The 60,948-nt window shown below is 31.8% G+C and overlaps 7 protein-coding genes and 1 long non-coding RNA gene across 9 annotated transcripts; 7 read left to right on the top strand and 1 right to left on the bottom strand.

The window, feature by feature from the left end:
• Positions 1 to 236: 236 nt before the first annotated feature.
• On the bottom strand, positions 237 to 6,259 carry LOC114189487 (uncharacterized). 2 transcript variants are annotated; one of them, XM_028078061.2, is made up of 2 exons: positions 4,982 to 6,259; positions 237 to 4,895 (listed from the first exon to the last, which is right to left on the bottom strand). In XM_028078061.2, coding segments are annotated over exons 1-2 (1,122 nt in total). In that variant the 5' UTR covers positions 6,103 to 6,259; the 3' UTR covers positions 237 to 4,894. The 2 variants fall into 2 exon arrangements, with proteins under 2 accessions (XP_027933862.1, XP_085531946.1); XM_085675820.1 differs by lacking the exon at positions 237 to 4,895 and having other exon boundaries at positions 4,978 to 6,259.
• An 8,958-nt stretch (positions 6,260 to 15,217) lies between these two features.
• LOC114192157 (beta-conglycinin beta subunit 1-like) lies at positions 15,218 to 17,259 on the top strand. Its single transcript, XM_028081780.2, has 6 exons — positions 15,218 to 15,623; positions 15,711 to 15,886; positions 15,968 to 16,048; positions 16,147 to 16,446; positions 16,572 to 16,845; positions 16,932 to 17,259. Exons 1-6 carry the CDS (start codon positions 15,284 to 15,286, stop codon positions 17,093 to 17,095), a joined length of 1,335 nt encoding a protein of 444 aa, XP_027937581.1. The 5' UTR covers positions 15,218 to 15,283; the 3' UTR covers positions 17,096 to 17,259.
• A 2,768-nt stretch (positions 17,260 to 20,027) lies between these two features.
• LOC114192154 (beta-conglycinin beta subunit 1-like) lies at positions 20,028 to 22,296 on the top strand. The gene is made up of 6 exons (XM_028081777.2): positions 20,028 to 20,659; positions 20,728 to 20,903; positions 20,992 to 21,072; positions 21,189 to 21,491; positions 21,590 to 21,854; positions 21,948 to 22,296. The coding sequence occupies exons 1-6, from the start codon at positions 20,074 to 20,076 to the stop codon at positions 22,145 to 22,147; spliced, it is 1,611 nt and encodes a 536-aa protein (XP_027937578.1). The 5' UTR covers positions 20,028 to 20,073; the 3' UTR covers positions 22,148 to 22,296.
• Positions 22,297 to 26,884: 4,588 nt separating this feature from the next.
• Positions 26,885 to 28,945, top strand: LOC114192155 (beta-conglycinin beta subunit 1). Its single transcript, XM_028081778.2, has 6 exons — positions 26,885 to 27,281; positions 27,369 to 27,544; positions 27,626 to 27,706; positions 27,820 to 28,119; positions 28,245 to 28,518; positions 28,605 to 28,945. The coding sequence occupies exons 1-6, from the start codon at positions 26,942 to 26,944 to the stop codon at positions 28,805 to 28,807; spliced, it is 1,374 nt and encodes a 457-aa protein (XP_027937579.1). The 5' UTR covers positions 26,885 to 26,941; the 3' UTR covers positions 28,808 to 28,945.
• Positions 28,946 to 35,512: 6,567 nt separating this feature from the next.
• LOC114192158 (beta-conglycinin beta subunit 1-like) lies at positions 35,513 to 37,579 on the top strand. Its single transcript, XM_028081782.2, has 6 exons — positions 35,513 to 35,925; positions 36,014 to 36,189; positions 36,271 to 36,351; positions 36,467 to 36,766; positions 36,892 to 37,165; positions 37,252 to 37,579. Exons 1-6 carry the CDS (start codon positions 35,592 to 35,594, stop codon positions 37,413 to 37,415), a joined length of 1,329 nt encoding a protein of 442 aa, XP_027937583.1. The 5' UTR covers positions 35,513 to 35,591; the 3' UTR covers positions 37,416 to 37,579.
• A 10,429-nt stretch (positions 37,580 to 48,008) lies between these two features.
• Positions 48,009 to 50,072, top strand: LOC114192156 (beta-conglycinin beta subunit 1). Its single transcript, XM_028081779.2, has 6 exons — positions 48,009 to 48,419; positions 48,508 to 48,683; positions 48,766 to 48,846; positions 48,947 to 49,246; positions 49,372 to 49,645; positions 49,732 to 50,072. The coding sequence occupies exons 1-6, from the start codon at positions 48,086 to 48,088 to the stop codon at positions 49,932 to 49,934; spliced, it is 1,368 nt and encodes a 455-aa protein (XP_027937580.1). The 5' UTR covers positions 48,009 to 48,085; the 3' UTR covers positions 49,935 to 50,072.
• Positions 50,073 to 54,366: 4,294 nt separating this feature from the next.
• LOC114192153 (beta-conglycinin beta subunit 1-like) lies at positions 54,367 to 56,806 on the top strand. The gene is made up of 6 exons (XM_028081776.2): positions 54,367 to 55,196; positions 55,279 to 55,454; positions 55,543 to 55,623; positions 55,724 to 56,011; positions 56,107 to 56,371; positions 56,473 to 56,806. Exons 1-6 carry the CDS (start codon positions 54,434 to 54,436, stop codon positions 56,667 to 56,669), a joined length of 1,770 nt encoding a protein of 589 aa, XP_027937577.1. The 5' UTR covers positions 54,367 to 54,433; the 3' UTR covers positions 56,670 to 56,806.
• A 1,839-nt stretch (positions 56,807 to 58,645) lies between these two features.
• LOC114189464 (uncharacterized) lies at positions 58,646 to 60,206 on the top strand. The gene is made up of 2 exons (XR_014996443.1): positions 58,646 to 59,639; positions 59,806 to 60,206. It is a non-coding gene; the product is annotated as an uncharacterized LOC114189464 (long non-coding RNA).
• The last annotated feature ends 742 nt before the right edge of the window (positions 60,207 to 60,948 follow it).

Raw genomic sequence — 60,948 nt, forward strand, 5'->3', positions numbered from 1 at the left:
GCTTAATTTCATCTTACCCATCAATAAGCTACACTAAAAGTAGAATGTGAAAGATTTGAGTGGTATATGTAAATGTTTTTTCTTTCACTGAAAAACCTAAAAAGTCTCTCATGGTCTAAAAGTTGAAGTTATGAATCAAGAGATAATTAACATAGGTAAAAATAGTTTCAAAACAATTATGAAAAGATCGCACGATTTTTTATAGGAATTGAGTAAGTAAAGCACTGTATATTTAGTATAGAAAGTGATAGTGATTATCTGAAAGAAAGGGCACTTGGTAGTAGTGGGTGTTCCAGCTATGAGGGCCTGGATTAAGATGATGAGACATACAGAAAGGTACGTTAGAGATGTAGTGAAATATACATATTTTGGGAAAAAAGAAGCGATATTGGTGCTAAGAGTTCTCTTGGTCAATATTTGCTTAACACGAGTTCACTAGTGTCGTACCAGGGAACTCACTCTGCTGTTGCAGCATTTATATCTCATTTCTTCTTCCTGTCAAAATCATGCAGTGTTGAACATGACAGATCCTTAGGAACGCTAGAAGTAAAGTTCACTACGATTAAACCATATAGCTACACATAATATATATAAAGTTCCTTGCTATAACTACACCATTTTAACATGTAAAGAATAAATGTAATATTTCTTGTCCTTGCATATGCACCAAGAACGGAAAAAATATAAACCATTTTTTCTAAGTATATTACTTTTAAGACAACTAATTTCTAAAAGTAGGGGAATGTACAACTAGGGTTGCACCAGAATTATTTAGTACAACCTCATGATTAGACACAATTCTTGTACTGAAAAATTATTTAACTTCATTAATATCTGCATCCATCAAAACAACAACAATAAGATGGTTAAATTTATAATTTGTCATAGTGAAATAGAAATTTACAATTAGAGTTTTTTTTTTTAACAAAATACAATTAAAATATTTCAATAAACGTGTTTCATAATTTATTTGGCATGAATCATGATCAATTTAGCTCTGTTGCGTACTATTGCAGTCTTAATTGTTAGGTTAAACTTGTAATGTAGTGTTTGGCATGTTCTTGATATGAAATAAAGTTGTTGTATGTTTTTATCGTATCATTATTTTATTCAAATTTGTGAAATGCACAGATTTCATCTCTCTAGTTTTTTTTTTTTTTTTTTCAGATGCAATATATAGTAATAGAAAGATAAGCACCTCCATGTCCTTGTTTTCAAAACTGAATATATTTTGTTTATGTAGTCAATGCAGTTTTTTTTTTTTTTCTTAATCAATGCAACTACTCTAAGAGATTGAGAATTGGAATGAAAAAGTGAGATAATTTTCAATATGCACTTAAAAAGTAAAAATAGCTTTACAAAGCTAGTGACCAAGAACCATGAGAGGCTGGGGAGTTACTAGTGTAGGTAAAACTTGGCGAAAATGTAAACCAAAAGACATTGGCTTACTGTTATGTTCACTTTGTCTATATATGTCTCAACAAAACTATCTGTTTATTATTTTAGTCCTGGACACCGAATGTTGTTGGAAGTTTAATCAATGCAAAACTTTCAAAAGTAAAATGTTAGAAACAAATGCATAACCTATGAACCAGTTTTTCATTAGTATAATATACCACATTGTTTATTGATTTTGTTTTCCTTAGGTACAAATGTTTGAGTTTCATCCCATTATTTTCAATTCTTCTTTATAGATATAACGTATATGTATAAATGTGCTCAACCATTACAACTTCATTTTTTTATCAAATAAGTATTTGTTTTCAAACTATGATAAATTCCCCCAAACATTTGTACCTAAGGAAAACAAAATCAATAAACAAGAAGCATCAGACAGTAAAGAATGTCTCAGTTGGATTGTTGGGATGGAAATACTAAATTTTCCTTTTTTATAAATGTTCACCACTTTTATTCACACACACACACAAAAAAAAAATCATCTCCACTTTAATATCTTATGAAATGAAAGAAGAAAAACAATAAAAAAAATCAATTAGTCTTTTATTCCCCTTTTCCTTCTAAAATTTGTCTCTTCAACATATTAGAATGCATTAAATTCAACCAACGTCTTATTGCAAATGCTCAAACGAGGGATTGGTTCTGTGAAATGCTTTTAGCACCGGTGAATGCCAAAACAAAAACCAGTCATCAATATTTATATCCGTAGCATTTGACAATCATAAATCTTATTTCTGTAGGTTAATTTAGAAAGATTCAGTTTGACTTAAAATTTCTTTGTTTCTGTTATTGTTATTTTATATTAATTGCTGGAGTTTACCCTTTGATCTTAATTAGTAGTGATTTTAACTTTTTGATTCATAAGAAAAATTTCTTCCAAAAATTAGCTATAAGAAGAAGAGCTGTAAAGGTTTTTAACTTTAATTGTTGGTATATAAGGTTCGAGAGAAAAGTGTTCAGGTCACAAATCAACTTGTCACTAGTCACAGTCTGTGCAGTAATATGCATAGCAGTAAATGATACTAGGAATCAACACAAACACTTTTATTTATGTATCAATCTTATACTTTTCTGTCAGTAAAATCAACCTGATTCGCTGTTTTTAAGTTAAACAGAAAACTTTGACCATTGGTTTTATAGAGGTTTTGGAAATGAGATGCATTTATATAATATACAGGATTTAATTCCCGTAAAAACGATGAAATATATGGTGGGAAAGTAACGATATGTATGTCACTAAATTAATTTAAATCAAGGTTAAACATATATGTATATATATACCTTGCCATTGATCAAGATTGCAAGAAACCCTACATTAGCAGAACAAGCGAAAACAAGCACCTAAGATAGCGAGCCTGCATAGAAACTTCGAATTTAAGATTAATTAGTAGGTCAGTAATACCTTATATTGGTGTAACCCTTGATATGCTTTCATTTCACAATTCCTTACATAATTAGGGCCTCTGGTCGTAGAGCCCTCCATTGTGTTTGTCATCAAAATATGTAAAATTCCAAATGGATATCCTGTCAAAATGGAGAAGCTAACTCAGATTGAACATTTAACATTCTGTATCTTACTTATGATCACGAACAGAATCACATCATCTGTTTCTTTTTCCATAAATCCATCTCATATTTGGCTTTAGGTTAAAGAACATATTATTCCATATATAGAATCAATTTAACTTACTTGTCAATAACTTGCTTACATAATCAACCGCTAAACAGCTAAGTTTGTTAACCCTGTAAGCTATCAAAGTTAAAGCTGTAGAATAGTGACAAGGTTCAAAATACAACAAAGAAAGTTATCTCTTGTAACAAGAATACTGAGCATGATACCAGTTTGTATGAAGGTGTAGAACTAGAATTACATAGGATTTCCACCAACCTGGGCGCATATCTTCAAGTGATTATGTCATGTGCATTTAACTTAGATAGATGTCATAAGTTCAAAACGCGGTAACAACTTCTGATACATCAAATTGCACAGGATATCAAAACCTTGAGAAACTGTAAGAGATCATTAGGTCATAAAATATTTTACACCATCAGACTTCTAAGAAATTATGTTCGCAATGGTATTGAACATTCATGCTCCATCTGAACATTGGTAATATGCTGATTCAAGTTCCATTTCATGTAGAACCTAATATAATGAGGAGGCATGGCATTGAAAATGAAACAGAAACAGAAACTGCATACAGTACAAGTGAGTATTGCCGTTGCAGTATAAATTGTGTACACAGTGATAACAATTTGACTGCATGTATCCCTAAGCCCTAAGCATTCCATTTTGTTCTTGTTCAGAAACTTAATAGCAAATAATTACTAAAATATGGAAGGCCGTATGGAAACATCTTGGCAGCCAAAAGGATTCTACCAATTTATATATGTCCTCTGAAATAAGATCCGAAGATCCATGCCTTTGAATACGAGAAACTTGGCATGAAAAAGTTATGGATAAAGTTATGATCATGTTCATCATCAGAAGGCTTAAATTTGAAGAATGTATGAATACTTCAACAGTGCTTATGCAACATTGATACATAATTAGTACCCAGTGTTTCTTGCCCATAGTTTTACATTCAGATGTGTAAGGGTTTAAACATAAACTTTTCAATAGTTTTTTACCAAATTAACCAAAAAAAAAAAGGTCAGCATTGTTCTGTGGTTATAAAATCAACATAATTACACACCAAACCCTCCGTTTTAACTAATGATATTTATGTTCATCGAGTTTGCTTCAGAGAAACTACAAAAATAGGAAGCTTTTAACTTGAGATTTCCACTTTGAAATTAAATTCAGTTTGAAAAAACAGCATGCCTAGTGATATTCTCTGTATGATGCTCACAGAGCTTTTGTGAAATACGTGGTTGACTTCTGGTTAGCCTTGCTTGAATCCGTGAAGCTGAAAGAGTTAATATAAATTAGCAAATCCCCAACATCTATAAGGCTAACTGCAGACAAAAGCTGAAATTTCGTAGTTTTTTCCTGATCCATGTAAGCCCTTCCGCCCAAAGTACATAATTTCTTTTCACCATTAAGGACTAACCAATAACATAGAAAAAGAAAGTAAAAGCATAAAGCTGCTAGCGAGTGACTTCATGACTTTTGATAATACTTGTTCAATCAAACTTTAAATATTAGACAGATATAATACACGCAGGACGCAGCAAACCTGTATGCGAACTTTCACTTGCCATTGGCTGCTTATCAGCAAGAATCAGTACAAACATTGTAAAATGGGAATATAGGGCAGAAAAAAGTTGCTGATAGAGAGAAGAAACACAGAACTATGAGATGATGATTACAAGGCAAAGCACACTCGAGGATTTCATTCTGATCAGATTTTACCGAAAACTAGCACAGTTGTGTGGACTCTGATTGATGCACTCCTCCCAAGAATTTCCAAAGTTTTGAATGAAGCTCTACAAATCTGGACGCAGAAATCACTAAACTCCATCACAAGTTCAAAAGCTCCGGCGGTGATTTTAAAAGAAGAATTAAAAATTTAAAACTTACCACTGGTTCATGAAACATGTAGATAGGTTCATGGTTCCTATTGCACAAAAGTTGGAGCATCCAGTAAAGGCCCCATTAGTGTCCCAGTCTGGAGTGGAATAGGGTAGCAAGGGGCACACATTGTTGTTGAAACTTGCATCCCTAGGGATCACAAGGTTTTGGCTTTGGTTTTGGTTTTGGTTTTGGTGATGAGAAGCTAACATAGTTGACGGCTTCATGTTCCTTTTAATCATAATAGATTCTTCAATGACGTCAAATCCATCTCTGGGTGCTTCATTATGAATGAGAAAAGGGTTATATGGCTGAACCCATCTCGCCAAAGCTTCAGGTTCGGGCAGAATGGAAGACCTGAATTGGTGCAGCATTTGAGTGTTTGCAGTTACAGGGCACCTTTCATCAAAGTCTTGCTGCACCCTTCTAGTGCTACACATTTTGTAGCAAGTTCTTTCTCTTGCTCTTGCTCTTGCCCTTTCCCTTGACTCCTTTTTGGTCTGAACACAAGCATCATCCTTCTGTGCCGATTTTGACTTCCTCCCTTTGGAACCATCACCCCCACTACCCGCCAATGATTTGTTGTTATTTGAATCCACAGAAGCGTCGCGGGAACACTTGTCACCCCCACTAATACTGCCGCTATGCTTACTTTGGGCTAGTTCTTTGATCGCATTCTCAGACTTTGTGAAAAGCCACTCAAGGGTGTTACTTGGTTTGTCAAACTCTAACATGTCCTGAAGATCAAAGAACTTGCGGGCTATTTCGCTTGATAATCTCACCCTGCGATCCCTCAAACCCTGAGATGTGTGAATCTTACTGTGCCTGTCTTTCTTTGCTATGGCTGGTTTCTGGGTCAGAAAATTGGACATGCTACCATTGTGGGAACCGTAGTTAGTGTTTGCATCCTGTTCAAGAATGGCAGTGCAGTCAGCAACTGCAAAATTGGCAACAGTCTCTTCAGGGAATGGAGGATCATGGGTGATGGGTGTGAAGGGAACAAGAAGAGGGTCATCAAAAAGGGTGTTGCTTGCAAAATCATTTTCAGGATCAATGAGAAAAGGAAGGATAGGGTAAGAAGAAGAAGGGAAGTTTGGAAAAAGGTTGGAGTCATATGTGGAAGAGAACATCTGCAGATTGGAACCAATTTCAGTGGGTGAAAACCCTAGCTATTGTGCAACGAGTAAAAAGATCACAATTATAACACAGAGGTAGCTTCTCTGCTCCTACTTAACGGTCCAAGTACAGTCCTACTACTCTTATATAATCATTTTCTGAGATTCCCTATCTCTATCTTTGAAAGGAGACTAGCCACTAGTGCTTAGTACTATCATGACCATTAAAAACTTATTATTTATTTATTTTTATAATGACAACTTTGTGTTGTTGATGAAAATGAGGACAACGGAAAGGGAGATTTAGTTTACGCCAATCAAGTACTTTGATCATAGTTTCATTTATTTTGTGAATACAACTATATTATTACCAATCTGGGTTAGGGCAGACGGAGAAAATATGGCTCTGCCATCACAACAGCACATCGATCAGAAGGGACACAAATAATTTCTTGGTTTGTGCCATATTAAAGAAACATCCTCTTCGCCAACTGTTCATGTAAACAATGTCTTAAGTTTGCATCTTATAAACAAATCAGCAAAAAACAACTCTTTACACTGAGTACTCGTAAAATGCCAGTATGGATGTTTTATATTAAGGTCATGATAGCCCAAAAATAACACCACATTAAACATTGTCGACACTGTTGCAGAAAAAATTAAGTTACAAACACAACATAAAAGATAGCAAAGAATGGGGTGGTATGTGGAAAAACTTGAAGAAGAAAAAGTGGTTGATTGAGGTTTTAAGTGTAGTTTTGAAAAAAGTGAATATAGCCCTAACATTGTGGATCTAATTTTGATGGGTTTTATCCGAAAGGTAATGAAGTTGAACCGTACAGGAAGTGTAAAGGTAGGTGAGAGGTTGTAATAGCTTCTCAGCTGTTTCTTCCGTAAAAACTCATCCGCAAATATACAAACTCGTCAGGAAAAATACGATAACATTTTCATTTTCTGAAAAAGCTGAAAACAGTACAAATTGACTAAAAACTTGTTGTTCTTTTTGAAAGCGCCCACATAACTTCATTTCAATCCCGAAGAAAGCTCATTCATCTCTCTGACAGCGATTGCAACCTCCCTGGATACATAATACTCTATTTATTTTTAAATTTAAGATAATATTCATTTTTCTTAATCTAACTTTTAATTAGTTTATATACATATTGGTATAGAAATGAAAATAATAAAATTGAAATTCTATAACTTTTATGAAATTATTGTTTTTTTTTTCTCAAAAATACCATACGTAATAACACTTGAAAACAAACTAAGACTTAATTTTATACAAAATTTAATTTTAATTATTTTAATCCTTCAATGGCAGTTACATTCTTATTATTATGTGTGTCAAATTTTATAAAAAAAAATAAACAAAACTAATATTATTACAAAAAATTATTTATATTTATTTTATTTTAGGATAAACTACACTTATTTTGATGACATTATGTAAAATTACACTTAAACTCTAATTTTTAGTTTTAAAATAGGCATTCAATATTTTAAATTTTAAATAAAACGAATTCTCAAAAGACAGCTATAAATGCAATGATCAACTATAAATATATAGAATATAGGAAAGCAAAGAAAATGATATAAATACAACTACCATAATAGTTTAGTTATGAAAAATCTTATATAGCTTAGATTTCTTTGGGTCTTAGTATTTATATTAGCGACATAGAAAAATATTGTTATATATTTCACTTTGTATAGTCATGTCTTCGAAAAAAAAATGTTATATATCTTCTAATCCTGAGTTAATTTTGAAATTTTTATCTTTATTTATTTATACTTAAAAGTGACAATAATCAATATTTGATTATTGGAAATCATTAAAAGTTTCTTTTAGAGCAGAATTAGACATAATTCAAAAGTCAGATTGAATCACAAATATATTGTATTCTAGTTAATACAAACGGTTTGATGTCTTATAACCAATGTTTATGTGGAAAAAAAGTTATACTCTAATTGACCCTCTTTTAAGATAGTTAGTCTAACTTTAAGCTGAAAAGAAGAAATTTTAGTTGTTATATATAAACGAGTTTGATTTTATTATATAGATTGATAACTTTTTGTTTGTTATACAACTTTTGAGTTTTGCTGAAAAATAAACAATATATTTACAAAAGAGACACATTGTATTATGGTTATATCATTATCCAAGAATTTATTATTTTCATCAAACAACGTAAATAATTTAAGTGCTATTACGTTTAAAACATCTATTAAATTTAATAAAATTTAGTTATACATATTTATTTATATATAATGAGTTAGAACAAAATCCCAGAGTTTTGGAAGTTGATGCTTGGTTGAGTGATCATTGCTTATCCAAAGCTCGGTAATGCAATCCATTCTGCTGTTCTTCCAATTGGAGCAGTGTATAGTTCGACCTCAAGAAGCACCCGACTGCTTCTATGTGGAGATCTGTCATAATATTTCACATAATATTATAAAAATTGAAGATATCATAACAACTCATTACTCAATTATCTTCAACTCTCTCAGTTTTTAGATTTTAATATTATATTTATTTTCCAACCTTGTTTAATTATAATATTAGAAAAACTCTAAATTTAAAGTTTAGAAGTTTGAAAATAAACTACAAACAAACAAAATATATAGATGAAAATAATACATCTTAAAAAATTTCACATTATATAGGATAAGCAATATAGTTGTAACTTAGTATGAACTCTTACTACAAAAAAGATTAATTTTTTGTTGAAAAATCATTCTTAGTTGTTGAAGTTATAATGTCATATGTAAGTGTTGTCAAATGTGATATAGAGAAATTTGATGAATATGAATCAATTTTAATTTATGACAAACTGAAGTAAAAAATGTGTCAATATAATTTAAATCACACATGGATGATCTTCTATGAAAGATGTTATGGTATAACATCAAACATTCTCATGGATAAAAATTGTTTGATGTTTTTTGTGAATCTTTGTCCACTAACACAATATTCATGAAAGCAATTCGCAAAATTTGTGTACTAATCCAATCCAACATGAACTTAACTCAATGTTTTGTTAGATCGAGATAGATCATGATGTTGAACTAATTTTTACAATTTATAAAAATAAAATAAAACTTGAATCTAAAGATATAAATGATATATATATATATATATATATATATATATATATATATATATATATAATAATAATAATAATAATAATAAGTCACAGTAAAGCACCTATTTGTTTTAGTGTGAAAAAAAGCTAGCAACTATTGACTGAATTATATAAACATTTGTAATTTTTAGTGAAAAAATTGTTGTATATGTTAAACTATAATTGTAAAAAAAAATATTTGAAACTTTAAAAATATATTTATTTGATTAGAAATAAATCTTGAAAATAAGAAGTTAAACTTTGGTTATTCGTAAGTAAATGTGTAATCCAATATAAGTAGACGTATAGTTAAAATAAAAACAAAATATTGCGTTATTATTAATATTTAAGAATAATTAAGTCATATTTTTTTAGAAAAATGATTTAATTTCTTACAAATATTATTGTATTATGGATGTGATAAGAAAAAACAATTTTCGAGGATGATTGGGACTGGAACCAGCTTGTTTGTGAATCTTGCGAGTTTATCTCAATATAATCATATTATAATTTAATTTTAAGCGTTTAGTTTTATCATGAGATTTTATTGCGCTCCATATATTTGTTAAGATAATAACAAGTTTTACTTTAATGAAAAGTTTTATAAAACTCACATTGTTATCATTTTTATTTACATTTCAGTTTTTCATAAGTTTAAAAAAAAATAATACATTAATTGAATTTTTTTTAAGCTTAAAATTTTCTTGGCCCAATGTTTTCTTATAAATAAAAGATCTTACATTTAAAATCTTATTATGTGCAGGTGTGGTTTCACTTTGGAAACTTCCAAAATCAATTCTTAAAATGAATTTATGCTAATAAATTTTTTAGAGGCATACAAAATCAATTTTAAAATTAATTGTAGATGAAAAATTTATATTAAAGAAAAATAATTCTTTTTAGCTTTTCCATCGATCAAAATTAATTTTTTCATATCAAATAAAATCAATTTTGCCAAATATTTCCAAACACACTCTATATCATGTCTCTAATCGATTATAAAATCAGGTAAGAGATCATATCATGGATTAAATGCCATATAAATTGACATGCAATGAAATAAATACAATTTTATATAATGTAATTTTTCGCACTTCAAAATCTGTAAAAAGAAAATAAAAAAGTTTCCAACACACCAGTTTCACGAGCAAACCTATCACAAATTCATTTCACTTAACCCTGCTAGAGTGGTTCTACACTTTTAATTCAACAGTGAGAGGCATAGAAAATTTCCTGATCTAATAATATGATTACGAATAATACTTAATTTTTATAATTGAATATAAAATAAGATAGATATGAATATAGTTGTCTCATTTGATATTTTTAAAAATGCTATATTGATGAGGATCAGACGAATATATCTTAAGTTGTTTTTTAAAGTGTTGAATTAAATTTAAAGTTCATATTTTAATATGATATCACATTCATTTCAAAATTTACTTAATAAAATTTATAAAATGATGTTTGCACTCATTATTATTAACGTCATCCTTATCTTTTTCTGACTTATTACTGGTAGTCTGCTCAGGATTCCAAACTCAATCTTGACAACTAAACATGAGGGTTGTGTTTGTTGTGGGACTTAACCCAACACCTTACGGCACGAGCTGACAGTCATGCACCACCTGTGTCCGCGTTCTCGAAGGTACCCCTCTTTCAAGAGGGTTCACGACATGTCAAGTCTTAATAAGGTTCTTCGCTTTGCATCGAATTAAACCACATGCTCCACCGCTTGTGCGGGATAACGACCAATTTTACAGATAAAGAGTAATTTGTCACTATAAAGACTAATTTAGATATTAATTTATAAACTAAAATTATTGATATTTAAATTAATCTCTATTACGAGTAAAAAATTATAATTACTTTATGAATTGAATTTCAATTTGGTCACTAATATTAACTATTAAAATTTTAACTATTAAAGATATAAATGTCTACATAGATATGACACTAATTTCTTTTCATTTAAATCAATATGTTATAAGTTCACATTATCTCTAATCGAAGTGGAATAATCTATACATGATCATCCCATTTTAAATTACTACAACCCTTCAACAGATAACCTACAAAACTTCTATTAACTTTTGTTCTTCCCTTGATTTCATATCTTATTTCTGCTATACATATTTAGTTATTTTTTACTGTTTTTTTATAACTATTTTACTTTTTCCGTAATGTATTTGATATTTATATCATTATAACTGTTTTTAGTATTTAACATTGTGTAAAAGAAAATGTATGTTGATAATACCTTTTTTTTCTGTAATTTATTTATAAAAATATTTTGTTAAGTTGAACCATTATTACTTTACCATAGCCAATAATAAATTGAACCATTACTTTACCCTTTTAAGAAGAAGGAGAGATTACAGTGGGACCACTTTGCGTTGAATGTGTAAATAAATCAGAGAAAATATAGTGAATAGATTTGAAAAACATTTCTGTTTTAAGATTTTGCCAAGTTATCCAAAAGAGGAATGGATGGACCATGGATGTTGTTGGGATAGAAACCTCACAAATATATGAAGACTGCTATCTCATAGTGGACACCGGCTAGTTAAAATAGCCATTATTGCTTTCATACCTAAGCAACAGTTGGCACCACCTTTCATTTCTAAAACTCCACAACATTTTTCTCATACTAACATCTCAATCCAAATCACCCTCTCCTATACTTTGTTCTTTTTTTATTTTTTTCATCGTGCTACAATTTTCATGCTTCGGTCTAGCTTCATGTCAGAATAGTGGGTGAAAGGGTTAAATACGTCTCAACAAAAATAAATAAAAGAATTTAACTTTTTCAAATAAAAAAAAATCGAAAAAAAAGAAGCTAATAAATAAATAAACATTACTCATATCAATCACATCGATCAATTTGAAGATGACTTCATGTTTTTTTTTCCCAAACTTCCAACATATTTTTTTACCAAGTTATTTATTTACTTCTACATCTTTTATGGTAATTTCAGTATTTTTAGGTTTTTTATATCTTAAAAGAGTTAAAATATTTTTCTTTTATTTCAGATTAAGCTCTAGTAATTATATATATATATATATATATATATATATATATATATATATATATAATATTGATAGTTAAAGTCCTTTAAAATAGTATTATTTTTAAAATATTTTTACTGCATTTATAATGGGTTAAAAATTGGACTTCACCCATCTGAGTTAAATCTGTCGTGGGCTAATTTGATCTATCAACCCATATAGAAAAATAAAAAAATACTTTATTATAAAATTAGGGTCTTTCTTTCTGCACTTCCCTATTTTCTTCTTTTACTACCATAAAACCAAAATTTCCACACTACCCTTCATTAAAATATAATAGAAATCTTTGTACATTCTTATTTTTAATTTTTCTTTTTTTGGATTATGAAAAAATATTTTCGGATCAGAAGATACTTTTCAAAATATCTAATTTAAAATGTAAAAAAATTTTGTTTCGTAAGATATTTCTAAATTTAGAAGAGATCTATAAGACTAAATCGTAGTTTTTATTGGAATTGATTTGTTGAAAGAGAGATGTGTGACTGTTTGAGGAAGGAGAGGATTGAGGTGCAAAAGAAGAAAGAAGAGAGGTGCAGGATGATTTTATTACAAATTTAATAGGGATAAAATGGGGATATTGAAAATTATGAGTTGCAGAGAGAAAGAGTGGGGGTGCAAGAAGAAAGATTCATAAAACTAATATTAAAATAAAACCATGAAACTTGAAAAGATTTGATATTGTTAGGGAATAAAAGGTAAGTTAATTTTGAAAAAACTTAATTTTTTTAATGTCTCTTAGATATATTTATATATTATCATATATACGATGTAATGAATATTTGATGATTATTTCTACTTTTGTTAAATTTTAATAAAATTTAATATAAATAACTATAATAATAAAAGATTATAAAATTTAATGATTAAATAAACAAATTTAAATGTTTTAAGTAAAATTATTGATTATAAAAAATTATACCTTTATACTTTAATTATTTCTTTAAATTATAATTTATTACGTTTTAATGTGCCAGTCCATACCGATTAAATTAATAATAATCAATAGTATCACCGGCTGACCAAGTAGCATTAAAATATGTTAAATCAGAACAAAATGACTTGGTTGGAGGGTGCATATGATGGCATAAGAAGCATTAAATTATGTGGAACATGATTAATGTGTTACTATATTCTCTTTTAACACAAAAGCACAGTAACATTTTTATTTTACATTTTTTTAGAAAAATAATTTTTTTATTATTAAATTTTGATAACTTTATCTTCCAACCTCGGGTGTTATTTTTTAAGTTATTTTTTATTATTTAGAAGATGACACCTCATGTAAGAAAAAGTTGTCAAAATTTAATAATAAAAATATCATTATTTTTTTTTATTATCATTTGACACTGTTATATATTATTATTTACTTTTTCATGGTCGTCAATCAGCGTAAAAGATCTTTTTCCAACACAAAAAATATACCGGTAAGAGAGACCAATAAGAAGACAGCTTAGAAGATCCTTTGGAAACAATTGATCAAGTTGATAAAAATGAAGGTGTAATTATGTTCTTGATCCCCATTTTGGAGTCAAAATCTTAAAATGGTATCCAAATTTTTAAAAGTCTCAAAATGGTCTATTTTTTTGTTGAAACGTCTCATGTTTGCCCTTCATTGCCACGTGTCAGTTCCTCGATTTTTTGAATTTTTTTATTATTATTATTTTGAATTTTTTTAAAAAAAATCAAAAAATTGCCATGTGTCAAGATGTCATCGTGCCACGTGGCAGTGATAGGGTGATGTGGCAGTGACAGTGACACGTGTCAGTATTACGTCACGTGTCATTTCCTTAGTCTCAGTTTGGTCCCTTTATTTTAATTTGTCTCAATTTAGTCCCGATTTTTGTAAAAATTAGCAATTTTGTCCTTCTCCAAATTGAAATCAAATTTAATTTCTATATAAATATACACAAATATTTCCATCAAAATTGATATTTCAAGTAAATATTTTTAACCAAATTAAGTTCATTTAATTAATATTTTACATTGAACTTTATTTAAAATGGTTTAAAAGTTGTTAATAGAAAAAATTCATAAATTAACTAGTTCATATAACAATAAAACACATATAAATTTAAAATTTGAAAATAATTTTAAGTAAAGTTGAATGTAAAACATAATTTTAAATAAATTTAGCTATGTTAAAAATATATGATAAAAATATCAATTTGAATAAAAATATCAAATTTAATAAAAATATTTGTATAACATTTATATAAAATTAATTTTTATTTCAATTTGAAGAGGAACAAAATTGCTAATTTTTACAAAAATTAGGACTAAATTGAGACAAATTAAAATAAAGGGACCAAATTGAGACTAAGGAAATGACACGTGAAGTAATACTGACACGTGTCACTGCCACGTGACACGATGATTGACATGTGGCAATTTTTTGATTTTTTTTAAAAAATTCACAATAAAAAAATTCAAAAAATAAAATAAAAAATTCAAAAAATCGAGGAACTAACACAAGACACTCCCTCTAACGGCGTCAACCTTGACTTAACGGGAAAGGGCAAATGTGAGACGTTTTAACAAAAAAATGGACAATTTTAAGATTTTTAAAAATTTGTATACCATTTTGAAATTGTGACTCTAAAATGAGACCAAAGGCATAATTAAAAAAAAATGAAATAAAACTTCACCACACCACACTTTTGCTTGGTTTCACTTGTCTACTACCCGCCAAATTCCACGAATCTAAGAGAACTGGACCCAAATGCCATGCGAAACAACACGTACTCACCAAGGTGTCTACCATGAAACCCAAAACATCACAAACTCAAACCACCACCGCACACAAATAAAACAACCCCATTTTGTTCATTTCAACACTCGTCATTCTGCATGTTAACCACCGCCCAAATGTCCTTCGATGTTAACAACACTCACATCTCTTCTTTAGCCATAAATACCCGCAATCTCGCTCAACCTTTTCGTCATTCAGAGTCATCATCAAAGTATTGTATTGCAACTCACTCGATATTCAGTAATACTATACTATGATGAGAGCAAGGGTTCCACTGCTGCTGTTGCTGGGAGTTCTTTTCCTGGCATCACTTTCTGTCTCCTTCGGCATTGTACACCGGGAGCACCAAGAGAGCCAAGAAGAGTCGGAACCAAGAGGACAAAATAACCCCTTCTACTTCGACTCTGACAGGTGGTTCCACACTCTATTCAGAAACCAATATGGTCACCTTCGTGTCCTCCAGAGGTTCGACCAACGCTCCAAACAAATTCAGAATCTTGAAAACTACCGTGTTGTAGAGTTCAAGTCCAAACCCAACACCCTCCTTCTTCCTCACCATGCTGATGCCGATTTCCTCCTAGTTGTCCTTAATGGTAAGTAATCAACTAATCGCTACTCACTCAAAATCATCACACTTGCTTCTCCTGCACCATTGATTGTAATCAATTTGTTAATTACAGGGAGAGCCATACTCACCTTGGTGAACCCTGACGGCAGAGACTCCTACATTCTTGAGCAAGGCCATGCTCAGAAGATCCCTGCAGGAACCACTTTCTTTTTGGTTAACCCTGACGACAACGAGAATCTCAGAATAGTCAAACTCGCCGTACCCGTTAACAATCCTCACAGATTTCAAGTACTGCTTTCCGAACTAATTTTTTTTTATTCTAACTTGTAAATTTTTCTTCACATGAGATGATAAATGCTTGGCCTGTAGGACTTTTTCCTATCTAGCACAGAAGCCCAACAATCCTACTTGCAAGGATTCAGCAAGAATATTCTAGAGGCCTCTTTCGATGTAAGCAAGAATATATTTGCGTTTCCATTAAGCCAGTTGTTTGTCTAAATGTCACACCTGTTGAATGATATCATTATCTTTATTTGCATGATTTTTAGAGTGACTACAAGGAGATAAACAGGGTTCTGTTTGGAGAGGAGGAACAGAAACAGCAAGACGAGGAGAGTCAGCAAGAAGGAGTGATTGTGCAACTTAAAAGGGAACAGATTCGGGAACTGATGAAGCATGCTAAATCTACTTCAAAGAAATCCCTTTCCTCCCAAAATGAACCATTCAACCTGAGAAGCCAAAAACCTATCTATTCCAACAAGTTTGGAAGGTTGCATGAGATCACCCCGGAGAAAAACCCCCAGCTTCGAGACTTGGATGTGTTCCTCACTTCTGTGGATATGAAAGAGGTAAATTCGAAGAAAACCGTATAATCAAACTCCGTTGTTGAGTTCTACATATTATTTGTTTAGTTAGAAAACATGAGTATGGGAATTATAATTACATAGATATATTTGTTTGTTAACAAATTTAGGGAGGTCTTCTTATGCCCAACTACAATTCAAAGGCCATAGTGATACTAGTGGTTAATAAAGGAGAAGCAAATATTGAACTTGTTGGGCAAAGAGAACAGCAACAGCAGCAGCAAGAGGAAAGCTGGGAAGTGCAGAGGTATAGAGCTGAGGTGTCTGAAGACGATGTATTTGTTATCCCAGCATCTTATCCAGTTGCCATCACCGCAACCTCCAATCTAAATTTCATTGCTTTCGGTATCAATGCTGAGAACAACCAGAGGAACTTCCTTGCAGGTATATCTGGTCGATCTTGTTTGTTTTATTCTTGAATTGGAAGTTGTTTAATTTACAATTGGTAACGTGTGATTGAAAAATTGAAGGTGAGGAAGACAATGTGATGAGCGAGATACCTACAGAGGTGTTGGATGTTACCTTCCCTGCATCTGGTGAGAAGGTTGAGAAGTTGATAAACAAGCAGAGTGATTCCCACTTTACTGATGCACAGCCTGAGCAACAACAGAAAGAGGGAAGAAAGAGTGAATAAGTATGAATGAACTAAATGTATGTATGGTGTAAGAGCTCAAAGAGAGAGAGAGAGAGCGTAGAAATATGTATCGGACCATGTAGCAAATAACTGAGCTCCACCTCACTTCTTATATCAATAAACAAATCGAGCATATAAATAAAGATGCTTGTGTTTTATGTTAACTCTCTGCTTTCTGCTAAGCTAATTTGACGGATGGCTCGTGGATACCAAAATGGAAGGGAAAGAAACACAACATTTGACAACCAATGATCATAAAAAAGTGAATAAAGAAAAAAAAAAAATGACAAATATCAGGAAGAGTTTTTCGAATATCAAAGTAATCAAACTCAAAAACAGAACATTCTCAATTTTGTAATTAAATTGAATATGCTTTGTTGAATTCTAATTTTCCTTAATCTTATCGGTAATTAGATTGAATATACCTTGATCAACTCTAATTTTCCTTAATCTTGCCAAACATGTAGTTTACTCTAATTTTACTAATCTTGCCAAACATGTAGTTTATTCCAATTTAATGTAATAGTGAGGAATCTTGATGAATTACAGTTGATGCCCTCCAATAAGGGACATCATAAAAAACACAATTTTGCAATGTATAATTAAGAAATATGAAAAAGAAATTAAATATCAACAATTGTTTTAATAAAAAAGAAATTAAATATCAACCTAAACCTAATTAATGATTAATGATTGAAAGATTATAAAAATTATTTTAGTAAGGTTCATGTGAAAAGAAAAATAAAACAAATGAAAGGTTCATGTGAAAAGAAAAATATAATAAATAAAAATATTAGAAAATAGTAAGACATAAAAAATATTTATTTGATATATATTATTTAAACATAATTAGATAAATGTTATAAATGTTATGATAAAATCAAAAATAAATATTTTGGAGATACTAATGAATTTTATAACAAACCAAAAAAAATAGAAAAAATAAAATATAGAAAAAATAAAATATAGAAAGTGTATAATATATATATGGTTACTTAATAGACTTAATATTTTAATAATTTAAATAAGGATGAGATATAGTGAGGATGTTATACATCACATACCCAATTAAAAAAGTTAGATATTTTCAATCTCATATCCAATCAATGCAGAGATTCTTTGTTAGTATGATAACAAATTCAGACAATACCCACAAGACAAGTTTATTTGTCATTCCTATTACTTACTTATTTGGTCCAATTTTGGATAGGACCAACATTGTTCAATTTTAAACAAAATTGAGACTCAATTTGAGTCAGAAAAATAAATATAGGAACCTGAATTACATACATGGCACCAACACTGTCATGTGAGATTAGAGATGTCAATGGGACGGGTAGGGTACGAGTAGTAGCTCCCCCATACCCTATCCGCTGGATAAATATCTGCCTCGTATCCGTATCCGTATCCATATCCGTCAGGTATCCGTTATGCGGGTACCCGTCCATTTTTTTCATATTCGCGGGTATCCACGATACCCACAGCTATTTACAAAATTATTTAAAAAAAAATATTTAAACATAATTTCAAATAAAAAAATAAAATATATCACTGTCATAAATTTTAAATAAAGTTCAAATAATTGTAAAAGTAAATATGAAATGACGTTCAAGCTAATAAAAATTCTTTAATTAGTGCTTTGATCAACAAATCAACTTTCTCCGATTGATTCCTGAAAAATAAACAAATAATAAACCTCAATTGTCACGTGCCAAGTATTTCTATTTTGATTCCATCATTTGACCACAAGCATACCATAAACGTCATTGTCTATATAAGGTTTGATGTATATGCTTAATTTCAAAGAAAGGAAAGAGAAGAATGTCAAGGGGTGTAAGTTTAGCGGGTACGGGTATCTATGGGTACGGATACTATGATACCCGTACTCGTCCCGTTAACATGCGGGTATAAAAAGTACCCGTACGGGTAGCGAGTATCCATTTTTAATATCCGTTTTCTACCCGTTACGGGTTTTATCCGTGGATACCCGTGAGTGCTAATTTTTTTGACATTCCTATGTGAAACTGACACTACCATGTGACACTAAGACATGACAAGTGGCATTGACAAAATAAAAAAACTTAAAAAAATGAAAATAAAATGAAAAATACTAGAAACTGACATGTGTTACGTACAAAGACAACTTTAATACCAAGTTAACAAAATTGATTAGTTTGAGTTTATTTTTAAAACATAGGAACTAATTGAAACGTGACAGTTATTGTTCACAATCTGTTAACTATTTTAGCGGTAGCAAAAATGACTAAATTGAATAAAATTGACGAATATTAAGACCAACTTAAAAAAATTAAAAGTATGACCAAATTGAAAAAATCGAACAAAAACTAGAACCAAATCATTATTTAAACCAAATATAAATTATTTATGTGTTGGCTAAAAAAACAACCTAATCTGACCTAGATGCAAAATCTAACTTAACAAAAAATACTTGTATCATCCTTTATTTGTGGATAGGTGAGCCGGCTCACCACAGGTTCAACCTTAATGAATCAGATTCTAAGTGAATCAAATCAAAAATCAATCCACATTAAAATTTGTAAAAAAAATTTAACCCAACCTAACTCAAATCTATAATAATCTAAGTTAATTCGCAAATTCTAACCCATTTAAAGGACTCCGATAAAAATGAAATAAAACTTCTACACCCACTGTCACTTGGTTTCACTTGTCTACTAACCGCCAAAGTCCAGGAATCTAATAGAACTGGACCCCAAATGCCATGCGCAATAACACGTACTCACAAAGGTGTCCAGCATGCAACCCAACATCACCAACTCAAACCACAGACAAAGCAACCGGATTTTGTTCATTTCAACACTCGTCATTCTGCATGTCAACCACCGCCCAAATGTGCTTCGCTGTTAACAACACTCACATCTCTTCTTTAGCTATAAATACCCGAAATCTCGCTCCACCTTCATCATTCAGAGTCACAGTAGTAATTAATTAAAGATACTATGATGAGATCGCGGTTCCCATTGTTGCTGTTGCTGGGAGTTGTTTTCCTGGCCTCAGTTTCACTCTCATTTGGCATTGCGTACTGGGAAAAGGAGAACCTCAGTCACAACAAGTGCCTCCGGAGTTGCAGCAGCGAGAAAAACACGTACAGGCACCAAGCATGCCACGCTCGTTGCAATCTCCTTAATGAGGATAAAGAACATCAAGAAAGAGAACATTCACTACCACGACCACGACCACAGGAGGAGGAAGAGAAAGAAGATGAAAGCAGACAACAACGTCCATTCCCTATCCCATTCCCTATCCCTATCCCTCGCCGACCTCGCGAACATGAGCAGCACCATGAGAGTGAAGGTTCTGAGTCATCAAGAAAACAAAAGAACCCTTTTTACTTCAGCTCTAACAGGTTCTTCACTTTCTTCAAGAACTCACATGGTCACATTCGCCTCCTCCAGAGGTTCGACCAACAATCCAAACAACTTCAGAATCTTCAAGACTACCGTCTTTTGGAAACCCAGCTCAAACCCCACACCCTCCTTCTCCCCCACCATGTCGACGCTGATTACATCATCATCATCCTCAGCGGTAATTAATCAACATCACCACTTGCTTCGGCTTCTATGGTTAACGGTAACTAATATTTTTAATTACAGGGAGAGCCATACTTACCCTCGAGAACCCCGACGAAAGAGACTCTTACAACCTTCAGAGTGGCGACGTTCAGAAAATCCCTGCAGGGACAACTTTGTATTTGATTAACCCTGACAACGAGGAAACACTGAAAGTAATGGCACTTGCCAGACCCGTTAACAGCCCTGGCAGAATTGAGGTACTTCTTTTTTCTTTATAATGAATTATTTGATTAATTCTTCTTCTAATTTGTTTCCAAAAGATCAATCTTTTTCTTTTTTCTGCAGAATTTCTTCCTATCTAGCACTGAATTCCAACAATCCTACTTGCAAGGGTTCAGCAAGAATATTCTGGAGGCCACGTTCGATGTAAGCAAGCAATACTCCATCTAATTATTTTCATCTCCTTTTAAAGGTTTGTCTAAATTTTCAATTTATATGTTATTATTACGTTTAATTGTGTTGTGTATTTTACGGTTGCACAGACCCAATTCAAGGAGATAAACAGGGTTCTGTTTGGAGAGGAGGAGGGGCAGCAGCAGGACGACGAGGAGAGTCAGCAGAAGGGAGTGATTGTGAAACTGTCAAAGGAACAGATTCGGGAGCTGAGCAAACATGCCAAATCTAGTTCAAAGAAAACTATTTCTTCTAAAGATAAGCCATTCAACTTGAGAAGCGGCAGCCCCATCTACTCCAACACGTTGGGAAGATTCTATGAGATCACTCCAGAGAAAAATCCTCAGCTTCGCGACATGGATGTCTTCGTCAGTTTTGTGGATATGAAGGAGGTAACTGGACCATTGATTTCTATTCACCTTTTTTTTTTTTTTTGTTTGGAATCTACTTTTGAGACATTAAACAACGATTTTTCTTCTCACAAATTCAGGGAGCTCTTCTTCTACCACACTACAATTCAGAGGCTATGGTCATGCTGGTGGTTAATGAAGGAGAAGCAAACGCTGAGCTTGTTGGAGTAAGAGAACAGCAACAAGAGGAAAGTGGGGAAGTTCAGAGGTATAGAGCTGAGTTGTCTGACGAGGATGTACTTGTAATCCCAGCAACTTATCCAGTAGCCATCAACGCTACCTCCAACCTGAATTTCTTTGCTTTCGGTATCAATGCTGAGAACAATCAGAGAAACTTCCTTGCAGGTATATATATTACATATCGCCATCAATTTGAATAAATGATGGGATTTGTTGTTTACTATTGCTAATGCGTGATTGAAAATTGAAAATTTGAAGGTGAGAAAGACAATGTGATGAGCGATATACCTAAGCAAGTGCTGGAGGTTGCGTTTCCAGGGTCTGGTGAGGAGACTGTGAAGCTAATAAAGAAGCAGACAGAGTCGTACTTTGTGAACGCTCAGCCTCAGCAAAAGCAGTCTCAAGAAAAGGAAAAAGGAAGAAATCCTCTCTATTCAATTTTGAAGGCTTTTTACTGAGTATACTAAAATAAAATGTATGTTGTAATCGCTCAGCGTGAGCGAGGAAAGTATCGGACTAGTTAACTAGAACTCGAGCTCTACGTAGCGTCTATGACTAAATAATAAATAAATCGAGCAGCATGCAATGCTTTTGTTGTCTTCTTCAACTGCCTGTTTTCTCCTTAGCTAAAATTAACCGACAAAACCAGTTAATATAACTGAATGGTTGACACGAGTTTGAATTACTTTCAGTGGCAAAGTGTTTGTCTTGGTTCATAAGAGTCGATGAAAGTAAGCAATTCAAGAAAGATGTACGGTACCAAGAAAGATACAATACAGACAGCCAAATTGTTTCGCCCAGAACAAATCATCAACAAGGGCGCAAGAAAAAAACAACTAAAAAAAATAGGAGAATGAAGACAGAGAAATTACGTTGTTTCAGAAACATGGCAATGACAAGATCAAGTCTTCATTATAAAGAATTCACTTCTATGATCAAGATGAACACCGAAAATGACGCTTGATGTACATATTTTGTTCATGCACAAAACCCCTCAGGACCAATGCCTCTTGGAAATGATAACTGAGAGCCACAAAAGATGAATATGGTAGGACCGATATAAAAGATGAATCCCAAGGATTAATCTTGAGGCATCATCAACAACCTTCCTTTTTGAATTTGAATTCTTGAGTTTTCTGCCTGTTTCTCTGTTTCAAAATACACGGGTTGCTTTTCCACGTTTAGTTTGATGGGGAATGCCTTCTCTCTTGGTAGTTTCTCTATTCTTATCAAGATTTGACAGTTTGACAGGTGGGACTACATATAGATTAATAAGTTAAAATGAAATCCATAAATTATTATATAAATAGTTAGAATGGAATTCAAGGTAAAAAATAAAACATGAAAAAAATAAATTCTATACAAAATTATTGTCTAATATTATTCTTTATCTATAATAATATCTAAAAAAAAACAATTTTCTAATATTAATATATAAAGAGATTTTCTCAAAATATCAATTTACTTTTCAAAACATAATTATTTATTAAATTTTTAAAAATTCATCATTATTTTTATAAACTTTTTTTTTCTAATTATCAAAAATTATTCTTTCATTTTTTTTATATATTTCATTTTATTTTTAATAAATATAATTTTATTTTATATATTAATTTAATAATGTTATATTATCATCACCCATTAATATCACGCATATTTAAAAAATGTGTACACACAATCGCGATAACATAAAGAGATTCTTTAGTCACTCGCTTAGAGGTCCATTATCTGTGCTAAAAGGTTTGTGGTCTCTACTAAGAGGTCCTTGATCCCTGTTGAGGTTCTAGTTACTTGTGAAATCCCTTGTCACTTGTCGAGAGATCCATAGTCTTTACTCAGAGGTCTCTGATCTCTGTTGATCTCTACTGAGAGGTCCCTGATCTCTGTTGAGAGGTCCCTTGTTACTTGTTGAGAGGTTCCTGGTCTTTGCTGACAGGTCTTGGTATTTGTTGAAGGTTCTTAGTCACTTGCTGAGAGGTCCATGGTCTTTGGTGAAAGATCCATGGGCTCTGTTGGGACACCCCTGGTCACTTGTTAAGAGGTCCCTTGTCATTTGCTAAGAGGTATCTAATCACTACTGAGAGGTCATATGCTGAGAGGTAGGGGTGGGCATGGATTGGATTTTTAATGATCCAATCCACATCCAGTTTAGATCCAAATAATTGGATTAGACTTTCAACCCAAATCCATTTTTTTAGTAAAAGTAGTTTGGATTTTTTTAAAATTCATATCCAAATATTTGGATCAAGATTTAAATCCAATCCAAATATTTGGATCAAGTTCAAAATCCAGAATTCACTTTTTATAAAAGAAATAAATTGAATTTTTTAAAACTTGTGTCATTAAGGACAACACGACTCAGTTTGTACAGGTCGTTAGGCACGACCCGTCTGAGTCGTTATGCCGACCCATAGATGTGTCAATTTGGCCCAGCCCACAAGGCTTGGCCCTGGCCCATGTGGGCTAAGGCCAAAAAAGCCACCATCAAAGAAGCCCACAAGACCAAAAACCCTACAAAAGCCCTATGGGTCAGAGTCAACCCATGGACTTTCATCTTCAACATGAAAAATATATTATTTTTTAAAATAGATCAGGATAAGCACGACGACCCGAATAGGTCGGACGACCTGGACATGCCTTACAAAACGGATGGGTCCAACGACTTGAACGGGCCCGATGACCTGGACGGGCCTGACGACTCGAATGGACGCGACGACTCAAACGGGTCTGATAACCTGGACGGGATCGACAACCTGGACGACACAAACGAGTCTGATGACCCAAACGACCTAGACGAGCCCGATAACCCGGGCAGACTCGACTACCCGAACAAGCCTTACGACCCGGACAGACCCGATGACACGAATGAGTCTGTCTGGGAAGTTGGGCCCGTCCAGGTCATTGGACCCGTTCGTGTCGTCGTGCCATCCGGGTCGTAAGGCATGTGTAGGTCGTCAGGCCCGTCCGGGTCGTCGAGCACGTCTGGGTTGTCTGGCTCGTCCAGGTCGTCGGGCCCGTCCGGGTTTTCGGGTCTGTCTAGGTCGTCCGAGTCATCAGGTCCGTTTGAAACGTTCGTGTCATCGTGCCCATTTAGGTCTTAAGGCTCGTTTGGGTCTGCCTGGCCCGTTTGGGTTTTTGGGTTTGCTTGACCCGTTCAGGTCTTCGGGTCCGCCTGACCCGTTCAGGTTTTCGGGTCAGCCTTACCTGTTAAGGTCATCGGGCCCGCCTGATCCATTCGGTTCTGCGAGCCCACTTCACCCATTCGGGTCATCGAGCTCGCTTGGCTCGTTCGGATCTTCGAACCTGCCTGGCTCGTTTGGATCTTCGAACATGCCTGGCTCGTTTGGGTCTTCAAGCTCACTTGGCCCGTTCGGGTCTTCGGACCTATTTGGCCCGTTCGGGTCTTCAGGTCTACCTGGCTCGTCGGGTCATTGGGCCCGCCTAGCCCGTTCGGGTCATCAGGCTCACTCAAATTTTTCATATTGTTGGGCCCGATCGACTCATTCGGTTTGTCAGACCCGCCTAGCCCGTTCATATCTTTAGGCCCGCCCAACCTCTTATGGTCGTCGGATCTGCCGGATCCGTATAGGTCATCGAGCAAGGCCCGTCCAAGTCTGAATTTAGCATAGTCCATCTCAACCTTTAGTCTAACCCAACTAAAAATTTAAATTGAAAATTTGGATTGGATTTTTTGGATTATCCATATTTAAAAATCTTGATTTATAAAATGGATATTCAATCCATAAAATATATAAAATGTAGATTAGATTGAAATACAGATCCATTAAATGGATTGGATTTTTAATAAAATGGATTATAAATGGATTGGATTGGAGCAAAAGTGGATTGGATCAAGAAAATTAGATTTTTTGCCCACCCCTACTGAGAGGTCCTAAGATTTACTTTTGTTGAGAGATCCCTAATTTCTATTGAGCTGAGAGGTTCATAGTTTCTGTTGTTGAGAGGTCCTTGATCATTTACTTATAAATTCTAATCACTTAATTAATATTTAAAATATTATAAAATAAGTACGATCGTGAATATATTCATATATTTATATAAAAATAGACAAAAATCTCACTCACAATAGACATAAAGATGTAAGTAAATAAAATTTTTATTTTAAATTTTGTATAAGAATTTAAGACACCGTATATATATATATATATATATATATATATATATATATATATATATATATATATATATATATATATATATATATATATATATATATATATATATATATATAACTTTTTGTCTAAAAAAATTAGATAATCAAATCTTCTATTTTAATCAATTTGGGGTTTTTAATGAAACTATGTAATTTAGTAAAGTCTTTATCTTTTATATCAGAAAGATCTAATTGATTCAAAAAATTGAAAGGTTAGTTTTTATATACTTCAAACAGTTGATAGATTTAAATTTATTGTTTCCAAAAATAAACTAGGCCTTGTCCTGAAGAGCTCTATAGTTATTGATTATTTCGTTCTATGTTATTGTTTTAAGGATTTACTGTAAACGTCAATGACTTTAATTATATATTTTTTTAAATATAAAATAATTTGAAAAGAATGCAAAAATATTATTATTTGATTAAATGTATAAAAGTACATACAGATGGAAGGCTTTAAGTGAAACATTTTACATTGCAGCTTATTATGTAGTTTAAACATAATAGACCGTACTGAACAATTACTTATATTTTTAGTGTATCTTGGTGCTTTCCCTTGATAAAATGTAAGTCCATAATTACAGCAATTACTGTGCAGTGTCATAGGACTCTGTAGTCTCTTGGATCATGCATGGATGCTTGGCAAGAAAAAAGACAAATAACGCAGGAAAAAGGACAACACAGACACAAAAGGAATCACGCAACCTCACTCAACTTATTACGATCGCCGCGTCCATGTATGTCTAAATGCCATGCACAGCAACACGTGGTCAACATGCACTTCAAATCGCTCACCATCTTAACCCACACACCAACACATTGCATGGTTCTGCGTCCACAGCCAATGCTCGCAATCCACCTCCATCGTAATCACAAGCCACCTCTATCTCTTCCACCATCACACTTATTTTCAATTCAACACACGTCATTCTGCATGCAATCCCCAGGCCAAATGTATATACGTGTTATCAACACCCCTCTCTCTTGCATATATAAATACCCATAATCGCTCCCTGTTTTCCTCATCCATCAAGTATCGTATTATAACTCACCCGATATTCACTAATACTACTACACTATGATGAGAGCAAGGGTTCCACGGCTGCTGTTGCTGGGAATTCTTTTCCTTGCATCACTTTCTGTCTCCTTCGGCATTGTACACCGGGAACACCAAGAGAGCCAAGAAGAGTCGGAATCAAGAGGACAAAATAACCCCTTCTACTTCGACTCTGACAGGTGGTTCCACACTCTATTCAGAAACCAATATGGTCACCTTCGTGTCCTCCAGAGGTTCGACCAACGCTCCAAACAAATTCAGAATCTTGAAAACTACCGTGTTGTAGAGTTCAAGTCCAAACCCAACACCCTCCTTCTTCCTCACCATGCTGATGCCGATTTCCTCCTAGTTGTCCTTAATGGTAAGTAATCAACTAATCGCTACTCACTCAAAATCATCACACTTGCTTCTCCTGCACCATTGATTGTAATCAATTTGTTAATTACAGGGAGAGCCATACTCACCTTGGTGAACCCTGACGGCAGAGACTCCTACATTCTTGAGCAAGGCCATGCTCAGAAGATCCCTGCAGGAACCACTTTCTTTTTGGTTAACCCTGACGACAACGAGAATCTCAGAATAGTCAAACTCGCCGTACCCGTTAACAATCCTCACAGATTTCAAGTACTGCTTTCCGAACTAATTTTTTTTTATTCTAACTTGTAAATTTTTCTTCACATGAGATGATAAATGCTTGGCCTGTAGGACTTTTTCCTATCTAGCACAGAAGCCCAACAATCCTACTTGCAAGGATTCAGCAAGAATATTCTAGAGGCCTCCTTCGATGTAAGCGAGAACACAACATCTAACTATATATTTGCGTTTCCATTAAGCCAGTTGTTTGTCTAAATGTCACACCTGTTGAATGATATCATTATCTTTATTTGCATGATTTTTAGAGTGACTACAAGGAGATAAACAGGGTTCTGTTTGGAGAGGAGGAACAGAAACAGCAAGACGAGGAGAGTCAGCAAGAAGGAGTGATTGTGCAACTTAAAAGGGAACAGATTCGGGAACTGATGAAGCATGCTAAATCTACTTCAAAGAAATCCCTTTCCTCCCAAAATGAACCATTCAACCTGAGAAGCCAAAAACCTATCTATTCCAACAAGTTTGGAAGGTTGCATGAGATCACCCCGGAGAAAAACCCCCAGCTTCGAGACTTGGATGTGTTCCTCACTTCTGTGGATATGAAAGAGGTAAATTCGAAGAAAACCGTATAATCAAACTCCGTTGTTGAGTTCTACATATTATTTGTTTAGTTAGAAAACATGAGTATGGGAATTATAATTACATAGATATATTTGTTTGTTAACAAATTTAGGGAGGTCTTCTTATGCCCAACTACAATTCAAAGGCCATAGTGATACTAGTGGTTAATAAAGGAGAAGCAAATATTGAACTTGTTGGGCAAAGAGAACAGCAACAGCAGCAGCAAGAGGAAAGCTGGGAAGTGCAGAGGTATAGAGCTGAGGTGTCTGAAGACGATGTATTTGTTATCCCAGCATCTTATCCAGTTGCCATCACCGCAACCTCCAATCTAAATTTCATTGCTTTCGGTATCAATGCTGAGAACAACCAGAGGAACTTCCTTGCAGGTATATCTGGTCGATCTTGTTTGTTTTATTCTTGAATTGGAAGTTGTTTAATTTACAATTGGTAACGTGTGATTGAAAAATTGAAGGTGAGGAAGACAATGTGATGAGCGAGATACCTACAGAGGTGTTGGATGTTACCTTCCCTGCATCTGGTGAGAAGGTTGAGAAGTTGATAAACAAGCAGAGTGATTCCCACTTTACGGATGCACAGCCTGAGCAACAGCAAAGGGAGGAGGATCGTAAGGGAAGAAAGGGTCCATTATCTTCTATTTTGGACACTCTCTACTGAATAAGTTTCTAGTAAGATACAAGTGAGAGAGCTCACAGTGAGTGTGGAATGAAGGTGTCGGATGATGTAACAAAAATAAGTAGAGCTCCACATGGCTTTTTCTACCATAAATAATGAATAAATTGAGCCTTCATATGATGCTTGTGTTTTACGTCCTTCGACTGTCTGCTCTGTGCTTGCTAATTTGTTATGGTTACCAACATACTTACGTAATTTGCTTTTAAGTGAAATATCTGAGTTATATATGACTCATTTATTAATTTATTAAATAAGAAAAGGCTTTAATATCAAATATATCTTATTCTTCTAAAAAAAAAATCAGTTACAAAAGCTAATAGATGCTCACAAAAAATCAGTTATTAAAAAAATAACGTTTTTCAAAATGGCTTTAATCAATATGATGATTAAAGTCAATATGTTTTTTAACTTCTTCAAAAAGTTTATTTTATTTTTCGTTGTGATTTCAGTGGTAACACATTGCCATATATCCCTTCCAAAAAACTACAGCTTAACGCAACTTTATGGAGAAAAAACATGATGTAAATATGTGTATGAGTGAGAATTAGAATTATATATGAAATATATAGAATGAAAGAAATAATATTATCTTTAGAAAAGGAAAGCAAATGGGGAAGAATTATCGAAGAATATGTAACACAAATATTAAAGTATGAGTCTGGATTATAAATAAAATTTTCAATGCAAAATTCTCATATTTTAAGTGGTACACACTTTTAATCTAATATAATGCATACAACCTATATATAAATAGGAAGAGGAAATTAGAAGGATGTGGGGGAGGTGGATGAATAGAACGTGATAGAGGGGGAGTAGTGGTGTGGTGAGGAAGCAACATGTGTATAGGTAAAGTTGATTTCTGAAAATTTGAGGAAAATGTATAATACCTGAAAAAAATAAGTGTAGTAAGGAAAAAATATTATTGCAAAAGTCACAACAAGGCTTTTTCTGAGTTGGGAAGAGCATGAAACGAGAAATTACAGCAAAAAATGAAAAAACCTTAAACGGACATTTTCAAGGTACAACCAAACAACAAGAAGGGAGAGGTGGCTACAGAATATAAATGTAGAAATGAAAAAACCTTGAACGGACATTTTCAAGGTGCAACCAAGCAGCAAGAAGGGAGAGAAGGGAGAGGTAGCTTAAGGATAGAGCCATGTAAACAACTCCAACATATCTGGATCAACGTGAAAAAGGTACTTTAGTTATAATCTTCTGTCCATAAATTTTTACAAATTATTAACATTTTTCATTTTCTTCTTATTATTTAAATTTATAAAATATATAATTGAGAGAAAAATTATTACCAAAATTCATGTATATGTACATGATAAATACTTGAAATTTAAATAAAAAGAACATCCAACAGTTTTAAAATATTCCTTCTTAATTTATTACGTTTCAGTTTTCAAACATATTTAATTTTCACTAGTAAATAAGTTAAAAATTACTATGTCTCTGTTACCAAGAAAAGCTTAGCATCTTTTATCGAAAAAAAATATGAAAAACTCTATTGAGTTAAGGTGAAACAGAGAATACTCAAACCAAAATTCCGTTCCTTGATCATGGAAGTTTACATTTAATTTATAGATAAAAAGTAATTACAAATCATTTTTATTCCCTCTAACAAAAGAATACTGAAACTAAAAAAATAATAATCAAATATTACAAAGATAATAATAAAATAATCAACAAATATTACAAAGATAATATCAAAATAATAATGAAATATTACAAAGATAATATCAAAATAATAATGAAATATTAATCACAAATGCTGTTTGTTAAAATCTTGATGTTTGGTTTCATTACTTACCTCACGTAGGATCTATTATGAGGTCCATGTAATAGTTTTATGATATCATATCTTTACTTCATAACTTGACAAAATTTCTTGAAAATCATCTCGGTCAATGACAACTTTTTAATGAATTTTTATTTTATGACAAATTTTTATCAAGTTGTAATTGAAATATTGAGGTCGGTCGACAATATATTTCCTAAAGTTTAGAGTTTTGTTAGCAAATATAGAGTTAAAAAGTGATTTTTTTTTCTTTTTTACATTAACGTAATTCTTTAAAATTTATTAAAATGAACAACTTTTAAATAAATTATGAATATGGGTAAGTCATGTTAAGGTGACACGATTTCATTTTGCATACGTCATGTCAAGATGAAGTAACTTTATTTAGAACATTTTTTAAAGTTGAAATCATGCTAAGGTAGTACAAGTTTAATTCACAACATTTTGAGTTGGTTCTATTACCCTTACACAATTTTAGTTAAAATGTGTTAAAGTGAACTTGTGTCACTTTCTTATATTTTCAACTTAAAGATTTACATTAAAATTGTGTCATCTAAACACAACTACTTTTATAATGAGGTCATGTTAAGATGATATAACTTACTCGTATTTGTAATAAATTTTAAAATAAATTATACTAATTTAGTAGAGAAAAATCTAGAAAATTGATATATTTTTCAACTATCACTGGATCTTGCTTCTTTTTGGCATACATACATCTTGATTATCGATTTCTTTGAATAAGAAATAGAAAATATATGGCATTAATTAAGGATGGAATTTTCAGTATTATAAATTAATACGTTTAGTGAATCTAAATATCTGTAATTTATTGATGTAATAAAGAGGAAGTAATGATAAATAATAATGCATATTTTAAATAAGGAACATGAAAATTACTTTTAAATCAAATTTTTAAGATTATTTATGTTTTTTATATTTATATATTGTCATCTTACTCGTTTATATTTACCTTGAATTTTTTTTTATAGCATATTTGTTTGAGTTATTATATGACAAATCATGATCTAATACCACATTGTTAAGGTTTTTTAAGACACCCATTAGGAAAGTTTGATAAGTAATCAACAAATTCATATAAAAATAAAGACACTTTTAATTTAAAATTTTAAAATAACAAATTTATAAGTACTTTTATTTATATATTATGTATCTTCATTTTTCTTAATTAGTAAAAAATTCCAAACCAATTTAAATTCTTAAGAAATAAAATTATTATGGCTGTAAAAGAATATAAAAAATATAACTTTGTTATATGTTGTTCCGGCACAAAAACTAAATGTTTTTTTAGCGAAGACAAAATTTAAAGAATTTGACCTAATGTGATCACTGATGTCAGAAAAAAAAAATGTCCCTAACCCTAACCTTAAGAGTTAATATTTAATTTATGGACAAGATAATTACAAAGATAATAATAGACTAAGAAAATATATCATCTCTACTCTATAATTATATTTTTTAATAAAATACAAGTCAGTATAATTATATTTTTTAATAAAATACAAGTCAGTAGAAAGACGGACTTAGGCGTTTAGGCCTAATTCCTGAGTCCGTACACTCCAGGTTGATTTTAAGATGTTTTATCCATCTTTTAAGATTTAAGTTGGGTCCGGACGACCAAAACAATATGTAATAAATTTTTTCATGTTCCTATTTTTTCTCATCAAGAGTTTGGAATTTTAAATCAAAGATGGAATTTTAAATCAAAGACAAAAGAAAGGAAAATGGATAATCTAGCTCAAAGTTAGAAATTCTTGTAAGTCAAAGTTAGAAATTCTTGTAAGTCAGAAAAAATTCAAGCCCTTAATTTTACTTTTCTACTTATTTAAATTACAAAACCATATATCTTCCAAAGATAATAAAATATAAATCGTAGTTATTAGGAATGTCAATGGGGCGAGTAGGGTACGAGTAGTAGCTCCCTCATACCCTACGCGCGGGATAAATATTCGCCGCGTACCCATACTCATATTCATCGGTCGGGTATCCGTTATGCGGGTACCCGCCTATTTTTTTCATATCCACGAGTATCTACGGGTACCCGCGAATATTTACAAAAATATTTAAAAAAACAAATATTTAACCATAACTAGAGCTTAGATCAACAAACTCATTTTCTCTAATTGATTTCTAAAAAACAAACAAATAAAAAATCACTAACAATTTATATTGTAGTTTATTTTTGAATGAAATATTAAAGAAATTACTAACTTCACCAATGTACACCTCTTGCAACATTATATAAAGTTTTCATGTTGTCCAATTTTAATCTAGAAGAGTATGAAAACATAAGAAATTCATTAAAAATTTCTAACAATCATTAATTAAAATATATAAGTAAAAATGTTAATTTCATTACCTTTCATGTTGGTCTATAACCAGTCTTGGAGACACATCAATGCCTCCACAGTATCTGAAAGTAATCTACTCTGATATGGAGTAAGAATCCGAGTACCATTACTGAATGAAGAATGAGAATGTTTTTTACTAATATATATATATATATATATATATATATATATATATATATATATATATATATATATATATATATGTATATGTATAAGTATTAATGTGAATTGAAGTTTAACGGGTACGGGTACGGATACTATGATACTCGTACCCGCTCCATTAACATACGGGTATAAAAAATACTCGTACCTACGAATAACGGATATCCATTTTTAATATTTGTTTTCTACCTATTACGGGTTTTATATGCGGATACCCGCAGATACGAATTTTTTTGACATCCCTAATAATTATGTTATACTAAAAAAAATTCATCCATTAAATTACAGAATCTGTTCACTAAATAAAAGTATCTAAGATTTGAACCCGTCTTCCATATTAAGTCGGTCTTCAGAAGGATCACCACCTTCTTGTGATTATTATTTATTGATATTTTTCCCATGCCAATCTTAACATTTTAATACTTGTAACCAATTGATCTATTGTAGTCTCATATACGTCTGACCCATATTGATGTTAATTTTCATTTTGGGCCAATTTCGACCTTTGGTTTTGGGTCACACTGTTGGGTTATATTTTTCATATGGATTATAGTCATTGAGAGATTGTGGTTCTATATTTGTGACATTAATTTTACATATTTTTACTCCTAAAATCTTAAGGTAATGTGATTATAAGTCTTTGATCTTATATAATGTTTAATTTTATTTTTTCTACCTAATGTGAGACTTTGACTCACACTTGAACTATTCCTAGCAATCTCCTCTCAAGGTGAATCCTTTATCTTTATATGGTATATACTCCCCCTCCTCCCATGTGTATGATGACATTTTTTTATTATGATTATGAGGTCAGTCACTTCAAACCATCAACTCTGAAATCATTGTTGGATTATATTTTTTTATCATATACATTATAGTCATCAAAAGATTGTTTATATATATATATATATATATATATATATATATATATATATATATATATGACATTTGTATTACACATATAAGATATTTGATACCTCTTTTAATCCAAAATTTTAAGACAAAAGATTATGGATCATTAATCTTATGTAATATTTAATTTTATCTATTCTACATTATATAAGACTTTGACTCGTGTATTCCTAACACAAACGTAATTCTCTTTAAAAACCCTTTAACCGAGAATGCATCGTACTGGACGACAGCCCTCAGCCTTGAGTTTCATTATTCTGACCAAGGCGCGAGCGCAATGCTTATCGTTAATCTAAAATTTATTATTAATTACTTTTAATTTCCTAAGAATAGCCCATGGCTATTCCCTGTATGACAGTTAGTCACCCTAGGTCTTCACCATGACGGACTTCTGCAATAGGGAATAATAGAAAATAATAGTTTATTTCCTATATATTTAACAAATATAAACATATATGCTATTAGAAGTTTTGCCTACATTAAATATTTTAAGGTTCTGATTGTTGATAAGTGACTATTTTGTTGACCATCTTCATAATTTCGACACTTATAACTTGATTTAAAAAAATTAGGTTTGTATTTTAACTCCTAAAACTTTAGAAAAACGAAATTTGTAAAGAGCCGGTGAAAATTTTACTTCTAAACTTTAGTTTTATGTCTTGAAGGATGAAAAAAAAAAGCAGCCCAGCGAAAATTAACTTTTAGATTAATACGGTCTAGCTTTAAAAATTAACAACTAAAATTTATAATTTTTCTCCACTTTTTTTTTTTTTTTTTTTATCTGGCAAGTATATAAATATTTGATCAATGATGATTATTTTTTAACAGCGAATAATCATTGTGCTTACCTCGTACTCGCGTTCGTCTATTTGTATATGAATGATTTCCACGGCTTGAGTTACTGTCTATTCAGTGTACTGAGCCACGTATAACACAATCCAGTAAATTCTTCCCTTGGATCATATGGTTGCATGGCAAGAAAAATCCAAAGAAATGAGACTGATGCAAAGACAACAAAAAAAAAGAAAAAACCACTGTATCCTTTCAAAAACCATGTCCAAGTTCACAAAATAGAGACAAAGGCAACCGCACCTCGTTTCAATCACACCCTTGGCTGATCAAGATGCGGCGTACGTGTATGACAAAATGCCATGCACACCAACACGTACTCAAAATCCACTTCAAGTCTCACCTTCTCAACCCAAACACCTAATACACTTCTTGTTTTTTACTCCACACACAGCCAATATGCTACTGAGCCTACTTCCATCATCACCACAACCACATCTATACCTATTCATTCTCTTCCGCCACCTCAATTTCTTCACTTCTACACACGTCAACTTCTGCATATGCGTGTCATCCCATGCCCAAATCTCCATGCATGTTCCAAGGACCTTCTCTCTTATATAATACCTATAAATACCCCTAACATCCCTCACTTCATTCATCATCCATCAAGAGTACTACACTACTCTAATACCCCCACCCAACTTATATTCAATACTACTACACTATGCTGAGAGCAAGGGTTTCGCTGTTGCTGGGAGTTCTTTTCCTGGCATCACTTTCTGTCTCCTTCGGCATTGTACACCGGGAGCACCAAGAGTGCCAAGAAGAGTCGGAATCAAGAGGACAAAGTAACCCCTTCTACTTCAACTCTGACAGGTGGTTCCACACTCTATTCAGAAACCAATATGGTCACCTTCGTGTCCTCCAGAGGTTCGACCAACGCTCCAAACAAATTCAGAATCTTGAAAACTACCGTGTTGTAGAGTTCAAGTCCAAACCCAACACCCTCCTTCTTCCTCACCATGCTGATGCCGATTTCCTCCTAGTTGTCCTTAATGGTAAGTAATCAACTAATCGCTACTCACTCACAATCATCACACTTTCTTTCTCCTGCACCATTGATTGTAATCAATTCGTTAATTACAGGGAGAGCCATACTCACCTTGGTGAACCCTGACGGCAGAGACTCCTACATTCTTGAGCAAGGCCATGCTCAGAAGATCCCTGCAGGAACCACTTTCTTTTTGGTTAACCCTGACGACAACGAGAATCTCAGAATAGTCAAACTCGCCATACCCGTTAACAATCCTCACAGATTTCAAGTACTGCCTTCCGAACTAATTTTTTTTCCCTTCTAACATGCGATTTTTCTCCACTTGTGATGATAAATGCTTGGCCTGTAGGACTTTTTCCTATCTAGCACAGAAGCCCAACAATCCTACTTGCAAGGATTCAGCAAGAATATTCTAGAGGCCTCCTTCGATGTAAGCGAGAACACAACATCTAACTATATATTTGCGTTTCCATTAAGCCAGTTGTTTGTCTAAATGTCACACCTCTTGAATGATATCATTATCTTTATTTGCATGATTTTTTTAGAGTGACTACAAGGAGATAAACAGGGTTCTGTTTGGAGAGGAGGAACAGCAACAGCAAGACGAGGAGAGTCAGCAAGAAGGAGTGATTGTGCAACTTAAAAGGGAACAGATTCGGGAACTGATGAAGCATGCTAAATCTACTTCAAAGAAATCCCTTTCCTCCCAAAATGAACCATTCAACCTGAGAAGCCAAAAACCTATCTATTCCAATAAGTTTGGAAGGTTGCATGAGATCACCCCGGAGAAAAACCCCCAGCTTCGAGACTTGGATGTGTTCCTCACTTCTGTGGATATGAAAGAGGTAAATTCGAAGAAAACCGTAGAATCAAACTCCGTTGTTGAGTTCTACATATTATTTGTTTAGTTAGAAAACATGAGTATGGGAATTATAATTACATAGATATATTTGTTTGTTAACAAATTTAGGGAGGTCTTCTTATGCCCAACTACAATTCAAAGGCCATAGTGATACTAGTTGTTAATAAAGGAGAAGCAAATATTGAACTTGTTGGGCAAAGAGAACAGCAACAGCAGCAGCAAGAGGAAAGCTGGGAAGTGCAGAGGTATAGAGCTGAGGTGTCTGAAGACGATGTATTTGTTATCCCAGCATCTTATCCAGTTGCCATCACCGCAACCTCCAATCTAAATTTCATTGCTTTCGGTATCAATGCTGAGAACAACCAGAGGAACTTCCTTGCAGGTATATCTGGTCGATCTTGTTTGTTTTATTCTTGAATTGGAAGTTGTTTAATTTACAATTGGTAACGTGTGATTGAAAAATTGAAGGTGAGGAAGACAATGTGATGAGCGAGATACCTACAGAGGTGTTGGATGTTACCTTCCCTGCATCTGGTGAGAAGGTTGAGAAGTTGATAAACAAGCAGAGTGATTCCCACTTTACTGATGCACAGCCTGAGCAACAACAGAAAGAGGGAAGAAAGAGTGAATAAGTATGAATGAACTAAATGTATGTATGGTGTAAGAGCTCAAAGAGAGAGAGAGAGAGAGAGCGTAGAAATATGTATCGGACCATGTAACAAATAACTGAGCTCCACCTCACTTGTTATATCAATAAACAAATCGAGCATATAAAGTTGCTTGTGTTTTATGTTAACTCTGCTTTCTGCTGAGCTAATTTGATGGATGGCTCGTGGGTACCTAAATGGAAAGGAAACAAACACAACATTTGGCAACCAATGGTCATAAAAAAGTGATTAAAGAAAAAACTAATAATAAAGAATAGGAAAATTATACTTTCAATCCTATTTTTTATTCTCATCTTTTATTATGTAACGTGAATGTGAATCATTAATTTTTTTTTTATAAAAAAATAATACATTAATCAATTACTCATATAAATAAAAAATGAAAACAAAAATATAGGAATTATAATATCATTATTCTCCTGCAAAAAATAATATGTTTTATTTAACTTTCTTGTCTGTTAAACTAATTTGATGGTTGGCTGGCGGGGACATAATGGAAAGGAATTTTTTTTTTTAAACAAAAAAAAAACATTTGACATCCCAATGGTTATAAAAAAGTAATAATGTCAAATTGGAGGAAAAGTTTTTTGAAGATCAAAATAGCATTGCCATGCAATAAAACATTAAAAGCGGCAAAATGTTGCCATACTTCCCCACTAAACCATACTTCCCCAACAACCACTTGGAAATATTACATCCACTAATAGAATTTTTTTTCTATTGAATGATTAATAAATTTATATTTTTTAATTGAATATCTGTTAAGTTTGTGTAGTCCTTGAGTTTCCACCATTATAAAATTTTCAAATGAGTAGTTAGAGTTTTTTATTAACTAGGATATATAGTTCAATGCTGTTACCGTAATTAAATATCGTCACATAAACAGATATATATAGTTCAATAAATAGATATATAGTTCAATGTTGTTACCGTAATTAAATATTATTACATAATATTTTAATAAGATAATATTTTGATAAGATTCTATGACGACAAGGACCTCATACAAGAATTTACTTTGTTTAACAAAAAATATTTTTAGAATTAATGAAAATTAATATATATATATATATATATATATATATATATATAATATAATTATAAATAAGATTATTACTATGACCACAACTACAAAAATACGAATAAATGTTACTTCATTTACCTATTGGAATAGGGTAAAACCAATTGGTGTGGGAGCTTCATAATTTTTTATAAAAAATTCATTGTTTTGTTTTGCAATCATAACAACCTAACAAATTGAGAGAAACATTTAATAGTGCTTACTTATCATATCATCCTTGCATCATTAATAATTATGTGTCAACTAATTTTCATTACAATTAGAAATTATTTATAGTTTAACTTTTTATTAATAAAATATTCATGTATTATTTTATTAATCTTTCAATAAGTTTTTAAAATAGTTAGTTGTACATGTAATTGTATAAAATAAATTTCTTATAAAATTTAATCATACAAAAGTTTAATTGTGCAAATTTTGTTCCTACAAATCTTACTTTTTTTTCTAACCCATTCTTATTTTGGTCTTTAGAGTATAAGAGATATTTTAAGATACATTAAAAATAAATTGATAAATACTTCAAAATATAAATTTCGATAGAAACTTGATGTAGTTTTACCAAAAGGTTAAATTAATTATCTAAGATAATACTATACCAATCATTCAATTTCCGGTGCCAAGCACTAGTACTAATATCACCGTCAGTTCTCATATATAAAAATAATATATACGATTATCACATAAGAAAATAAATAAGAGACACACGAAAAAAAAAAGTTCTTTAATTATGTTGTTTCATTTCTTCTTATATCATAACTCAATTATCCATTCAATCAAGGTTCTCGTCAATGGCCACAATAAAGAAAACTCACCTAATGCATTTAAAAAAAAACTTTGATACAAAAGCAAAACTAACTTATAATAAAGATTATGTAGACAAAAACGCATACAATTCATGTTCATTCAATCAAATATCATGTATCAACTTCATATCTCAGCCCAAAAATGGTTCAAACAACTAAATAAATCTAGACCCTGTTTTCGAAAGAATAGTAAACGCTGCACCTGTCATGCTTGCTTCCAACTCCTCCCATGATGTTCCAACACTCAAAACTGTCCCCAACCAAGCCATAACAAGTTAACTCCACCCATTGGTTTCCTAAAATGATCCTCTTTCATATCATAATATCTTTCATGTGAAACTTCCTTCGACTCACACCACCTAGATCTCTGACTCTATATGTGAGTGAGATACTAGTTGAGTCAGAATAGTCTCATTCTCGGAATTCTCTTTCAATACACTTGGACTCAACCAAAATATGTATTTTCTCTTGGAAATACTAATTTGACTACCACACATACTAAAACTTTACATATACACATACACTAGTAAAGATAAATTCAGACAATCATAATTATCTTAAATACCATACAAAGAAACTATTTAGCAACATTATAAGACACTACTAATTCACACTTTGTAACAATCATATAGACCTAGGACAAATCTCAAAAATACAAATACAATGCCACATTCAATACTACATTATTGTAATACAAGCATCCAGTCAAATATATCATAGTTTTTGCAACGATATTTCAAATTGACCGGTTTTTAATCTCTTTTAAACTAAAGTGTTCAATTACTTTAAGGCTTATAAGGGAAAGTTATTATATCACACCAAAAACCTCCAATCCTACAAATCCAAACAATTGTTTTACCATAATAACATTAAAGTCACACATATTTCTTTCTCATAATTATAATATTTCATACTAATACATTATCAAACACACTTAGCTATCAATTTTTATCGGAAGTGAATCTTTATATAATCACATTCATACTCACTCCATTAAGAAAAAAAAAATAGTACAAACAACAATTCATCTATCCAAAATAGCAGTTTCTTATCCCATTCTATAATTTCACGTATCAAATCATCCCTCTCATATGTATTATTCCCAAATTTTAACAAACATATAAAGAAAACATTCATACATTTTTTTTAAAATTCAACAATAAAACCTTAACAATTCAATTAAATTAGTTTAATTTATCTGATAAAGTTTGTCTTGCTCTCTTCCTTTGAATAGTATCACACACAAAATCATTCTATTTACACGATTAAAGGTGTGATTAATAATCAAGGCGCAATTTTAGTATCTCCAATCATAGGAGATTTCAACAAAAAGAAAAAGGAAAGAAAATCATATGCAACGAGAAAAGAGTTACATGAAAAGATGGAAAAACCGCAATGGAAAAAGATGAAGAAACCCATTAGTAAATAACGTGTTTTATGCATAGGGAAAAAAATGTTTTATGTTAACTCTGTTTTCTGCTAAGCAAATCGAGCATATAAAAGATGTTTGCGTTTTGAGTTCTTCAAATATCTGCTTTTGGCTTAGTTAATTTGTTATGGTTGGGTGGTAGGTAACAAATCACTAAAAATATATTGGAAAATATTTTAATGGAAAATATATTTTTGACGCAACAATTGACAATATTTTTATTATTAATTTAACTTTTCTAAAATGAAAGAGAGACTCTAAAATAATAGAGATAAAATGTATGTAAATTTTTTTTATATTTAATGAAACAAAATAGTACCCAACCATAATATTGTTTAATTAAACTTTAAAACTATAGAATATCAACTCTCACAAATCTTGTAACAAACATCAATAATGGGTCAAAATAAATAATTTCATCAATATTTTCACACTATAAAAGATAAGTAATTAAATTACTTTTTACATGTATATTAAATAAATTATTTTTTACACGAATTCTTTTTATTTTAGGTGAAAATTAAATATGAAAAGCTTTTACATTAATTTTGCATCTTTAATAAAACATAACTCTCTTACAGCACGGACATAATAATATATTAAAAAAATAATGGTTTTCAAAATGGCTCTAATCAAATATGATGATGACTTCTTCAAAAAGTTTTTTTTTTCCGTTGTGATTTCAGTGGCAACACATTGCCATATATCCCTTCCAAAAAACTACAGCTTAGCGCAACTTTATGGAGAAAAAAACATGATGTAAATATGTGTATGAGTGAGAATTAGAATTATATATGAAATATATAGAATCAAAGAAATAATATTATCTTTAGAAAAGGAAATCAAACGGGAAGAAATATCGAAGAATATGTAACACAAATATTAAAGTATGAGTCTGGATTATAAATAAAATTTTCAATGCAAAATTCTCATATTTTAAGTGGTACACACTTTTAATCTAATATAATGCATACAATCTATATATAAATAGGAAGGGGAAATTAGAAGGAAGTTAGGGAGGTGGATGAATAGAATGTGATGGAGGGGGAGTAGTGGTGTGGGTGAGGAAGCAACATGTATAGGTAAAGTTGATTTCTGAAAATTTGAGAAAAATGTATAACACCTTAAAAAAATAAGTGTTGTCTGATAGGTTTACAGAGAGTTTTATTGGGGAGATACAAACATCAATGAGACCTGAGTCCAACCATATAAGACATTGACACCACTCTCAACCCAAAACCTTAAAGCAATAGATTTATGAGTCTTTATTCTTATATAATGCTCTACTTTCTCATTTCTAACCAATGTGGGACTTAGACTCACACTTAGATTCCTAACATTTTCGTGCAATAAAAGGAAAAAATATTGTTGCAAAAGTCGCAACAAGGCTTCTTCTGAGTTGGGAAGAGCATGAAACGAGAGATTACAACAAAAAATGGAAAAATCTTGAGCGGACATTTTCAAGGTGCAACCAAGCAGCAAGAAGGGAGAGGTGGCTACAGAATATAAGGTTGTGTTCTTTTGAGTGAAAGGATTTAAGGGAGAGAGAAATGATTGATTTGAGTGAATTTGAAGGTGAAGATTATGTTGTTCTTTTTAAGGGATTTGGAAGTGACAGTGGAATGAATTTGAGAATAAATTTTTTGAAAATTTGTGAAATATTTGATAGATGTGACTAATAAAAAATAAGATTTAATTGATGAAAAAAGTTAGATTACCAAATTGTCCTTGATGTTAAAAGTATTATAAAATGATAATTAGATATGTTATTATTAGTTTTGATTTTTTTTTTTGTGATAATTAAAGTATTAATGATATTTATTAATAATATTAATTATGATTATTGTTATTATTAACATTATTTAATATTATTAATATAATAATAATAATAATAATTAATAATTAGTTATTTTATTTTCATAAAAATTAAATTCTTTTGGTCAAATTAGAACTTCTTTTTGGATAGAAATAATGGCCACACGTTGCAGTTTTATGTGAACAAAAAGAAAAAGTAAATAGTAAAACCAAAAGCATAAGCATGGTGAACTGAAATTTACATTTATGTAAGAACAAGGGTATTATTGTAAATGTAAATAAATCACTCCAAATTTCTTTGGCACATGCGAGATGGAAAAAAGTTAAAATCTCTCTATTCCGCTCCTTGCCTCGTTCAGAAAACAATTGAAAAGAACACCACTTAAAGCACAAATCCATCATTTCTATTTCTTTGTAAACAGTAAAATCCATAAAAAATAACAAACAAAGCCATGTAAACAACTCCGACATATCTGGATCAACGTGAAAAAGACACTTTATTTATAATCTCCTGTCCATGAATTTTTGTAAATTATAAACATTTTTCATTTTCTTCTTATTATTTAAATTTATAAAATATATATTTGAGAGAAAAATTATTACCAAAATTCATGTATATGAACATGACAAATACTTGAAATTTAAACAAAAAGAACATCCAACAGTTTTAAAATATTCCTTCTTAATTTATTACGTTTCTGTTTTCAAACATATTTAATTTTCACTAGTAAATAAGTTTAAAATTACTATGTATCTGTTACCAAGAAAAGCTTATCAAAAAAAAAAATGAAAAACTCTCTTGACCTAAAATGAAATAGTGAGCACTCAAGCATAAATATTTTTGTTCCTTGATCATGGAAGTTTACATATTATTTATAGATAAAAAATAATTACAAATTGTTTATATTCCTCAAACAAAAGAATAGTGCAACTACAAAAATAATAATCAAATATTACAAAGATAATAACAAAATAATCCAAAAATATTAAAATGACAATATCAAAATAATAACGAAATATTAATTACATTGGCCGTTGGTTGAAATCTTGATGTTCAGTTTCATTGTTTAGCTCACAAACGCTATGAGGATCATGTAATAGTTTTCTGATATCATATCTTTTCTTCATAACTCGGCATAATTCCTTGAAAGTCATCTCAATGCATGACAAATCTTTAACGAATCTCGTCATTTTATGACAAATTTTTATCAGGTTGAAATTGAAATGTTAAAGTCGATTATTCTTTAGACGGTATAGTACCTGAAGTTTAGAGTTTTGTTACCAAATATTGAGCCAAAAAGTGACTTTTTTTTTTCTTTTTTACATTAATGTAATTTTTTAAAATTTATTAAAATGAACAACTTTTAAATAAATTATGGATATGGATAAGTCGTATTAAGGTGACACGACTTCATTTTGCATAAGTCATGTCAAGATGAAATAACTTTATTTAGAACATTTTTAAAGCTGAAATCATGTTAAGGTAGCTCAAGTTTAATTCATAAAATTTTGAGTTGGTTGTATCACCCTTACACAATTTTAGTTAAAATATGCTAAAATGAACTTTGTCACATTCTTATAATTTCAGCTTAAAGATTTAAATTAAAATTGTGTCATTCAAACACAACTTTTTTATAATGAGGTCGTGTTAAGGTGATACAACTTACTCATACCTATAATAAATTTAAAAATAAATTATACTAATTTAGTAGAGAAAACCTAGAAAATTGATATATTTTTCAACTATTACGTGGATCTTGCTTTTTTTTTTTAGCATACATATATCTTGATTATCTATTTCTTTAAATAGGAAATAGAAAATATATCGCATGAATTAAGGATGGAATTTTCAGTATTATAAATTAGCGTATAGTGAATCTACATATTTGTAATTTATTGATGTAATATAAAGAGGAAGTAATGATAAATAATGATGCATATTTTAAATAGGGAATATGAAAATTACTTTTAAATCAAAATTTTAAGATATATTTATGTTTTTTTTTATATTTATATATTATCATCTTACTCATTTATATTTACCTTTGAATTTTTTTTATAGCATATTTGTTTGAGTTATTATATGACAAATCATGATCCAATACCACATTGTTAAGGTTTTTTAAGACACCCGTTAGGAAAATTTGATAAGTAATCAACAAATTCATATAAAAATAAAGACACTTTTAATTTAAAATTTTAAAATAACAAATTTATAAGTACTTTTATTTATATATTATGTATCTTCATTATTCTTAATTAATAAAAAAATTCCAATCCAATTTAAATTCTTAAGAAATAAAAGTTACAAATAAAATTATTATGGCTGTAAAAGAATATAAAAAATATAACCTTGTTATATGTTGTTCCGGCAAAAAAACTAAATGTTTTTTTATTGAAGACAAAATTTAAAGAACTTGACCCAATGTGATCATTGAGGCCACAAAAAAAAGTCTTCTTAACCTTGACCCTGAGAGTTAATATTTGATTTATAGACAAGATAATTGTAAAGATAATAACATATCAACAAAATATCTAATCTCTCTTCTATGATTATATTTTTTAGTAAAATATCAGTTGTAAAGAAACAAATTTAGGCAACTTAGGCCTAATTCCGGAGCTCATACATTTCAGGTTGATTTTGGGATGTTTTATCTATCTTCATGATTCAAGTTGGACCCGAACAACCAGGACAGTACACAAGTAATAAATTTTTTCATGTTCCTATTTTTTTTCTGATCTAAGAGTTTGGAATTTTAAATCAAAAACAAAGAAAAAGGGATAATCTAACTCAAAGTTAGAAATTCTTGTAAGTCAGAAAAAATATTCAAGTCCTTAAGTCTTAGTTTTACTTTTCTACTTATTTAAGTTACAAAACCATATATTTTCCAATGATAATAAAATATAAATAAAAGTTATCTTATACTAAAAAAAAAATTCACCCATTAAATTACAGAATCTGTTAATAAAATAAAATTATCTGAGATTTGAACCCGTCTTCCATATTAGGTTGGTCTTCAGATGGATCACCACTTTTGTGATTATTATTCTTTCATATTTTGCTCATGCCAATCTTTAATATTTGAATACTTGTAACAAATTGATCTATTGTATTCATATGCGTCCGACCCATATTGATGTTAATTTTCATTTGGGGCCAATTTCGACCTTTGGTCTTGGATCAAATTATTGGGTTATATTTTTCACATAGATTATAGTTATTGAGATATTGTAATTCTATATTTAAGACATTATATATATATATATATATATATATATATATATATATATATATATATATATATATATATATAAATAAGATATTTGACATTATTTTTATCTTCAAAATTTTAAGGCAATGTGATTATAGGTCTTTAATCTTATATATGTTTAATTTTGTTTTTTTATCTAATGTCGGGCTTTGACTCACACTTGAACTATTTCCAAAAATTTCTTCTCAAGGTGAGTTTTTTTTTTCATTTTTTTTTCATATGATATATATATTCCCCCTCCCCTCATGTGTATGATGACCTCTTTTTAATATGGTTATGAGGTTAGTCACTCCAAATCATCGATTCTGATATCACTGTTGAGTTATATTTGTTAGGGTTAAATATGTTTTTAGTCCTCAAGTTTCAGTGAAATTTGGAATTAGTCCATTTTCAAAATTTTTGACCAATTTAGTCCTTTATTTTTAAAAATGCGTGAATTTAGTCCTTTTAACCAATTTTTGTTAAGTTTATCTGACGTTTCAAGCGCATTTCATGATAATATTTGAATTATTTACACCATTTGACACATTTTTTGCTTCAATGTTAACTCAAATATTATCATAAAATATGTTTAAAATGTCAAATCAACTTAACAAAATTTGGTAAGAAGGACTAAATCCACGCATTTCTAAAGATGAAGGACTAAATTAGTATAAAGTTTTGAAAATGGATTAATTTCAAAATTCACTGAAACTTGAGGGACCAAAAACGTATTTAACCCTATTTTTTATCATATGGATTATAGTCATCCAGAGATTGTTATTTAATATATATGACATTTGTATTACATATATAAGGTATTTGACACTACTTTTAATCCAAAATTTGAAGACAATAGAATTATAGGTCTTTAATCTTATATAATATTCCTAACACAAACGTAATTCTCTTTAAAAACCCTTTAACTGAGAATTCATCATACCGGACGAAAGCCCCGGCCTTCCTTGAGCTTCATTATTCTGACCAAGGCGCAAGCTCAATGCTTATCGTTAATCTAAAATTTACTATTAATTACCTTTAATTTCCTAAGAATAGCCCATGGCTGCCCCATGTATGACAGTTAGTCACCCTAGGTCTTCACCATGACGGACTTCTGCAATAGGAAATAATAGAAAATAATAGTTTATTTCCTATATATTTAACAAATATAAACATATATGCTATTAGAAGTTTTGCCTACATTAAATATTTTAAGGTTCTGATTGTTGATAAGTAACTATTTTGTTGACAATCTTGATAATTTCGGCACTTATAACTTGATTTAAAAAAATTAGGTTTGTATTTTAACTCCTAAAACTTTAGAAAAACGAAATTTGTAAAGAGCCGGTGAAAATTTTATTTCTAAACTTTAGTTTTATGTCTTGAAGTTTTATGTCTTGAAGGATGAAAGAAAAAAAAAGCAGCCCAGCGAAAATTAAATTTTAGATTAATACGGTCTAGCTTTAAAAATTAACAACTAAAATTTATAATTTTTCTCCACTTTTTTTTTTTTTTTTATCTGGCAAGTATATAAATATTTGATCAATGATGATTATTTTTTAACAGCGAATAATCATTGTGCTTACCTCGTACTCGCGTTCGTCTATTTGTATATGAATGATTTCAACGGCTTGAGTTACTGTCAATTCAGTGTACTGAGCCACGTATAACACAATCCAGTAAATTCTTCCCTTGGATCATATGGTTGCATGGCAAGAAAAATCCAAAGAAATGAGACTGATGCAAAGACAACAAAAAAAAAAGAAAAAACCACTGTATCCTTTCAAAAACCATGTCCAAGTTCACAAAATAGAGACAAAGGCAACCGCACCTCGGTTCAATCACACCCTTGGCCGATCAAGATGCGGCGTACGTGTATGACAAAATGCCATGCACACCAACACGTACTCAAAATCCACTTCAAGTCTCACCTTCTCAACCCAAACACCTAATACACTTCTTGTTTTTTACTCCACACACAGCCAATATGCTACTGAGCCTACTTCCATCATCACCACAACCACATCTATACCTATTCATTCTCTTCCGCCACCTCAATTTCTTCACTTCTACACACGTCAACTTCTGCATATGCGTGTCATCCCATGCCCAAATCTCCATGCATGTTCCAAGGACCTTCTCTCTTATATAATACCTATAAATACCCCTAACATCCCTCACTTCATTCATCATCCATCAAGAGTACTACACTACTCTAATACCCCCACCCAACTTATATTCAATACTACTACACTATGCTGAGAGCAAGGGTTTCGCTGTTGCTGGGAGTTCTTTTCCTGGCATCACTTTCTGTCTCCTTCGGCATTGTACACCGGGAGCACCAAGAGAGCCAAGAAGAGTCGGAACCAAGAGGACAAAATAACCCCTTCTACTTCGACTCTGACAGGTGGTTCCACACTCTATTCAGAAACCAATATGGTCACCTTCGTGTCCTCCAGAGGTTCGACCAACGCTCCAAACAAATTCAGAATCTTGAAAACTACCGTGTTGTAGAGTTCAAGTCCAAACCCAACACCCTCCTTCTTCCTCACCATGCTGATGCCGATTTCCTCCTAGTTGTCCTTAATGGTAAGTAATCAACTAATCGCTACTCACTCACAATCATCACACTTTCTTTCTCCTGCACCATTGATTGTAATCAATTCGTTAATTACAGGGAGAGCCATACTCACCTTGGTGAACCCTGACGGCAGAGACTCCTACATTCTTGAGCAAGGCCATGCTCAGAAGATCCCTGCAGGAACCACTTTCTTTTTGGTTAACCCTGACGACAACGAGAATCTCAGAATAGTCAAACTCGCCGTACCCGTTAACAACCCTCACAGATTTCAAGTACTGCTTTCCGAACTATTTTTTTTTTTATTCTAACTTGTAAATTTTTCTTCACATGAGATGATAAATGCTTGGCCTGTAGGACTTTTTCCTATCTAGCACAGAAGCCCAACAATCCTACTTGCAAGGATTCAGCAAGAATATTCTAGAGGCCTCTTTCGGTGTAAGCAAGAATATATTTGCGTTTCCATTAAGCCAGTTGTTTGTCTAAATGTCACACCTCTTGAATGATATCATTATCTTTATTTGCATGATTTTTTTAGAGTGACTACAAGGAGATAAACAGGGTTCTGTTTGGAGAGGAGGAACAGCAACAGCAAGACGAGGAGAGTCAGCAAGAAGGAGTGATTGTGCAACTTAAAAGGGAACAGATTCGGGAACTGATGAAGCATGCTAAATCTACTTCAAAGAAATCCCTTTCCTCCCAAAATGAACCATTCAACCTGAGAAGCCAAAAACCTATCTATTCCAACAAGTTTGGAAGGTTGCATGAGATCACCCCGGAGAAAAACCCCCAGCTTCGAGACTTGGATGTGTTCCTCACTTCTGTGGATATGAAAGAGGTAAATTCGAAGAAAACCGTAGAATCAAACTCCGTTGTTGAGTTCTACATATTATTTGTTTAGTTAGAAAACATGAGTATGGGAATTATAATTACATAGATATATTTGTTTGTTAACAAATTTAGGGAGGTCTTCTTATGCCCAACTACAATTCAAAGGCCATAGTGATACTAGTGGTTAATAAAGGAGAAGCAAATATTGAACTTGTTGGGCAAAGAGAACAGCAACAGCAGCAGCAAGAGGAAAGCTGGGAAGTGCAGAGGTATAGAGCTGAGGTGTCTGAAGACGATGTATTTGTTATCCCAGCATCTTATCCAGTTGCCATCACCGCAACCTCCAATCTAAATTTCATTGCTTTCGGTATCAATGCTGAGAACAACCAGAGGAACTTCCTTGCAGGTATATCTGGTCGATCTTGTTTGTTTTATTCTTGAATTGGAAGTTGTTTAATTTACAATTGGTAACGTGTGATTGAAAAATTGAAGGTGAGGAAGACAATGTGATGAGCGAGATACCTACAGAGGTGTTGGATGTTACCTTCCCTGCATCTGGTGAGAAGGTTGAGAAGTTGATAAACAAGCAGAGTGATTCCCACTTTACGGATGCACAGCCTGAGCAACAGCAAAGGGAGGAGGATCGTAAGGGAAGAAAGGGTCCATTATCTTCTATTTTGGACACTCTCTACTGAATAAGTTTCTAGTAAGATACAAGTGAGAGAGCTCACAGTGAGTGTGGAATGAAGGTGTCGGATGATGTAACAAAAATAAGTAGAGCTCCACATGGCTTTTTCTACCATAAATAATGAATAAATTGAGCCTTCATATGATGCTTGTGTTTTACGTCCTTCGACTGTCTGCTCTGTGCTTGCTAATTTGTTATGGTTACCAACATACTTACGTAATTTGCTTTTAAGTGAAATATCTGAGTTATATATGACTCATTTATTAATTTATTAAATAAGAAAAGGCTTTAATATCAAATATATCTTATTCTTCTAAAAAAAAAATCAGTTACAAAAGCTAATAGATGCTCACAAAAGATAAAAGAGAAAACGAAGAAGGAATGGAAACGAGGTTCCCCATGGTATCCGCTTGTAGCCTCTGCAACGAGGTGGTTGGAAAGAGTCACCTTGGTCTTCAGTTGTATAACCAACCAGTGTTATATTTATTTTTTTCAGTTCTTTGAAATAAAATAAATTAATATTAAACTGTTCATGAAATACAACCTCATGTGAGGTTGAAATCACTGCTTGATCATCAATAAAATTTGCTAACTAAAAATTCTGCTTCAGCTACTAAGAAAAAGCACTTGAACCAGTACTAAAACAGTACCTGATTTATTTTTCATATCTACCAAGCTACCTTCCCAATTACTATAGACTTGTATCTTGCAATACTTGACTCCATAATTGATAATACGTTTGGTGTATCTTATCACTTTCTTTGTTGCTTTCAAGCACTGTTTACTCACATAGTGCATATGAATCCTAACAACAAGCTTCATGGAAATAAGATTTTAGACACTTAATCAGGTTTCTAAAATTAACTGCAACTTTATTAGCAACTCATATGAACTTCTCCTTATTCATAGGAGTTCATTGTTTTTCACTCATCAGGTTATTTTTCTTTTAAGAATCTCTTTCTTTGACAAAGAAAGGTCTCGTTCTTCTATCGAGGAAGGTTGATTTGATGTCATAAATACTTGCCACCGATTTGTGTTACAATGACAATTAGTAGCCTTATTGTATAAGTATAATATACTGCAGATGTATCTCAATAGGCAACTTCAAATATTTGAGAGTAGCTCTTTACAACATAGCTTAGTGTTTGGTTATAGAGCAATCAGGATTTGAACTTTGTTCTCAACAACTATTTTAAACCAATGACATTTCTATCACGTGGTCTCAAAACCAACTCCCATGTTTGATTTCTCTAAATCATTTACAACTCCTTAGGCATTGCAGCTAGTCACTTCTCCTTCCATGCAACTTCTTCAATACTAGATGGTTCACAACTGTTACATTCAACTAAATTTTTCTGTCAAGGGAGGAACTCCACGAACAGTATGATTTTTCAACATGTAACTTATTCTTGGATGATGAAAATGACCCAGCTTTTTTTGTGCCAAGTATCAACCAAGCTTTATGTGACTTGGAAAAGTAATTTGCCCTTCTTTTATTATTGAAGGAAAAACTTTTGCTCAACACTTGAACATTACTTAATGGGTCCATTATGTGACTTGGAAAAGTAATTTGCCCTTCTTTTATTATTGAAGGAAAAACTTTTGCTCAACACTTGAACATTACTTAATGGGTCCATGATTATGTGAATGTTATTATCAGAAAAACTTTCTCATGTACCTCTAAGAAGAGTTTTTTTCCTAAATAATTTGTTACAATTATGGTTGGAAGTCTTACATCGATGAGAGATAAGACAATTTTATAGTATATAAGTGGGTGTAAACCTCACCTTCCAAGTTAATTTTGTTGAGTTGAATTAAACTTAAAGTTCACTAGTCACATGGTATTAGAACAATTTTAAAAAAAAATTATCCTAACGAGATTTTTGTTTCTTGGATATATAGTTTCTCTTCTATTCAACTATCTAGAGAAAGTTAAAGATTTGTGAGAGGAAGGAATTTTTAGGTTTGTAATGTGAAGTTCCCAAGTGGGGCTGAAACTATAGATGATATGAGGAATTGAATTATTAAGGAATATGAAGTTTATTTAGGTATTTATTATTGAAAAATTTATGAAATTATTTTGGCATTATTTGATTTGGGTTACATAGTTAGAATCTGTGATTTTGAGATTCTGTTTGATTGATGAGCTAATTATGGATATGTATACATATGTTATCTTCTCTAGTAATCGATTACATGTCAAGTGTAAACAATTACAAAAGCATTTTTTCAAAAAATTTCTAGAATTTAAAGATTTTATGTTAGAGAAATCTATAATGATGCTTTCATGTCTCGATTTGAAATCATGATTGGATTGAAATCATCGATATATGTTTCTTTGAGAAATTTTGTTATGATATAGTAGTTTAAATTAGTTATTTCCAAAGAGAATTTCTACTCCAGGATCAGTCAAAACATATTGAAGTTAATTTGCTAAAAGAGATTATTCTGACTCTAGTAGTATCTAACTCACATAGAAGAAGATAACTAGGTGGTGAGAGTCGAAGGAGACTTCACCTATGATATGAAAGATGATCATACTCAGGGAACTAGTGAGGTTAACCTTGTCATGACTGGACATGAATCCATTTAATACACTAGTCTTCCAGAAGCAGAGTCAATATTTATTTTGTTGTTAATTCCCTTTGGAATGATGTTTGTTTGAATCATTGGGTTGATCCATGTGAGGTGATACCTATTTGAATTGATGAATGTAAACTAATTGCATTTTTTGTTGGTTCGTGTAATGAGATGTATTGTTGAATGAGTTATTGGAATTAAGTAATGAAGTTGTGTAAATAGAAAAAAAAAACAAGTTAATGATTGATTTCTAGCAAAGATTTGTTTTGATAATCTTTATTATAAGTTATTACTGTTTTCATATTAAGCTTATTCTTTTAAATGTATTATGTAAATTATTATGTTGGTCTATTTAAAGAGAATAGTCGGTGAGTGAATATTTGTGTAGTAATATATGGAGAAAGGAGATATGATGATTCAAAAGTTTATTTTCTATAAAATATTATTCATAATTAGTTTGATCTTTTACTATTTTTGGTATATTATTGCTTATCATTTTTTATGCATTAGCTTACCTTGCATTTGCGTATTTATTCTTTCTTTTCTAATAGGACGATCGTATATTTTTATATATGAGAGCATCTTAGGACTTGAGGGTGATAATAATACTGGAGTTGGAGCTAGAATGAAAAACCGAAAGATTAATATAGGAACATCTTAGATAATTTAAAAAAAATTGTATTAATTTTCTATTTTATGTTTTAAAGTACTTATAACTTTATTTTGAATATATTTCGGAAATATGATGTGGTCTAACTTTTAAAATTGTAATATGAATCCGTTTATCTTCATTTATTAATATATCATAGACTTTATGATTATTAAATACTTGATAAATATATATTATAAGAGAAATTTGGGTTGTTACACTTGTTATAAATTTTTCGACTTACCTTAGTGAAAACAAAAGATATAGGACTAAAAGAAAAGAAACTCGTGCATATTTTTATATAATGCAACTTTCCTGAATAATGCAACATGATCAACAATACTCTTTCGTGTATTTTTTTAATGTGTCTGTAAATACACCTTAAAATATTTAAAATAAATAAAACATTTATTATATCAAATGGCAATAACGATGTGTTATTTATAGTAATTAAAAAAATTAACTTAGTAATACTTTTAATGTTTTTAATATTCAACGGTAAGTTAAAAAAAATTATTTTGTTATAATAATTAATCTAGATATTTTGTAATATCTATTATAATATTTGCTACATTTGTTATTTTTCGTTTTTTTTTTTTTCAATATGGCGTGTATGTTTAGGACATGTCTGAGAGATAATTATTCTTCAATAATCAACCTTTATTCTTACAGCATCATGTTACAGGTATGTACGTAGTTATTATGTGTCCCAATTCCATGTGGGTTTTGAACGGCATTCTTTGCAATGAGTTTGATGACAGTAATCTGTTCTTATCAGTTGTGTTTAGTGTATATCTTCTCCATTGTCACCTTCACTTCCTTTTCTTTATCCACCAGCTGTTCAAGGTCGCCGAACCCATATATATCCAAAAGGAAAGGACTGCACCCAAATGCCATGCACAACAACACGTAGCTGTTCACCTTCACATTCAAATGACTCATCATCTCAGATTACATACCTCTTTTTCAATATTTCTATATGAGTAAATCATCCTCAGTAACCAATAAACTTCTCTTACGAAAACGGTGACTTCTATCATTGTTTATAAGTTCAAGCCAATGCGAACAAATCCCAAAACCTATGTTTCTTCTGCCAGCTCAACTTTGCTCAAGTGGACACACGTCAACCTGCAACCTCCCGTGGCAAAATGTGCATGCAAGCTAACTAAGAGTCTTCTATTGTATAATATAACTATAAATACCCGTAACATAACTCCGTGTTCTCATCAATGAAAGCGAGTGCAACAATTTAAGCGGTTGCTACATACACTACTGCGATGAGATCACGGTTTCCTTTGTTCCTGGTGCTGGGAATTGTTTTCCTAGCATCAGTTTCTGTCTCATTATCGGAGAAGCCGAGTCGGAGCAAATGTGTGCAGACATGCGAGAGCGAGAAAGATGCGTCCAGGGTACAAAAATGCCAGCTTCGTTGCAAGCACGTTTCTGAGCGTGGGGAGAAAGAAGAGGAAGAAGAAAGAACGATTGTTCCTGACCCCCACCCATCACACGAGGAGAGGAGGCGCGAGAGGAAGGAAGAGGAAAAAGAAGAGCCGCGTCCATTTCCTCCTCCACACACAAGAGAGCATGAGCGTGAAGAAGAACAATGGAAAGGATGGCGTCGTCGTGAAGATCCCGAAGAGAGGGCGAGGGTGAGGCAGAGGGAGAGGGAGATGGAGGAGGAAATGAGAGAGAGGGAGAGGAAGAAGGAGGAGGAAAGGAGAGAGAGGGAGAGGAAAAAGGGAGAGAAATACCGGAGACGTGAGAAGAAGGAGACATGGGAAGAGGTAGAAGAAGATCGAGGTTTCCCAGACTCAGACTCACAAACACAGACCAACCCTTTTCACTTCATGTCGAATAGATTCCGCACTCTTTTCAAGAACCAACACGGTCACATCCGTATCCTTCAGAGCTTTGACCAACGAAGCTCCACACAGCTTCAGAACCTTCGAGACTACCGTGTTGTGGAGTTCGAGTCCAGACCCCACACCCTTCTTCTCCCTCACCATGCAGACGCTGATTTCCTCCTCCTCGTCCTTAGCGGTCAGTAATTACTTACTACTTCTGATTAAATTTCATCGCTTGCTTCTTGTATAAACAATTGTAGTCAATTTTCTAATTACAGGGAGAGCCTTAATTAACTTCATGGAACCCGACAACAGAGATCCCTACTACCTTGACCCTGGTTATGCCCAAATAATTCCTGCTGGAACCACTTTCTATTTGGTTAATCCAGAGAGAAACAAAAATCTCAGAGTGATTAAACTGGCCATACCCGTTAACAAACCTGGCAAATTTGAGGTATTGTCTTTTCTTTTATAAACTGATCAATCAATTCATCTTTTAATCTGTTTCCAAATGTGAAGATCAATACTTCTCCTTTCTCTAGAATTTCTTCCTATCTAGCACCCAAGAACAACAGTCCTACCTGCAAGGGTTCAGCGAGGATATTTTAGAGGCCTCCTTCGATGTACGTAATCAAGGCATCATCTAATTAAATTCCCACTTTCTGGTTTGTCTAAATGTCGCACTATATAAAATTACCATTACGTATTTGCTTAATTTTATAGAGCAAATTCGAGGATATAAGCGAGGTTCTGTTTGGAGAGGAGAGGCTGCGGCAGAGGCAGCAAGAGGGAGTGATTGTGGAACTGTCAAATGAAAAGATTCGGGAACTGAGTAGAAGTGCCGAATCCAGTTCAAGCAAAATCAATTCCTTCGAATATAAACCATTTGACTTGAGAAGCTCCAACCCAATCTACTCCAACAAGTTTGGCGCGTTTTATGAGATCACCCCAGAGAAAAATCCCCATCTTCGGGAATTAAATATCTTCCTCGATTATGTGGATATCAACAAGGTAAGCGCAAAAACCTTATTGATTAACAGAACTGGACAAGTTGAGTTCTGTTGAGAATGATGTTTTTTTCTGTTTTTTTTTGCTACCATATTTAGGGAGGTCTTCTTCTGCCACACTACAATTCTAAGGCCATAGTCATACTAGTGGTTAATAAGGGCGAAGCAAACATTGAACTTGTTGGCCTGACAGAACAACAACAACAGAAGCAGCAAGAAGTGCAGAAGTATAGAACTGAGTTGTCCAAAAACGATGTATTTGTAATCCCAGCAGCTTATCCAGTTGCCATCAACGCTACCTCCAATCTGAATTTCTTTGCTTTCGGTATCAATGCTGAGAATAACCAGAGGAACTTCCTTGCAGGTATATATATGGCATATAAATTTCAATATACTGCTACTGCTATTGTTTGTTTTATGAGGTTGTTTATTTACAATTGGTAATGCGTGATTGAAAAATTGAAGGGGAGAAAGACAATGTGATTAGCGAGATACCACGACAAGTGTTCGAGGTTGCGTTTCCGGGGAGTGGTGAGGATGTGGAGAAGCTAATAAAGAAGAAGAGAGAATCATATTTTGTGGCTGCGCAGCCTCAGCAGAAGGAAAGAGGGAGACACGGAAGAAATGTTCCTTTGTCTTCAATATTAGGCGCTCTCCACTAAATATGGCCATCAACTAAACTCTACGGTGCAACAGTTCATACCGAGCGACGAAAGTATCCGGTTATGTAACTGTAATAACTTGAGCACTACTTTTGTATTAAGAATAAATAAATTTAGCATTTATATGTTGTATTTTACTAATTTGTTTTGGACATGAGACAGAAGTTAGAAGCTGAGGTAAAAAAGTTTGAAGCGACTCTAATCTTCCCGAACTAAGAATGTATTTATTAACATAAAATGTGTTGTTAAAACTAGATGTTGACTTAACTGATAAATATATAATGATATGAAGTAAAGAAGCCAGAAACAGAAACTTGTATAAATAAAAATGTTTTGACAATACAATCAATGCTAATGTGAATTTCATTATAAATATATACATCTATTTGATGACAGAACCTTTTAAGCTACATATGCAATTGCAAAACACCATCTATGGATTCGAATGGGCTCGATTGCATTCTACAAATCATTGTTTGGCTCGTCCACTGCTATCAATTTAGGATGCACCTCATTCTTATTAGATGGTGGGGATGGGGGTGGGGTGGAAAGATAATTCTGGTAGTTTTCTTCTGTTGGTACAGGATATTCTGTTGAATTTGATCCATTATCTTTTGCTAAGCTGTCTAAAACGTACAAAAATATTTCAATTAAATTAGAGAGTCTAAATTTATCAAGTTTCTTTTTGAAGAAAACATACACAGGCACATTCAAATCTGAAACTTCATTTTTAAGGAAACTTGACAAATTATTAAAAAATTACAGTTGAATTCTGAACTAATGGATACAAAAATCCATGCAAGACAAAAAATATATAGTTGCAAGAGTGAAATATGGCATTCATATAAATATTAATTAACTTACCTTATCTTTGTATGACAAATTCAGAACATGCGTGTAGAACTTTTAGGAATGATCATGACGTGTATGATTTTACTTTTAACAAAAATGCGAAATGTTTAAGATATAGACACACTTAACCTCTTGAACATTGCATAGTCATAAAACAATAAAATGAAGATGAAAGTGCATCAGGTATGGTAGTGTTTTTCTTATCCATAGAAATTAAATTACCACATAATGTTGGGTTTTTGCAGCGGCCATTACACCACCACTTGCAGAAAGTTTGAGGGTAAATGCAAGCTTGAATGCAATAATTGTAGCAGCCTCTGCGTTTTTCTTCAAAGGTCTCTGCTTGAACAGATGCAGCGACTACATGGCAAAGCAGCAACAACAATGCAATGTATTTCTCTCGCATCTCACCTTCTTACTTATTCCTCTGTTTTCTTTTACCGGTTGTTGGCAATGGTCCTCCTTCCCTAGTTCTATGCCCTAGTTTTCTAATAATGATGGCCACATATATAGCTGGATAAAGACTCCTCCACCGCATATCATGTCATGGCTATTAAGTGTCTAATACAAAGAAAATATATATTTGCTAATTATCTTGCATAAAAATAGGTTTTCCGTTCTCTTTCTTCCTTTCTCTTTCTTACGATGACACATTCTTTATCAGGTTCCTTAATATATATATATATATATATATATATATATATATATATATATATATATATATATATGCAGAAAATGTCTGGAATATAAAAATTTTAATAGTCATTTTTTGTGTTCGAGTACTTACATTCTAAGTATTTTTGGGCTGAAAATTTCTTATAAGAACATAAAATGAGATCTTAAGTTATATATTTTATTTTATAATTAGCTTTTAAATATGATTTATTTATCATATATTTTCCTTCTGATAATTATATGTTCCTACAAAATTTTAAGTTTTAATTTGAAGAATTAAATAACAATCCTTCGACTCGTATTTTATTATAATTATAATTATTGTTATATTAATTATACATTAGATAATATATATATATATATATATATTATTTTAAATTTTTAAAAATTATTAATCAAGTTAATATCTCAAAAAATTAATTAATTAATAATAAAATATTATGATAACATGTTAGTATCCAACTGAAATGGAAATTAGACAAAATTTTATATATATTAGTTAGGAATGGAATGAACTTATATTTTGGGACGAGATGAAATAATGAAACTTGTCTCCATCCATTATCATCCTTAGTTTTACTTCGATTGTAAAAATATTTATAAAAACTAAATTAAAAGTATTTGTTAAAATTAAGCTTAATTTAGTTATCTAGTTCTGATAGGTAAGTCTTTTATTCGTTTTGATTATTCTATTTTTTTTAACTCAATTTTTTCTCATTATTTTTAAGAATTAATGTAGTTTCTTCTATTAATTTAATTTATGTATAAAAATTTAAATCCTTTCTTATCTTATAATTCTTCTCTTTTTTTAAGTGGGATATTTTAAGTTATTAATATTTTTTAACTGAATATTTATTTTTAATTTTTTAATTGACGTTGTTGATATTTTTAATCAATTTCGAACTCAGATATAATTTTTCAAAGACTATTTTCCAATTTTTACAAAGTTACCAATGCTTTTTTTAAATAAATTTGTCACAACTTTATTTTGCTTTCAGTTTTCGAAATCATTGTTTAGACGGTTGAAAAATCAAAAATTAGTAAATATATAGTTTCTTTGGATTAAAATCATGACACTCAACAGCAAGATCCCAAAATTTAGCAATGAACGATGACATAATTTGCGGTTGAGGAGTGATTTATGGAGCTATATATATATGTGTCCATGATTACTAGAAAACTAGGGCATGGAACTAGGGAAGGAGGAACAACTAAGAAACCACCATTACCAAGAAGCAGTAAAAGAAAACTAAAAAGGTGAAATGGGAGAGAAATACGTTGCATTGTTTGTGATGTGCCTTGTGATGGGTGCATCTGTTGCGGTAATGACCCTAGAGGAAAGAAGAAAAGACTGCAACAGTTATTGTAACACTGCTTGCATGTTTCCCGCCAAATTCTGCAAATGGTGGTGCGGAGGCCGCTGCGAAAACCCAATATTTTGGGGTTAGTTAATATTGACTTTTAACATAACGTAATTAATTTGAAACATGTTTCTGTGTTGTATACTATATACTGTGTACATGGAATGCAATGCTTTTTTGATTGTTTAGGTTGAGACAACCAATTTACTCATAATTTTGTTTTATGTTTTGCTGGAAAAAAATTATAGAAGACAGCCTAGACGATGATGTATCAAAAAAGTATCCTGTACCAACGGAAGCAAGTTACAAGGCTTATCTGGCTGAACATCCTGAAGAAAGTTCTTCCAATACGGAGAAGACTGAGATGTAGACCAAAATGGAAACAAAAAACGAACATAACATAATTGGTCCAATGCAATCGAGACCATCGACTTTGTTTGCCAAGGTTTTCATGTTATATTCCAATGTCTACCTCAAAAGCTTCCCTCGTCAAAATAAATTATTATAGCATTTTATAGCGTCTTCTTTACATTAGATTGCTATAATGTAACATTTTAATTTTATTTTTAGTTTCTAATTTTATTTTATTTTACCTTTCACCATATTTTGTACTTCTATGTTAATATAAGTTGTGTATGAATTTTTAATATTTTTTTTATTTTACCTTTACTGTTTCTTTTTTTTTTCTCTCTTTTCACCTCACCTCCATCACCTTTTTTCCATTTCCCTTCACCTTCCCACTAAATAAAGTGACCGCAAAGTGTAACATACTTATTTTTAAAAAATAACTATAATGTTTATTTTATCCTACTTTAAAAATAAAGTTAGAATATCTTACATTTTACCTTCTCTAATTAAATTTAAAATGTTTTGTACATATTTCATTTTGATAAAGTCTGAACATTAAAAAAAAGTCAAATAGTTTTTATGAAATATTATGATTAAGTAAAATAAAAATAATTAATAAAAAGAAAAGAAACAAAAAAATATACTAATTATATATATATATATATATATATTAATTATTAAACTATATATTAAAAAAATTATGTAGAGGAAGTTTTTGAGGAATAAGAAAAAAGTAAAAATGAAGAAAAATTATTGGTTTTGGAATTTTCTTGGTTGTCACTCTTTTGTTTGTTCCAATCCAATTACTTACATTATAATACGTAGACACAGTGGCGCGGAGCATTGTGGAGACCAGGGGCATGGTCGCAAAAAATTTTGAAATTTTTTTATATTATAGGTAATATATTAATAATTAATAATAATTAAATTAAATATTTTTATTTTTTTTATAAAACATAACATTTAATGTTAATTATTATTTTTTATTTTTGAAGAAAAAAATCTATTATTTTTCTCATATTTCTCATCTGTTTTCTTCCATT

This window comes from Vigna unguiculata, chromosome 7, assembly GCF_037176805.1.
Source record: "Vigna unguiculata cultivar grain cowpea cultivar isolate G323 ecotype 2 chromosome 7, ASM3717680v1, whole genome shotgun sequence".
Taxonomy (NCBI): Eukaryota; Viridiplantae; Streptophyta; class Magnoliopsida; order Fabales; family Fabaceae; genus Vigna; species Vigna unguiculata.

Bases quoted from the DNA above. Each gene is read 5' to 3' on its own strand.
- LOC114192153 (XM_028081776.2), top strand. From the start codon at position 54,434: ATGAGATCACGGTTTCCTTTGTTCCTGGTGCTGGGAATTGTTTTCCTA. The intron at 55,455-55,542 runs GTATTGTCTTTT...TCCTTTCTCTAG, and splicing joins ACAAACCTGGCAAATTTGAG to AATTTCTTCCTATCTAGCAC. The intron at 56,372-56,472 runs GTATATATATGG...GAAAAATTGAAG, and splicing joins CCAGAGGAACTTCCTTGCAG to GGGAGAAAGACAATGTGATT.
- LOC114192155 (XM_028081778.2), top strand. From the start codon at position 26,942: ATGATGAGAGCAAGGGTTCCACGGCTGCTGTTGCTGGGAATTCTTTTC. The intron at 27,707-27,819 runs GTAAGCGAGAAC...CATGATTTTTAG, and splicing joins TTCTAGAGGCCTCCTTCGAT to AGTGACTACAAGGAGATAAA. The intron at 28,519-28,604 runs GTATATCTGGTC...GAAAAATTGAAG, and splicing joins CCAGAGGAACTTCCTTGCAG to GTGAGGAAGACAATGTGATG.
- LOC114192154 (XM_028081777.2), top strand. From the start codon at position 20,074: ATGATGAGATCGCGGTTCCCATTGTTGCTGTTGCTGGGAGTTGTTTTC. The intron at 20,904-20,991 runs GTACTTCTTTTT...TTTTTTCTGCAG, and splicing joins ACAGCCCTGGCAGAATTGAG to AATTTCTTCCTATCTAGCAC. The intron at 21,073-21,188 runs GTAAGCAAGCAA...ACGGTTGCACAG, and splicing joins TTCTGGAGGCCACGTTCGAT to ACCCAATTCAAGGAGATAAA.
- LOC114192158 (XM_028081782.2), top strand. From the start codon at position 35,592: ATGCTGAGAGCAAGGGTTTCGCTGTTGCTGGGAGTTCTTTTCCTGGCA. The intron at 36,190-36,270 runs GTACTGCCTTCC...CTTGGCCTGTAG, and splicing joins ACAATCCTCACAGATTTCAA to GACTTTTTCCTATCTAGCAC. The intron at 36,767-36,891 runs GTAAATTCGAAG...TAACAAATTTAG, and splicing joins CTTCTGTGGATATGAAAGAG to GGAGGTCTTCTTATGCCCAA.
- LOC114189487 (XM_085675820.1), bottom strand. From the start codon at position 6,102: ATGTTCTCTTCCACATATGACTCCAACCTTTTTCCAAACTTCCCTTCT.
- LOC114192156 (XM_028081779.2), top strand. From the start codon at position 48,086: ATGCTGAGAGCAAGGGTTTCGCTGTTGCTGGGAGTTCTTTTCCTGGCA. The intron at 48,420-48,507 runs GTAAGTAATCAA...CGTTAATTACAG, and splicing joins CCTCCTAGTTGTCCTTAATG to GGAGAGCCATACTCACCTTG. The intron at 48,847-48,946 runs GTAAGCAAGAAT...TGATTTTTTTAG, and splicing joins TTCTAGAGGCCTCTTTCGGT to AGTGACTACAAGGAGATAAA.
- LOC114192157 (XM_028081780.2), top strand. From the start codon at position 15,284: ATGATGAGAGCAAGGGTTCCACTGCTGCTGTTGCTGGGAGTTCTTTTC. The intron at 15,887-15,967 runs GTACTGCTTTCC...CTTGGCCTGTAG, and splicing joins ACAATCCTCACAGATTTCAA to GACTTTTTCCTATCTAGCAC. The intron at 16,447-16,571 runs GTAAATTCGAAG...TAACAAATTTAG, and splicing joins CTTCTGTGGATATGAAAGAG to GGAGGTCTTCTTATGCCCAA.